This window comes from Dermacentor andersoni, chromosome 5 (assembly GCF_023375885.2).
Source record: "Dermacentor andersoni chromosome 5, qqDerAnde1_hic_scaffold, whole genome shotgun sequence".
Taxonomy (NCBI): domain Eukaryota; kingdom Metazoa; phylum Arthropoda; class Arachnida; order Ixodida; family Ixodidae; genus Dermacentor; species Dermacentor andersoni.
In genome coordinates, this window is record NC_092818.1 from 176,255,202 (window position 1) to 176,316,697 (window position 61,496).

At 44.6% G+C, this 61,496-nt stretch overlaps 2 protein-coding genes across 4 annotated transcripts; both read right to left on the reverse strand.

The window, feature by feature from the left end:
- Positions 1-14,142: 14,142 nt before the first annotated feature.
- Positions 14,143-23,603, reverse strand: LOC129385159 (uncharacterized). Of its 3 annotated transcripts, XM_072288464.1 has the most exons (5): positions 23,184-23,603; positions 20,766-20,908; positions 19,735-19,803; positions 18,598-18,678; positions 14,143-16,303 (listed from the first exon to the last, which is right to left on the reverse strand). In XM_072288464.1, exons 2-5 carry the CDS (start codon positions 20,812-20,814, stop codon positions 16,191-16,193), a joined length of 312 nt encoding a protein of 103 aa, XP_072144565.1. In that variant the 5' UTR covers positions 20,815-20,908; positions 23,184-23,603; the 3' UTR covers positions 14,143-16,190. The 3 variants fall into 3 exon arrangements, 2 of the variants coding, with proteins under 2 accessions (XP_072144565.1, XP_054927312.1); XM_055071337.2 differs by lacking the exon at positions 23,184-23,603 and having other exon boundaries at positions 20,766-21,238; XR_008612744.2 differs by lacking the exons at positions 20,766-20,908; positions 23,184-23,603 and having other exon boundaries at positions 14,143-16,231; positions 19,735-20,756.
- An 8,242-nt stretch (positions 23,604-31,845) lies between these two features.
- Positions 31,846-51,110, reverse strand: LOC129384833 (uncharacterized). The gene is made up of 6 exons (XM_055070408.1): positions 50,954-51,110; positions 49,350-49,468; positions 45,204-45,360; positions 42,581-42,754; positions 34,744-34,866; positions 31,846-32,110 (listed from the first exon to the last, which is right to left on the reverse strand). Exons 1-6 carry the CDS (start codon positions 51,095-51,097, stop codon positions 31,916-31,918), a joined length of 912 nt encoding a protein of 303 aa, XP_054926383.1. The 5' UTR covers positions 51,098-51,110; the 3' UTR covers positions 31,846-31,915.
- Positions 51,111-61,496: the final 10,386 nt, after the last annotated feature.

Below are 61,496 nucleotides of genomic sequence, written 5' to 3' on the forward strand. Positions count from 1 at the left end.
GCAACGATGGCTTTAGCGACGATTCCCTCACCTCGGCCACACTTCCGTAGAAGGAGGGTGGACTGTCCACTCCACATAGCGTGTCGAAAGCGTAGTCGTAGCCGTCATACGTATACCACTTGCCGTGGAGCGGTACGCTCACAAACAAGGTCGACGACGGCTTCCACTTGCTGGCAAACTCCATTAGGGCAGCGTATTCCAAGTTCTGTGCTTTAAAGAAGTTTTAATTAAATAACTCTGTTCGAATAAATCATTCGCCAAACCTATAAACTTGAGCTGTTGATTATTCAAAGGTCTCTTAAAAGAAGAGGAAGGGCGCTGAACAGCAGAAATGTTGGTACGTTTTTCTGTCGTCAAGTGGCCTGCGATTGTTTCTGTGTAAAACAAGTTGAAAAAAAAATTTAGCGTTACCATTATTTTGCTGTCTTTCTATCATTCCCTAAAAGCGCTGGAAGTATTCAAGAACGTCAACTTTCCAACAAGTGTAACTTTTGGCATAAACAATGTTATTATTCGTGCTACATTATGATTCATTTTCCAACAAAGGGGAATCACAAAGCTGCCAGCTTGTCTAGGCGTCGGGAAAGAATAACTTTAATGACTTATAATTACGCGTCATCACACTTTCATCATCATCAAAAAAGATTGCGTTCCAGTTTCAAGAACTAATCTGTATGTAGAATAATTTATCCGTAGAAGTAGTATCGACTGGAATCAAGTTTTCGCTTCCACCATCTCCAGCCAAGATGTCCCATTATTTAAGTCTGCAATATGCAATAATTTAGACTAATCAACTCGCTGATTATGTTTTGCCGACTTTTGTAAGCTTTAGTTCTATTCATTCCATTCTGAAACGTCTGAATGGCCCTAATAAGAAACAAATGAAACGGAATGCAATAGTGTGAACTGATAGCGGTAATCTAGGAAGTCGTCATCGCAAAGGCTATAAATATGAATATGCACTTACACTGAATTTTATCCGAGAGCACTTTTCATTTGACATCATATTTTTTTTTTCTTGTGCGCTTGCTAGCTACCTATTCATTATACTTTGGGATTATCGCCGCAGAAGCCTCGTAAAGGCTGATTGGTTCAACCGTTCCTAACATGCCGTGCAATCCAAAAAGTCTTCCTGCAGCTGAGAGGAGCTATTTCACGCATTTTCTCCCAGCCATGAGAAAATGCGTGAGAAAACGCTTCGTACAAAAAAATTTAGGTTGCTACTTTGGGCAACACTACCCCAACTCCACCAACACGGTCGGTTAACCTGCGCCGGACTGCTACTGACCATGCTGTATTTGTAGGGGTTGATCTTTTGGTAATTCTTCGGTATGTTGGGTGCGTCGAGGAACATGGGTGGCACGATGCGACACGCGTAGCCGGCGTTGAAGTCGTTTTCCGCCAGGTGAGCGACGGCGATCAGGCCGTGTGGTGTGTGTCCGATGCTGTACGATGCCACCGGACATGCATGACGTGGGAAACAACAACATTTGCGGGCTTCGCTTGGAGAAATACAAGCGAAAGGTTTGCACAAGCGCGTCATGGCAGCGAGGCCATGTTCAGCGCTGCGTATTCTGATGCACACTTGCTCCCTAAGGTAGCACCGCCGAGTAACTAACGGAAATCATGCAAGTCTGACTTGGCGACATCAAACTTCGGCGGCAGCCTCGAATCAATGGTTTGTTAACATTATCATGTTTAACGTGAGCACAGTGTCATATAATAGGAAGTGAGAGGAGACGCCTAGTCGCCGTCCATGCCATTGTGCCTGAAGTACTGCGAGTACTATTCTCACTTGCCCTTACGGTGAATTTCCGGGTACATGCATTTCCATAACCCCGATGTGTCGCAGAACTCTCATATGGGCAGCAATAGTTCCGGCATCAAGTGCTTGCTTCGACTTGGCGACTAGTTCACCCTCGCGCTGCCACAGCTGCTATTCTTGTTATTAACCTTGTTGTATGGCCAAGTGCAAAAACATTGGGTGATGGCCTCGAGCTTGATTGCCAGGTCGAGGTGAATGCTTACACAGCTACACATTTCGCTTTTCTAGGAACGCGCATGTTCTCCCTTTAAGGAGTATTAACGAAACCAGGCTGACGCAATATTTACATTCAGTCACCCAACGACTTCAAACATACAGCGATGACAACCCGCCGCAGTATAGCTCGGTAGCTCAGCAGCTACGGCGTTGTGTGGCCGCGCGGCCGTATTGCAATGGAAGAAGAACACAAACACGGTTGTGCATTTATATTAAGGTGCCCATTAAAGAACCCCAGCTGTTGAAAGTTATTACGGAGTGCCTCCCATAAAGCGCGGCTTCTAATGAGATTGTGATATTAAGAAGCAACATGCAAGGATTAATTTTAATAACAGTGAGGGCCATGGTACATACTGCCTCAAAGCGTCACTCAGTTGCCTGAGCCACAGGCCACCATTGGGCAAATACATCGGGATGGCCAGGATAGTGTAAACAGGGCGCTGAGAGCCTCGCTCGGCCTTGAGCATGGCGTATACACGCTGAAATAAGAAAAAAAAAATCGACCGCAGGTTTATTCACTTCAAAGTTGTCTGCATTGTGTGATATGTATATTAATTCGATACGCGTTTCGACTTCGAATACGAAGACAGGAATAGATTTAGAGAAAAAAGTTGTCTCTGCTTTCTCTGACCTCGAGAAACAGCCGCTCACCTTCAAGACGCTCAACACGCGTTTCAAGTAGTGTGTCCCGAAGTATACGTGTCCAATGTCTACGCAACCGAAGTGCGAGATGTTCCGGTGCGACAGATTAATCAAGTCAGCCTGCACCTTCGATGGGTTGTCTGACAGCGCTTTGCTTATGGGATCCTCAGAACTGGAACAGTAAGGCGTGAGAAACGACACGTGTGCGAATGTGTATATGCTATGCAACCCATGAATGACACATTGCTATTTAGCCAATAGGAAGGTACAAAACCCGTTGAAAGAAATCGCGCTTTGTGGCAGAGCTGTTTTACTCTTGTTACAGTTCTCACTATGCGCGTGCGTGTGCGGAACAAATATGCAGTCTTAGCAACCCTTCAAAGTCTTTATGCATAAAGCTCTTTTAGAAGAGTCGTAGTTGCTCTAGCTTAGTTAGCTAAATGAGTAGAGAATTAATACTGACAACTCAACAACATTCAGCTGAACTGTAGCCTGAAGTGTCGTGTGCGGTCAATTTTGCACTATAAGACTGCTATCTTGGATGCCTTATTAGCAGTATACCAGAAGTTCTCTTTCTCCTTTGTAAAAAAATGACAACTAATACTTCTTGCACGTTACAGCTTCCGACGTTGCTCTATGTTTACTTCGTAAGTGCTGAGGTTTACTTCACAAGTCACGGCAATTGATGCAAATAACCATTGCAGTTTACATTTGCACTCATATAGCTCACGTGCGGCCCTCGCTGAGCCACTTACATTGCCCTATAGCGATGCTCAGGAAGCAGCTACTGGTCTCATTTTGGAATACAGAGAGGCTTAATATACCAGGTTTCTGCAGTGGCAGCGCTACATAATGCTGATGATTACAGCCTACCCCAGATTCCTGCCTTTGTCAAGGTCACGCCGGGACAGACTCCATAGAACAGATGATACAGGGCAGATAAATATGAAACTGAATGTATGATTTCCATTCAAGGCACTTCATTGTACTCACTATTGCTGAAATCAGGAAGGCACCGCGAGCCATATTAACTAGGCAAGTGCATCTTTGCAGGAATTGGCAAGTTCAGTTAACTCTTAGGCATCTGCACTGATGGCAAGTAGAATATTTAGTAAACGTTCTTTTCCTATTGAACAACACCGACCACTCTGAAATCACGCATCTCTATTTTGAACTGTACTCCAAGTTACAGCTATTGTACAGATGTTATACGTATGCAGCTATTCCTATAGTAATGAAGAAAGAAGTTTTCTTTCATACTCATTAAAAATGTAGGAAAATGCCACCCCATACTGTGTCTTGACGTGGTGCGCTGCTAAATCTAGGAAATGATTGAAACTCTCTTTGTAGGGGGCAGCGAGGTCGTAAGTTTTGTCCTTGAAGAACGAATCGTAGAATGTGAAGTCGCACAAGCCGTCGTCCGGGGCTACCAGGCTACGGTTCGTGAAATGGTTGACCGTGCACAGGAGCGTGTGGCCGACCAATGAAGTACCTGACAGAAGAAAAAGAAAACAAGTTGATATATTTATGAGTATTCAGGTCTTCTAATTGTAGAAAAAGACAAATTTTTGTTTTTATGCCAGCCAGTGGGGAAGTTTGACACCCAAAAGCACAAAAATTTAGATTTTGAGACAAATGTACATGAGCTGAGATGAAATTAAGGTGAAACTACACTCTGAAGCTTCTTTCAGCATGCAGGAAGGATACGCATTAAAAATAGCTTAGCCCTCTGTCTCGACCATTATTTCTTTCTTTTCAGTGTACCTACGCTACAAACATAATCTTGGTATTGTTTATGATCGGCCATTCACCCTGCAATGCCAGTCGCTCACGGAGGATGCGGCAATGGTGAACGAGCCGACGGCCTCGTCAGAGTCATCCCCGACTGCGACGATTTATGGCAAGCAGTTGAGCTATGCCAAGAGGGGCTTTGCCGAGAGGGGTGCTGGGGGAGATTGCTTCACCTCAACAGACATCAGCCCAAACTGCCACGTCAGCCCAAATCGCCCGTTTCCCTGTTCGTGCACAGTGATGCGCAAGCTCCCCTCGGAGGAAAACGGGTACCAACTTCCGCCGGATTGGCGGGGCATGATGGCATTCATCTCCTGACGCCTCATTGGGGGAAGGCGACGAGATCAGATCGACGGAGGGGTTAAAAAGAGGAACCGGACGCTTGAAAAAGAGGTCGGCAGCTGGAACTTGAACCTCGTCAGTATTTCTGCATCATTCTTGTACATAATCTAAGATAAACTAGTGCGTTTAAAACGTCTTGGATGTCTGGCCCAGCCTAACGTTCACTCACTCTTCCACGGTGAATGGGCTGACATCCTCGGATCCCCGGTCGCGACAGTAGTGAACATACCAACGAGCCTAAGCTGTCACGACACGAAATTAAAATTGAAGTTCTGTGGAGTAGAGTAGCTGAGTGTCTACATAAGTAAAGAGTAAAGAAGTTGTAATTTCGTTAGCATTATGTTTATTGTGAAGTTTACTGAGCTTGCTAACCTGAAAAATTTACTCGTTCTCTTCACGTTTATCAGCTGGCGAACTCTAAATGTTCATGCTGATCTTCGAAAGTTGGAAACTAAAAATATCACATTGCGAAAACGCCTTATGGGCGTTTAAGTGCAACGATGTCCTTTGGTCATTTGCTATTGTCTTATAACCAATGACATACAAGAGATCCATTCGCATTCTTAAAAAGTTCAATTGGTTATTTTTATGCTTAATTATTACGCTATGTGCGCCCATAATTCCTCCATTCAGCTCGATAACTAGATAGATTTCGTTTCCTGCCATTCCGGGCTCTGCGCCACCTTTTTGTCATCTAGTAGCTGCTCACGTGGTGAACTGGAATCCACGCTTGACAAGTCACAGCACGCCGCGTCAGCCACTCTCCTACATTCTCATAACCTCAGTCTTCATCTTTCTTTAAGTGCCTGCGATGACATTCTCCAAAGAAAATGGTTTAATCAGGCAAAATTGCCGCAACTACACAGCAAATGCGTGCGCGAGTGCCCGCATGTGTGTTTCCATAACAGTAATAATCACTCAATCAATAAATCGAATAATCATAATAATAATAATAATAATAATAATAATAATAATAATAATAATAATAATGCTGATGATGCTAGACAGTTCTTACTCTGGGTAGTCGGTGGCGTTGTTGTCTTTGCTGGCAGATTTGTCGGCAGCGTGGCGGTTTGATTCGGAGCCGAAGCACTGGTTGTTGTCTGCTCAACGGTAATTTGCTGTGCGCTCATAGTTCGCGACAGAGCGGTCAGCGGTGCTTTGGTTGGCGTCGGGTCATAACTTGTTCTCTCCCTCATGGTGACTCGCGAGAGGCTAGTCCCATTAAATAGCGCGGTCGTTCGCGACACATCCGCCCCATTCAACAGGTTGGTAGTGCGGGAAATAATGCTTTTTTCTTCTGAACTGACTTTTTCCCACGCAGCTGTTGTGCTTAATTCACCGGTTGTTAGCAGTGACTGCGGTATCCAGGACGTCAGTACAATACTTAAGGGACTGATGTGCTGGTTCGGTGTCGAGTGTCTGTCGGTTTCCATTCCGCTGGCATTGTCTGCGTTACTTCCAAGCACTACAGTTGATCCAATTGCAAAATATGAATATATCAATACTTTTGTCTTACAATGAAGGGCCTGTATTCACGAAAAGTTCTTACGCTAAAACTGCTTGTAAGGGCAAACATCAGCCAATGCCAACGATGGACATATTATTAATGAAGGCGACTAACCAATGGATAAGACCCTTTGAGAACGTAACGTCTCTTGACTGCGAGCCAAGATTCTCTGGCAGAGCGATGTAACTCATATGGATGGTCGCGACGATGACATTCTCATCCCAAAACCGTTCTAGCAGAAAAGAATTCATCACATAGGTTTAAGAACTGTGCACCCATTTCTTACTCTGTTTAGTCTTATGAGTGCTGATCGTTTGCGAAGGTGTGGTCAGCGGCACGTCGGTTGTCCTCTGAGCATCGCTTGTTCTTGTCCTCAGTGACGCTCGTGAGAGGCTGTTCCCATTTAATGAATCGGTGGTACGGGACACGCTGCTTTCTTCCTTTGAAACGATTGTTCGCCGCGCACCCGTTGTGCTCGGCACACCAGATTTTGGCACCGACTGGGGTTTCCCGGACGTTAGCGCTACATTTGGTGCCGTGCGTCTCTGCTGGGTGGACGTCGAGTGGTTGTCGGCCTCGACCCTAGAAACGCTGTCTGTGTTACTGCCAAGCTTTGAAGCCGGATCGCCTGCGGGATATGAATCAGTAAATACTTTCGCCTTGCGGTCAATATTCTCTGGAAGAGCAATGCAACTCATGTGGACGAAAAGGTAAAACTGCTACGCAGTGTAATGCTTATCACACAATAAAACCTCGTACAGTGTTTTCATTAATTCTTCCGCCTCTTTATTAAACTTGGCACCACGGGAGAAGACTATTTTCATCCAGAGTGAGAAGTAAACGTACCTTTTCCACTCCTTCATATGTCGTGTGCTCGGTTCAGGGCAATATTAAAATTAAGCACAGCCAAATTCCTTGAATGTATTTGGCGTATGTCCTGCTAATCCCTTGTAGGATCGGAACATTTCGAAAGGGGTCTTTATTGTGCGAAAGTAGGTTTGGCCTCCTTTTATTTGTTCACATGCGTGCACCGTATTTTGGTTCGTTTGATAAGAAATCAGCGGCGATGCCGGGCTCACTAGGTCGTTAGTTTTTTTGTGCAGCATAACCTTGCCATCGGTGCTTCGAAGTGAACATTTCTGAACGTAAGAAGTATAGTAAAACATGACCACAGCGTTTTAAACTGCTTGCAAGCTCACTTGCCGCGAAAGACAGCTTGAAGAAAGTCACCAGGAGGAACAGCATTGCAAACAGAGTCAACGCGACGCCACCCCTCCAACGATTTGACGATCCTGCAAAAAAGTATGTTAACCAGTATTAGACACGCGCTTTGGAAGCCTAAATAGGTACGGAAGAAGCCTAAAAGCAGTGAAGAAGAAACTAGGAATCAGATATATGCGTTAAGAGACAAAGCCCGCAATATCATTACTAATATAGATAAGATAGTTCAAGTGGCTGAGGAGTTCTATGGAGCTTTATACAGTACCAGTGGCAGCCACGACGATAACGGAAGAGGGAATAGTCTAGATGAATTTGACATCTCACAAGTAACGCCGGAAGAAGTAAAGAAAACCTTGGGAGCTATGCAAAGGGGGAAGGCAGCTGGGGTGGATCAGGTAACAGCAGATTTGTTGAAGGATGGTGGGCAGATTGTTCTAGAAAAACTGGCCACCCTGTATACGCAATGCCTTATGACCTCGAGCGTACTGGAATACTGGAAGAACGCCAACATAATCTTAATCCGTAAGAAAGGGGACGCCAAAGACTTGAAAATTATAGACCGATCTGCTTACTGTCCATACTGTCCTTACTGGCCTACAAAGTGTTTACTAAGGTAATCGGGAATTGAATCAGGAACACCTCAGACTTCTGTCAAACAAAGGATTAGGCAGGATTTCGTAAAGGCTACTCAAGAATAAACCATATTCACACTATCAATCAGGTGATAGACAAATGTGCGGAATATAACCAACCCTTATATATAGCTTTCATTGATTACGAGAAAGCGCTTGATTCAGTCGAAACCTGAGCAGTCATGCAGGCGTTACGGAATCGGCGTGTAGACGAGCCGTATGTAAAAATACTGAAAGATTTCTATACGGGCTCCACAGTCACCGTAGTCCTCCATAAAGAAAGCAACACAATCCCAATAAAGAAGGGCGTCAGGCAGGGAGATACGATCTTTCCAACGCTATTCACAGCGTGTTGGCAGGAGGTATTCAAAGACCTGGATTGGGAAGAATTGGCGATAAGAGTTAATGGAGAATACCTTAGTAACTTGCGATCCGCTGATGATATTGCCTTGCTTAGTAACTCAGGTGACCAATTGCAACGCATACTCACTGACCTGGAGAGGCAAAGCAGAATGGTGGGTCTAAACATTATCTGCAGAAAACTAAAGTAACGTTTAAAAGTCTCGGAAGAGACCAGCAGTTTACGATAGGTAGCGAGCTAGGCACTAGAAGTGGTAAGGGAATACATCTACTTAGGGCAAGTAGTGACCGCGGATCCGGATGATGAGATTGAAATAATCAGAAGAATAAGAATGGGCTGGGGTGCGTTTGGTAGTCCTTCTCAGATCATGAACAGCAGCTTGCCATTATCCCTCAAGAGAAAAGTGTATAACAGCTGTGTGTTACCAGTACTCACTTACGGGGCAGAAACCTGGAGGTTAACGAAAAGGGTTCTATTTAAATTGAGGACGACGCAACGAGCTATGGAAACAAGAATAATGGGCGTAACGTTAAGGGATAAGAAGAGAGCAAATAGTGTGAGGTTTAGTTGAAATCAAGAAAAAGAAATGGGCATGGGCAGGACATGTAATGAGGAGGGAAGATAACCGATGGTCATTAAGGGTTACGGACTGGATTCCAAGGGAAGGGAAGCGTAGCAGGGGGCGGCAGAAAGTTAGGTGGGCGGATGAGATTAAGAAGTTTGCAGGGACAACATGGCCACAATTAGCGCATGACCGGGGTAGTTGGAGAAGTATGGGAGAGGCCTTTGCCTTGCAGTAGTCGTAACCAGGCTGATGATGATGATGATGATAATGACACAGGCGCTTTAAACTGTCTTAAAGTTTCAATAAGCGAAACAACCGAGAAATCGTCCTTCAACAGAATAGCCCACTTACAGCTCCTTCCATAGCTGAGCCTCAAAAAAATCTGTCACACCGCGATTGCTAAGTGATTATTCATACAAACATGGGAGCGTATACGCATATATTGCGTATAACGGACGACAACCATCCTAAATTATCACATCATATGTCCTTTCCTGCGAGCGCCATATAGAAATATTCAGACACGGTAATCAGCAACATTAAGGATTGAAGCATTGTAAGTGCTTGCCTTTGGCCTTTTCTTGCTGCTTAAGTGGTTCTAGCTTCTGTTATGGGGCGAATAAGGATGGCTGTTTACTACGAATAGGCATCCTTCTGCCCGTTATGTCACACTTGAAGCCAAGATATAAGGAAAATAGTTGACAGAAAATCCAGAAAGTACTGTCGGGCAGTATTAAAAAAAATACTGAGGCTTTACGTGCGAAACCAAGTTACAATTATGAGGCACGCCGTATTGGGGAACTACGGGTTGATTTTGCCAACCTGGGGTTCTTTGACTTGAACCCAATGCAGGTACACAGGCCATTTTGCGTGTCGCCCCCATCGAAATGCGGTCGCCGCGCCCAGGTATACGATCCCACGACCTCGGGCTTCGCAGCGCAATGCCAAAGCCACTACACTACCATGGTAAGTCTGTCTGGCAGTATCCGTGCATATTTAGTAGGTAACGTATTCAACTGTAACGTCTACACACTCTTTTTCCGGCTCATTGTCTTCGATTTGTATTGTTTAAAAATGATATTTATGTACTCACCTGAAATCCCCCCCTATGTAATGCCCAGTAGGGCCTTTAGGGTATTGAAATAAATAAATAAAAATTCGAAACAGCTAAAGCAATCACACATTTAAAAAATATATTAATTTTCAGAATAACTGCTATCATGCTAGTTAAATTTTTAGGCACATTCTGCATCTTCTTTGACCTCAGAACACGGTAAGTTAAATCATTTGCATCGCGGTATGGCTCTCACGTGGACGACCGCCGTTATCCTATTTTCGCATAATACAGCGAACCGCAATCTCAACGATGTCAAAAGTCGTCAAGGATTCGAAGGCAGTTGGACGCGCTGTGTAACACTGCCCAGCTACAAATCATCTCAACTTTCGTTCAGAGCATCCATTGTTGAAACTCCCTGTTTTCAGGAACATCTGGTTACTATTCGCAAAGCTCTAGGGATAGTCTCCCAAGGAGGCGTAGTTTTGCGCTGAACATACAGCACTGCGTTACATCTTCGTGCTTAAAAGACAGTGGTCACAATTTATGAAATGCAATTGTTGCCACGTCTAACCTAGCATGCGCCGCCAGAACTAAGGATCGCATTGAGCCCGCAGGTCAGACCGCGTACCTTAAATTATTCACTCTAAAAACTAAGGGAGTGCCGGGCACTCTCTTTGAGGGAGTAGTTGCTTGTCCCATATTTCACTCTCTTTTCGAGAGTAGATCGACCCTCTTTGAGAGAGAGTAGGTCAACTCCTCCTGACAGAGTTTTGTTACTCCACCGCAAGGGATTGCTAGTACTCTTCCGCAGAGTGATAATACTCTTCCCACAGGGAGTGCTAGTACTCTTCCGCAGAGTGCTAATACTCTCCCCGCAGGGTTAATAGTACACCGCCAGACCGAGTACTTCTACTCCCCCAAACAGAGTGCTTGTACTCCTTCAGAACAGAGTGCTAGTACTCTTCCCAATACCCTCTTAGCCAAGTCCTGGTCACGTATGCAGGCAGGAAATCTGATCAAATTAGGGCCGCTGATATACTGTTCCCTAGGCGGCTCCTCAGAGACACTGGCCCGATTCCAAGCGGCCTTCAGAATAGGCGTGAGCAAAGTTATGCAGGATTTTAAAGTCATTTTTTCGTGGCTATTTGCTGCCTACCGTGAGGCGTACTGCTCTGAAGCGGCCTATGTGTATGCGTCACGAACGCCACTGAGGAGAAAAAAAAGCGAATTAACACTTAATCTGCAAATATCTTCGCAAATTTCACAACCAGAAGTCACACAATCTAATTAGAATACAATTGTCAGGGGAATCACATACTTATCAAGAATCACAATGCTCTATACATCATGTGAATTCGAACCCGCGTACACTCGCATTTGTACAATTGAAAACACACATCATAACCATTACACCACGGCGCCGACACGCGCAGTAGAGTTCTTTTAGAGGTTATATATATACCGAACGTATTTGATGAATCGGCTGTGGTGGGTGGGGTTTCTCTGCAGTGTGCTGTGCTGTTGTGTACTGGAATGCGTGTGCGTTTGCATCATTTCCATTCCTTGCTACGACTAACGAAGGAAGACAACGTAGACGACAACGTGAGAACTATTCACGGCTTGTCGTCACCGCAGGAAAATAACAAATGTGCCGTTCAGCTCATGGTCGAGTGCTTCTCCAGTCCATGTTCTCCAAAATACGCGGATACAAAGTATTGCGCCAACCATCCACGTATGTGAATTTAATTCGCGCGTATACTGGTGAGCAACTGCGACGCCAGTACCAGGCATTTCGACGTGCCTCACGCTGCCGTGTAGGCGTTCTTTTCAAGTGCATTAGTTTAGAGTTTGGTTCAGTCCGCTGTGAGCTGTTGTCCTGCAATAGCAGCGGATCGTTAGCGTTTTGAAGCGCATGCATTCCAGCATTTGGAGACTGCTTATGCAGATAGCCGCGTCAAATGCATTGGCACGCATGTTTAAATGACTAATGTGTCCACTTGTTACGCGTGCACTGCTCGTATCCTGTGGCAGTGCTCGTTCTAAAAGCTTCGAAGACCATCTACACTCATGCGTGTGTTCAATTTATATATGCACAGGATGGACTTGCCGGCTAGTTGGTTGAGCATTTTAGAAGAAACAGCGCAACACAAGGACAACGCAAAAACATGCCACACCACGAAGCGCTGGTGTGGTTGATGCTTTTTTTCGTCCTTGTGTTTGCGCTGTTTCTTCTTCCACGATACACGCACACCACAGGTACGCGAAAGTTTAGGAGCATAAGTGGTTAACTCTGTTTTCCCCGTTTTCTCTCAGTGTCAATGGCACAGTGCGTTGCCCGGAATTGTGCACGCTTACCCCCATATGCAGAAATGCATCATAACTTGAAGCCCATGCTTGACTTGATCTAAACGACGCAAGTCGTGAACGCACCAAAAGAAAGGCAGTGAGCGTCTTGGGGGACGTTCGCACCAGGCGTCGTTTATATCAAGTCAAGCATGAGCTTTGTATTAAGATACATTTCTGAATACGGGGCTAGACATCTGCTTCTTCCAGAAAATGTCGAAGAAACGCCCGCCAAAACCAGGCACATTCGCAAACTTAACTAGGCAATACGAAGCTCCATAGAAAAAAAGAAGAGTGGTATTAAAAGCTTTCAGTATTTTTCTTTACTCCAAAATAGTTGCGCTCTCGTGGCTTCACTGTACAGAGATAGTGCAGCGTTAGCTAGAAAGCATGAATTTCCTAACTCCATGCCAAAATAAGCTTGTAAAATTATTTAGGTGCTAGAATCCAGGGTTTGTAGCGATCCTTGAAAATCCTTTATTTCTAAAATGCCATTTTCAAGGCAATGAAAACCCTTGAATTTTTAGAAGTACTGGAAAGTCCTTAAACTTGTACACTTGGCTAGACTTAGCAGACATTGCCAAGCGCTTTTTTTCCCTTCTGCGACACTCTTTCGCATGTCACAGAAAATTGTCTCTGGAGGTAATAGAAGGAAAGCGACATCCTTAAAGTTGAAATTACAAAGGAGCTGCAGATACCAGTTTTATGCACATGGAACCGGCGACAAATGTGCTTGGAGGAGCAGAAGCAGGAAGCTCAACAGTTGAGGCATTCGAAGAGAAGCCGTGAAGAGAAAATTGAGAGCGACAGACACAATAAAAAGAAATTAGAAATGACTATTGCTTATTTGATGGTGAAAAAAGCTGAGGCAACAGGTGACATCACATACACTGTCAAACCAAACAGTATTCAAAAACTGCAAACGTTGCAGGTCCAAGTAGTTAATTGTGCTATTGCAGAAAAACTGAGCGCTTTCTTGAAATGCTTCCTTGTGTGCGTTTAGTGGTGGGCGGTGAAAGGCAAATTAGCAGTCTTTCAAATGTTTGAAATCATTGAAATGCGATTTGTTTTGTTTTCTTTTGTTTGCATTAAAGTTAACGGTGTTCTTGAACAAGTTATTGCCTGTCCAAACTACTACACACATTGCACGAGGTCCTTGAAGTTACTGTGTCGGGGCCTCGAAAGTCCTTGAAAACCATTGAATTTTTTTCTTCAATATTGCAACGAACCCAGTAGAACAATTGTCATGGAGTAAAAACCTTGGCTGAACAGGGAACGCAGAGCACAGGAAGACTAGAAATGCAGTAGTAGGCATGGAGGGCCCTGAAAAAAATGTGCCACATCCGCTCGTCTGCCTTATGTTTCTGCACCGACTGTCGCATTTTTAATAGAAGTGCACTTTCTGTTCTACTCCAATAAACGCAACATTACGAACTCCAGTGTGGGGCAGTCCTTCAGCCAGTGTAGAACTTTTTCTGTACATCCGAGTCAGCTCTGTCATTTTTCCAGCATTGTAGTACAAGATTTGTTAAACTGGTTTAGCAGAATATGAGCAGTATACTCTTAAATTAGCTGTTTATTTGTATGCACAAGTTCAGGTCCTCAGTTTGGTTGCATGACAAATTGCCATACCTCAATAGATACAAGAAACAATTTTATTACAGTTTAATAAAATCCAAACAGTAATAATCACAACAATATAATGACATACATTTCTTTTGGTACGTATACAGCCCATGTCTTGGCAGTGTATAAATTCAACTATACACCGCAAGTACTGTGTCCTGACCACTATTATTCACATGTGTAAAACCATCACAGCAATTCAACAAATATCACAGTAATTAGTGACATACACTTTGTAACTGCTTTACATGAGCATAATGTATACAAATGGTCCCTTTGTACCTACACATGACTAGTGCCACCCGAGTACTATTACTCACAGGTGTAAAACCAACAAAGCAGTTCTTTAAAAGATATCGCAGCGCTTAGTGACGTACATGCTGTAACTCCCTTGTAGAAACTTAATACAAACACGTGAGGACACAGAAAGCTAGCAGTGGGCATACATGGGAATATCACCGCCTCAATACTAATTCACAAGTGTAAAACCAACCAAGCAGTTCTTTAAAGAATATCACAATGCTTAGTGACATACATTTTCTAACTAGCTTATATAAGCTTTATACAAACATGAGAACATACACAAAGCTAGCGGTGCACCCGCATAGAAGTGCGGCCATCTGAACACGATTATTTGCAAGTGTAAGCTCAACAGAACAGTTCGTTATAGTGACGCACATTTTGTAACTGCCTTATACAAGCTTAGTGCAAGCACAAGAATACAGAAAAATATAAATTAGAAACTTGCTCTATGCATACACAAACAGATCAACACAAATGGTAAACACCGCTTTGAAGACAAATGTGACTGTGGCAAAGCGCAGTGCTGTGCTGGTTGAAATTGCCACCCACAAAAGTATTGAGCAATGCTTAAACCACAGGCAATAAAGTGCTGAAAGACTGCGTCTCTAACGTAACTATTTTAATTCAAATTTCTTGAATATAGGGCTCGCTTGCAGATAAGGCATCTGAACCAACTGACCTGATTTTACACCTGCTACATGCATACAATGCACTCAGATATAACTGGTAATAATAATTATAAAAGGCATTTAAAAACTTGATAGTATGATGAAGATGCATGACTAGAAAAGTTCTGTCCCCCTCGTACTTGTTAAAAAGGTGTAAGTACGACACATGTTCTTTTTTTCCTCAATTTTTGCATTAATGGACAGCTGGGAACCTCGAACCGACACAAAAAAAAAGATACTGCTATGTTAATAGTGTTATGAATAATTTTTTGTGAAAGCTTTTTTACAGACAAGTTGCAGTCTCGTTTCTGGAGGTTGAGCTGTACCTTGCAAAATAACTTGAAAAGTGGTCACATGGGAGCATGACACTATATCATAATGTTAGTTTCAGTTGACTCTCTTGCCCTACAAGTCGCTGCTCACTGTGGCCAGTGATGCAACAGCAGTGTCTGTGTGATTTTCATCACACTTCTGTCCTATGCCATTCTTACCAGAGTTGGCAGCACATAGATACCCAAATTTCGATAGTGTTGCTTTCTCAGGTGGTTGCTTTTGATTTGCTCAATATCAGTTGGCACTTCACCTGCATCAAACTTCTTTTTTACCTCTTCAACAACAACATCAACAACAATCTTATGACACCTGTGTTGTCCTTCTAGTTGCCTACAAAGACCAGTCAATCTAGCAACAACACTGACAGTCTCTACTATCTTGTAATGGGGGAGAGGTGTGTCCCACCATGTGTTCCACATTGTTGTCACTATGTGGGCTGGCTGGGGAGGCAACAACTGTAATATGTTTGCATTTGCATATATTAAAGTGATGCTTGTACTGTGTTATAACACCTAACTTAGTCTTGCACTTGCTGCACAATAACACTGGCTCACAGTCGTGGTGAAAAGCTTTTGTATGTTGAGCAAATGAGTTGTATCCACTACAAAAAAAGTCAGTGATAGCACACATGTTGCTCTACCAGGCCTGGTGTGGTTCCTTCTGACACTGCTGCTGATGCTGACGCGCTGCTGCTTGCCTCGTACACTGTTGCAGCTGCAGTAGACATGGCAGTCTCTGTATCTATTGCTGCCGTGTCATCTGTCATGGTAACTTCCAAGTGGTATCGGGCTCACTTCTGCAACAGAGATGTTGTTTGCCCCATGAGGGCTCTCATGATCAGGGCCAATAATTTCGTAGGCATTGTCTCCTGCATCGAAGAACCAATAAGAACAGCACGAATTAATAAACATAGCTCTAAAAAGTACGGACATCAAGACTTAACCACAAGCTTTGCACATAAGTGACCGGGCTTAATGAATAATACTTGCAGGAGGAGTTACACAATTGTTTGTGTATATTACAGTAAAGCCTCATCAGAAGATATTTAAGAGGCACGGGAAACATGTCTCTCGAAACCAAAAATTTTGAGACACTGAGTAGCCAGACTAGATCACTTTATTATGCATCATCACTAAAGTATGTTTTAATACATCTGAAGGAATAAATGCTCAGGGTGGCTTAAAGGGCCCCTAAACCACTTCTCGACATTTTTTGAACATTTCAAGTAAACCCGCGTATCGAAATCAGAATGCCGTCACGATCGACGAAGCCAAATGCCAGAGTGCGTAGCACTGCCGGAGCACCACAACATGAAGAATATGACCCCGTGCGCCTCTCTGGATCTATCCTGCACCCCCAAGTTTGTCCTGACGTCACCAGGCTGTCTCTGATGATGTCACCAGTTCCCGGTGCTGTCGATTGGTTGAACGAAAGTGTACGACTGCTGGCAAGGCCTGCAAGCAAATACACACACTCCTTCCTCGTCGCGTTGCGCGCGATGCCATTGTGGGCAGCCAATGGGGTCAAAGAACAAACGCCAACAGAAGGGTCTGCCTATGAGGCTCTTCAACACGAGTCACGATACAGTTCCGTTGTATTAGCGCCACCCCTCGCAGGACGACGGGCCAGCGCGGCAGCAACAGAGCTCATTGGTGTTGGCCTGTCCCGTAACATTTGGAGGTGTACTAGGCAAGGAAAAGACGATACTGTCCTTATGGTGTGTACCAGATGAAAGAGTGAAATGAGTGGGGACTACTTTTCGATAATCAAACACACGTAGCTCCACTATTACTGCACCGTTTCGAAAAATTCTCGTGGCTACCTGTTCATTGCCTTATTGTGTAGAACTGCAACACCGCGACTAAATTTCAACCTCGGTGGTTTAGGGGCCCTTTAAAGAAGACATTCACAGCTTTTTAGTGACTGTAGATTGTGTTAGCTTCCTTCCCAACTTCTGGAATTTAAACACTTCACTTTGCAAGCCTTGTTGCTCGCAGTACCTTTGAGGTGCTCTTAGGCGCTCGTCAGCTTCAACTGCCGACACTTTCTGCCCTGCACTGTCCTCGTTGCCCTCCTTTTCTGGTTCATGCTAAAAGAGACATGCGCGATTGACTTGTGTAAGGATTGCGTGATCTTTACGCCCTTCGGAGCACACAAGGTGCACAAAGTGAATGTGTCTGGGTTGTGTCCCTTCGAAGTAGTGAATACTTAAAAAGTCATCCTTAGTAACAAAGGTGTCTCTTGTATACAGTATTGTTAACGTGGCAAACATAGGAAAACCAACCAAACCATTTTCAGATGTCTCTTACAACCAAGTGCATCTTGTAATGAGATTCTACTGTACTGAATATTTTTCAACTATGGATCATATGCATGTACATATAGTCACAAAGACATGTTGTGTGGAATGGCGAATCGGGAAACAGTTCGTACTCTTACTTTTTGTCCCTAACATAAGCAGCTGATAACAATATGATAAAAAAGCAGGCAATGAGGCTAGAATGGAACATAATCCTTCAGCTCTAAACAGTTTTTTGGGCCCACATCATTCCCTCATATGACATAAGGAAACAACTTGATAGCAGTAATGGCTGCATGTGATCTGAGTTGATTGAAACAAACTATACGTAAGGTTGTCTGGATGTAATTTTATCAGAGTGCTTTTTAGATGTCCTGCTGGTGATCCTGGCTGCGCGATGCTTCTCATGCTTTTTGGCACGATTCCTTTTTTTCCACTCCACTTTTTTTTCAGATTTTCTCCCCTTTCCCTTCCCCCTTGTGTAAAATAGCACACTTGAAGTATCAAATCTGTTGAACTAACGTGTGTATCAAACCTGTTAACATGTGTGCTTCTCTGTGGTCTGTGTTGTATTTTTGCGCTGCACAATTCAATTCAAGATGAAAGATGGAACGTCCCTGCCTTTAGTTTGTGTGTGTGTGTGTCTCTCTCATGTTTTGAAATATATGTACATTCAGGAGTGCCTGCATGCCCTTCTCTCCTGCTCCAGTGACGAAAAGGAGAGCCTGTTTATGTACCATAGTAAAAAATTCAAAGGTTTTCGCTGTGCCCATTACATCCCTTATCATATGGATCTGTCACAATACAGTAGCAGTGGTCCATAATACTAGCCCATCCCAACATAATTATAAATTAACACATACCGACACGCTGCGAAACAGCTGTTGCAAAGCCGCTGGTGAAGGCAATTTCCGCAGCACTGCAGTGGTACAGCCGAGTTCCACCTGTATAGTGACAAATCCATATGCGTGTTAGCAACTCAGTAGTTGCTGATGATTTCATAAGCTTTACACTACACAATAAAGTAATCTAGACAACTTTGTTGGAACAAATGCAAATAATTAGGACACCACTTAAACACTAACACGATTAATTGCCCCCAATCTCTCACTCACTAAGGGATAATACTACTGAAACATCGGTGGAGAGCTCAGATTAACACAGCCCATAAAGGACAAGCGTTCTTTGAGGAAAACAGCTATAACAGCGGTTAGTTTTCTTGATCATTTTATGTGGTAGCTTTGATTTAAATGTCATGCAGTACTATAAAATACGAAGTGCCGCATTTCTAGCAGCAGAAGGCGTCGTCAGGCTCATGGTACAACAGATTTTTGCACTGTTTGTCAGTGAGCCGACACATACAAAGAAAACCGAATTCACACATACATATACAGTGTCAAGTGCACTTCTCCTTCTGAAAACGCAGCCACCAGTTCCAATGTTGCTGAAAGGAAAGGTTATATAAAGTGTGAGACTGCATGGAACTGCCACTTATGACTGTATATGTATGGTCTGCTGATTGCAGAGGTAGTCACATGCTATTTCTAGTCTCTTTTAGAAGCATTACTAAAGAATAAATTAAAATCTATTCATAAGTCACGAATTTCATGCATCCACAGTTTGGCTAAATAACCTGCGAGAAAAAGACATGTTTCCCTGGAATAGCAACCTTTTTTCCTGCTGCAAAACATTCCTTCGAATTAATGAAATAACTTTACAGCGTCATAATGCGTTTCTCGCAACTACTTGCCGGCAGTGGTGAGTTAGTGTTTATATCCGACTCATTGGGCGACAATACTGCCAAACACAAATGCTTCACGAACACGAGAACACGTCCCTCGCAGAGAATAGCAACCATATATGCCTCTGTGAGACATGATTGCACCTTTGTGGTCAAAATGTACATTAGAACGACATCACCATCTCAGTAAAAAAAAAAAGCCTCCGTACAAGGCAGCCGCCTACTGCATAATGTAAAATTGCAACTGATGTCCACTTACTGGTGGCCTGTGTTTGAGTCACTTTTGGCAGTTGACTGGGTGCTGAGAAATGCACGTGCTGGGTTGTCCCTGCAAGGCATACAGGGTTATGTCAAATGTTGAAAATATATATATGCCGGCATTTCATCAGTCGCAAAACAAACGAGTGAACTAATAAACAACTGTAATGTAAACAGAGTACACATCATAATATAGGCTGTCAACTGTTAATGCATTACGCAAAAAACCTAATGCATAGGAAAGACTATATGTATACACACGAAGCTGACACACAATTTAATTCGCTCTAGGTTTTTCCGTGCAGTATATTCAAATTATTATGTCTCGTGGTTAGAGCAAAATTAGTGTAAATTACGAACTAAATTATCTACCCTGGAAACTTTTCTTCAATATGCACCTGTGCGCGCTTCGAACGAGTAGCGTTGTAAAATTTACGTACATGGCATTTAACATAGTTGCTGAACACTGATTTCCTTTGCCCTGTGTCGTGTACAGTGAGCTACATATATCTGCCCCCCCCCCCTTTTGTACTAGCCATACTGCGCGCCACTGCACCTATACGCACGTCAATAAACCTCACGACACAGAAATAAAAAAAGCGCCAATCACCCATGCCTGCATGTTGTAGTGGGCCTAACCTAACCAAGCATGGGCTGTTGCTTTTTATAGTAAACAAAGGCACCGTGCTCATTGCAAGTATGTATCATGTCGCTAAGCAAATATGCAATTTCATTGTACCACTATTTTTTATCACATGGATATATCTGTTGAGAGGCAAGACAAAAAGCAGACTCTTCTCAGAACTAATCAGCTTTCTTAAAACACATTTTTAACTTTTCAATGACACTTGCTGCTATGTGTTTGTCTCCAGAGAGCATACTTGATTTAACTTTCCAATCAGAGACATTACATAAATATACCATGTTAAGATGACTGCCTGGAGCACGTGAGAATTTTCATCTTCGTGTAACATACTGTATCTTGATTTTGTTGACATTTGGTCAAATGGTACACCCAATATACCCACATACTAGTTTTCTTGTCCAAATAACATGCCAATGTATTTTGATTTTTTGGCATTGGCTCCTCTGCACTACGTGAAGTCGCGCTGCACTGGCTTTTTCACATCCTCGTGTCCTTGCAGCCGCCTTCTTGCGTTATATAAAGTGGGTGCCTGAAAAATATCGTATGCAAAAGTCAACACAAGGGCATGGTGCAAAACAACATCAAGACAGTCAAGGCCATGGCAATAAAAAAGTCTTAGCTCTTAGTCTTCCTAGTGAAATGCATGCAAAACATCCAAATGACTGCAACAGTCAACTGCTAAACTAACTTCAATTTTTACATTTAAGCAAAAAAACAAATAAACCACAGTTCATCCTTGTTTTTCATGAATGTTAGAATACTCCTGCTAATGAATAGAATATTGGTCATTTTCAGACGTCATAGGTCTGTCATGAGTCTGGTGTATCGCAAACACCACTTGTGACACATCCTAAGCACCTGCCCAGTGTGCCCCCCCCCCCCCCCCCCGCACCATCCCTGGTTGTGCCACTGCTGAAGCCATAATTTGAGGATTATAGCTGCAAACACGATGCTCAGTAGGGATGAAAATATTGTCCTTCAGCTCAATGGATATATGGATGTGCCTATAAAAAAAGGGCAACAAGGCTTGTTATGGCAAGCTTACCCACATTTCAATACTAACAAGTTCACTGCGGCCTGCATCTAAGCTTACTAAAAGGCATGAACTTATTTTCATGCATGAGGTGCGCAGTGGAGTTCATTTTTGACAGACCCGACTACTGCTGCAGTTTGAAATCTAGCATTTTACATTCTTGTAGGCATGTAAAAGTTGCAGTTAAACCGCAGTTATTAGTTCATTACACCAACCTATTGTTCTGTGTACGACAGACTGGTAACACGGAATTAAAGCAACATTTTATTTTGATATTTTATTTCTCTACTAAAAATATTCAAGCGATAAACACATCTTGATCTGCCATGCTATAGCAAAATGCACACATTACGCTTGTAACCCCCAGAGGAAGGCTGATTTAGCTGTTCATATGACATAACTCTGCCACGCCAACTCATATTAGCAAATGCACAGGCATGTCCAAAACAATAGGCGTATGCAAAGCGCCCCTGCAATTGTAATTCCACACAGCAGCCGTTATATTCGATGCCGATGCGTAACTAGGTGCTCGACAATTCACCGAGTTCGTAGACATAAGCATCCTTTCAGTTTCGCACCGTGCACGAAAACCGCAACAGGAGACAAAACCAGACCTATAATCACACCATTTCAACATGAGCAAAAACAGTTCGGTCTTAGGGATAAACACTGTGAGAGCGATTTAGTGCGCGACGGCGACGTGCGACGGCTTCAAGCGACGGCCCGTTTTGTCGCTCGAACAGATGGCTCGGTTCTGGAAATCTAGAAATCGTCGCTCGTCGCCCAGAAGTGCTATGAGCGACTAGCCAATAGCGCGAAGCCGGAACTGGATGTACATACATCGCTCAAATACTACCGATTGTCGCGCGGAACGAGCAAATGATTCAATTTTTATACGTGCAAGGATAAGAACGTACTGCAAGACCACCGGAAATATTTTATGCTACTTTTTATAGTAAAATACATCAACGTAAATTACTAAAGCACGCGTCACGCGTGACTGCAGCCCTCATGCCGGCAACACCGGGGAGGCGTCGATCAAAATCGTCGCTCGCACGGAGTACGACTTGTAGGCGACGAGCGAACGCGACAGCCATCTCCGTCGCGTCGCTTGTAGCTGCCGCGCGCAAGATCGCTTATATGGGGGTTTATACTTTTTTCAGCATAAAACATGGATTCCTCATGCGTTTTCAGTAAGTTCAAGATAACGCGCCCAACTGACCTCTTGCAGCATGCAGCTGAATGCCTGCGGCAAAGTTTCTAACTAGCACTGGTGCTGCACGTAACTTCAGTGGTCGCAGATTCCCCCTGCGCGAGACACCGTCAAGCGCGCGGTTTATTTATAAAAAAAAAGCATGCTGCCAGCAAAATGACGCCTTCTGTTATGTGATTCCTTAGTTCAACAGCGTTCCGTACACAGTAGACTGCCAAACTGAATAAATTCAAACACACAAAACGCACGCTAATCACGCTCCGCATAGGCTCGGAATCACGGGCTGGTGAACTAACCATTTTGAGCGTCCTCTCGCCTGGCGTCTTATTGAACATACCATAGTTCTGGCAGCGTTTGCGATCTTTAAAGCTCTTACGGACAACGGCAAAGTGATAAAATCACATGCAGTTATCGCGACGACTGGCTTTTTCGATTGACATCGAGAGACAGCGCGTGCGCCTAGTCCTTTGTCAATCGCGTCGGCTAAGCGCAGCGACGACTTCCTGGCGATAGCATGACATATACGGAGAATGTGCACCTAAGTTAGAATTCACTTACCGTGGAGGATTTGTTCTTATATCCAAGGCATGACGAACGACTGTCGTGTTTTCGTGGCGGCGCGAGATGGCTGACACACGATCTCCCTCGGCTGGCCTTTGCTCGCTGGACGGATCTTCTTTCTCCAGTGCTGTGTTGTTCCGCGATCGTGAGCGCGCGCGCGCGCGGTGGAGCCACTCCGAGTGAAAAAGTAGAGCGCTCGCTACGCGTTCCTTTGAACTGCGGCGGCCTGTTCTCTTGGAAGCAAAACGATGTGTTCTTTGCTCAGCGTGCATGAATGATACATTGCCATGTTCGGGGCCAGCCACCTACAGTTGAAGCAGAAGATTACGCTACGTTTTGTTTTCTATTGCCGCAAGAGTCTCTCTTTTCTATTGTCGCAAGAGTCTTTTTACTCTCTCTCTCTGAAGGGGAGAGTGAAAAGCACATTTCACTCTCTCCTTGGTGACAGAGTGAACAATGCATTTCACTCTCCTCGACATTTTGCGAGAGTAAAACGACGCTTTGAAGAATGAACCGGCAGCTTCACTCCTGCGATACCCTCCCTAGTTTTTAGAGTGTTGGGACCGCTTTGTAGGATTGTGCTACGTGATATTGGCGGCCTGCCTGTTGTAAAGGCTGAGAGCAGTGTGCAGGTGTCTTGTGGGTGGTTTCACCTGTTTATTCAAAGATGCCACATTAACACCACCGCAGTTGAACAACAACAAAAAAAAAAAGCTCCTGTCTCTACAGGACACAACTACCACTACGGTGCTTGCCGCAATTTCATTTCTCAATTTTTTTCTTGGTGATCTAGGAACACAAGATTATGATTTTAATTTATCTCATAATTCCGCAGAAACATTTATCAAGGCATGCGCTATGTGCAAGAGCAGAGCGCGCAACGCAGCGAAAGTGGAAGAGGCACAAGAGAGCTCGCCTTCTTTGCGACTCAAGATCACGAAGAATGCGAGTAGTAGTCCGAATAGCAACACGATGATTGCCGGTGGCAGTAACGTCGTCCAGATGCCTTGTGATGACCTGCAAAGACAATGATTATGGGTGGGCTGAAAATGGGTGGGCTTACTGCAGTGCCGTAGAGTAGTATAATAGAGTCGGAAGGATTTCTGCAGTGTAGCGTACGGTGTACGTTCTTATTTAACTTCATGGGAACCATACAAGAACTGCTTTCATATTAATGTGAGCATCTGGATAGAAAGGTACACGGAGCAAATAGGCGAAAAGTGCGGAAATTTGCCAAGACTAACCATTAACTTGTAACTGAAGATTTTGCTATTAGTACTTGTTTGGGGGGGATATATGCAAAATTTTAGAGGAGAAGACAACAACAAACTAAGATGACAGAAAGGAAGAGGACTACACATGTCAAATTCGGTAGTGCCTATATGTGCGCGACACTACGCTACTTCTGCCCAGCACACGTTCATCTGAAGAAAGGTCAAACTCCGCTTGTGATGCGAACATATGCGAGCACTAGAGAGTGATAACTAACGTAGTTCTTAGCAGGAGAAAGCCTTGGTGTAAAAGTGCTTAGTAATTAATTTTTTGAAACGACCACATTTAAACACAGCTACGAAAAAGTGCTGCGTCCCAATTGACTTGTGTAGCCGATGAACTTGCTGCGTTCCGGAATTCGTAGAGCGAGAATCATATTTCCGATATTTACGAAATCGTGTTATCGAGACAAGCTATTTATCTATCGAGCTTTTTTTCGAGCCCAGATCCTAGCGCGCGTTCCTGAGGGGGGATGAAAGACGCGAGGAGAAAAGTGGAGAGGAGGGTGCAGCGTGACCAGGAGGAGGAAGGCGGAGGAGAGTGCGGCGATAGGGTGAAGAGGAAAGCGGAGTGCCAGCACGACCAGGCATGCGGCCAGCGCGGAAACAAAGTGCTGGTATGGGCTTCGGTCCCACTGCGCATGCGCTACTTCGCCTGCCGCATCGCCACCGCAAAGAATGCGCTCTGCGCGAGCCACTCGTTCCTGTGTTCACGCTTTCTTTCTGAATAATGAGCGACGCAGCCGGTAGAAATGCTTCGTCAGCCGCTGCTGCTAAACGAACTGCCGGAGCAGCTCACTTAGTAATCGTCGGTGATTTTTTTTAGTTCATAAACCATCGCAGACGTCTTTAAAGGAATAAATGCCAGCAAATCTTGGGCTATACTTACGCCGTTTTCATCACTTGAGTGAAGGCTATTCAGCATAAAATAAAGAACGGCAAGCACTTGTAGAACAAAAGACAGATTACCTTTCTCCAAGTCTTACCTTCTAGAGCCGTTAGTACGTTCTGCATTGTGATTGTGCCAGTAATTTCTAAAGAAAAGAACAGAAAACAAGGCAACGCGCAACAGGCTATATAGTAGCGATTCGTGATTTTCACGTTTATCACTATAATTTGCAATTAATAGCGTATATTTTATATGCAACAACTACAATGTCTAGCTACACTGCTATAGGTTCGCTCGCACTGTCTGTGCTAAAGCATCGTAGTTAGTCAATTTATTTAGTTGAAATTGTAAAATACGCTTTTCGACGCGTTTTGGGAGTGTCGTTAGCCGACATCATTAGGCTCCTTTTAGGTTTCGTGCTTGCTGTGGTGCATTCAAGGCCCGTACGATTGAGGATTAAAATGGATACTATTTTGCACTTATTAGCAATGCCGTCATTACGCGCAGTTCTTAGAATGGCCAGACCGATCTCAGGCGGCATACGCTGCAATAACAATGCATACGCTTCATGTGGCAGCCGCTCATAAGGAGCAGATGAACCGGGATAGTAAATTTGAAGTCTAAGTCAGAAGCAAGACGCATAGTTTATTGTTGGAGTTTTCGCTTCGGTCCTGAACCACTGCTTGTCTTCAACCATGGTGCACATCTTTGCCATGCCACTCTTACATGTAAATTTTCGGTCAACTAGTTCTCTTTTACATAGTGAACCTTCCGATTTGGAGAGATTATAAATGGCCAGTTACGACAATCGGTCCAGGTCTCGGACACGGCCGCGGAGGACCGGGACATAGGGTTGCCAACTATCAAGTCGGGACGGGCGGCCGACACTGTCACAGGCAGGAGCTGCCAGTCTGCACGTGCAACGATGTTCCACATAATTTTTTGTCCGGCTATATCGTCATTTACATGAAGAAAAGTGCAGTAGTTTTCTGGCTAATACGGCTACCAATACAGACAAAGGTATTGTGAGTGCCTATAGGACCTACAACAGAACTAGAACCATGACAATTACAAACCCGCCATAATGCTTATGACACCACAACAGAAGACAAAAGAGAAGAATGTGCAAATGAGCCGTTAGGCATAATAAAAGAAAATCTCTTGTATTGATTGTAAGTCAGCAGAAGAACAAGCAAATGTCGGCACATTTGACCCTCCCGACTGAGTCAATTCAGCACTCAGCACTTTTACTCAAAAGTCTTGACTGTGCCGCTAAACTTGAAACGGTCGGCAACCCTACGGGTACACGTTCAGAAGTCTAAGGTAAGCTCTACGCTGCGATTGACACTGATATAATAGAACTACTACCGTTTATAATACATACTCTATTGAAAAAAGTCCGTATGCACCATATGCCCATTGCTCTTAATCCAGCATAATCATATGGCTTCCTAAACGATACCCCGTAGGGTCCTATATAAACCCATATGACCATGTTAGATCGTGGTATAGGGCATATGGGTCTTCTTAAATAGGAATAAGCATCATTAAAGCAAGTTCTGGCAACTATTTGCTAAAGCGACGGCTTGATTCCTCGTTAAATTCACTTTGTAGTTTTCCTGTTGACCGATGGTGCATCTCACGCTGCGTCTGCTCTAATAGGATGAGCGCAATCTATAAAGAAGGCTAAATTTAAAAAAAAAATAAGGTGAAGTGTGGGACAAACAGGCAACATGCTGCTAGAAGGCGACTTTAGCTGCAAGAATAGGCACTCTCTTTCTGCCTCGACTAGCATCTACAATCGACATTCCTTCCCGTCTCCTTAAAAGTTTGCAGAAAAGCGCGCTTCCTCCTCTTCACAGTCACTCTCTCTCTATATTCCTTCCCTGCCTTCTTTCATAACGGAGAAGAGGGACCGCATCACGTCCACGGCGTGACCCTAGCCTCCTCCATTTTTAAAGCAGAGTTTTCTTAGTCTATTCTCTCCCCTTTGCGAGTCCTGGCTGCCGCTGTCTCACCGATTAAACAACTTCGGCCACTGAGGTACGTGTCGGAATATACAGCTTGGCACACTCGGTATGTGCAACTGGCCAGGTGCCAGTGGGCATGTTCTTGTAAATGTTAATGCATGATGTTCAATTAAATTACAACAAATATTTTGTTGAAAGCATCCAAACTGAAATAAAACAAGGAAATATCAATAACGACTGTTGTAAAGGTATGTCCGAATAGGCAACTTGGTCCGACAGGTCTGCAACTGGGCATATGTGGTACTGGGTATGTGGCCATTCTAGACCGATTCCGCAAAATAGGTGTGTGTTATTGGGTAGATGCCCGAACAGAAAACGGATCAAAAGGCAAGAAATGAAATCAAGAATAAGAGCAGCTGAGTGTCGAGAAAGAAGTACAGAAGAATATGGAACCAGAACGTGGATAGATCGAGAAGCGCTGAGCTACACAGAAGTGACGAAGAAGTGTTCAGTGATGACATTTCAGCAAACATCAAAGAAAACATCGCTTACCATCAATTCGCACTGTGCGTGGGATACACCGATTTCTTCTATTTCATTTTGCCGACGGTGCACCTTGTGGTGATTTTGCGTGCACTACGCTGGATGTTTAACGAATTAAGTCCCGTGTCATAATCGGAAATATTGCAGTCAGTGCGGCTTAAGTAGAGGTGTTCACCCTTGCGACCTTGATTCTCCGTCGCGGCTCCCTCGAGTCGAAAGGCGCGTGGGCTTTTCGAAATTTCAACTCGTTTCGCGCCGTGCAGTGGTACTTTTCAAATCTCCTGGCGCTAAATTTAGGTAACTGTCAACGCAAGCCTCGGGCGGTGACCCGCAGCGTTGTTTGAACAGCCTAATCAAACGCTGTCCCCGTTCATAGGAGGTCACTTCTGTTTGTTTTGATGCCAAATAGCATTGCCTATCTTAACACGTTCTTTTTACCTCATTGTCTGACAAGAGGCAAGGAGCACACAGGAGAGGAGAGGGTTTCGGTGGGTCCGAGCTAGCGCAGTGAAAGTAGGTAACCGGATGAGGGGTGCTGGAGCGACCTCTGCGATTGTACCCCTTCCCTTTGACTTAGCTGGCGGTGGCTTGCCGAAAATGGCTGCGGCGTGCAACTGGAAGCTTAAAAAGTACATCTAAAACGTATCCTCAGCGAAGAAGAGTTACAGTAGCGATGTCGTATACATGCCGATAGGGCTTGACAACGCTATACTGCTGGAAAATTTTATTATACGCAAGTAAATACAATCCCCCTCGTAACTCCGAGCAGTCAGGGTCAGATCAATCTGTGGGCAGCCAAGCTTTAGTCCTTTCGGAGCGAGGCAGTCTCTGGCTAGAAAAAATCTGCTTTGCTTAGCATACTAACGCATCTTTAGTGCTAACACGACACATTTACGTGTGAGTTTTTTAGTTTCGTCATGTCGCGTGACCGACAAGCAATTTGAGTACAGCCCGGAAAAATTTGACTAACAGCATAGGGCTAATGGCGAAAGAGATGTAGAATTGTAAATGAATTTTTTTTTTTTTGCTTTCGTTGAGCATAATCATAAATAATCACTGCGTACACATCATATCAGATAGGGCGTTCTTGTGGTCTTCTGGACGTTGCGTGACAGATGGAGAAAGCGGTGGTGGCCCGAAAAACGTTTGACCAATGGTGAAGGGCTAGTAGCAGAAATGGAACAGAAACAGATTGGAATATCTTTACGTTATAACACCGATGACGTCGGCGGGGAGGAGGGCGGCAAGGGGAGCGTTAAGGCGTGTGCGACGTCTGCTGCCTTGCCTGGCGCCAACAACTGCACAGTGCAGAGCAAAGTGCGAGTTCGAAAATGGCACGACTCACCCTCGCTTCTCGACCTCCTGTAGAAGTGGCGAAGCGGGAGTGCTAGCGCAACAACCAAGAACCATCTGCGTTGAAGCGATGGGTGCTTCTTCTTCTGTGGAACGAGCAGGGCGTGAGCGTTGGGATGATGATAATTATCACTGTCATTGCAACAGCTGCGGCTTTTTCTTTTTCGCATCATGTGAATGGAACTGTTCTCATTGAGCGCTAGGTTTGCGGCAAGTTCAACACACACTTACGCAGAACGTCCTCCCTGCCATTGTGCACAACCGTTCAGGGTCTTGTACTGTAAGGTTAACTGCTACTCAAATACGTGGGTTGGATCTATTGTGCCTTTCTTTTCGATCTCACCCGTCACTGTTGTTTTTTCCTTATTGACCGGGTGCAGCACGCTTTGAAGGATCGGCCATGAATAAGGCATTGCAAGGGTACGACAAATAGTACTAATTTTGATCTATATAACTTCATTCGAGCCTGCTTACTGAAACTTGTGAAAATTTAAATTTACCTGATCTAGACGGGATATCTATTGTATCTGCATACTATAGCATGTTCTTGGTTTGTAGCGCAAAGTGACAAAGACGCAGACTAGAAGAAGACAGCATGAGCGCTATTCCTATAGCACTCGTTCTGTCTTTTTCTACTCTGCGTCTGTGTCCCTTCGCGCTTCAAACCAAGACTACGTTACCGTATCAACTTGCCCAACTGCCCATCCTTCTACATACTATATAATGTAAATATGTGGATTGTGGAAAAAAATACAAAGTATATTTTGTTTTTTGAGGTGGGATCTCTTCTGTTACGCTTTTTGTCTAGCGCAGTTTTCGTGAGGAACTCCTCCTACTTATGTTGAATCTTAAACGACTCCAGATGGATTGTGAAATCACCATCAGGAGCCACTATGGTAGGTACGTACTTAAGCAAAACTTCGTACGTACTCAATCAAGCTTTGAAATTCAATTTTCGGGGTGCTCTCTTCAGTTCCCACTAGCTTCCTCCCGAGTGTACCTTTGCATAATGTCAGCACGACGGACTGAGTAAGTAACGTTTCAAAGGTACAGCCTTGTACGCAAGTGTTTAGCGTATACTTTGCTTTATTTTCATGGCAGATTGTTACTTTGACCTGACCTGGCTTCCAACCTATTTCTTAATAAGCTTTTTGTTCGCAAACAAACAGGGACAAAGAAGAGGAACAACAGAAGGACGAGCGCTTTTGTGTTGCTCCTCTTCTTTGTCCCTGTTTGTTTGCGCACAAACGGCTTTAAAAAAAATGAATCTGTTCCAAGTAGGCCGACTGGCAGTTATGCCTATTTCTTAAGTTACACCTGTTTCGTTACGAAGGAAACAACTATAAGTCGTCATTTCGCTATCCTGCGACGAAGGACAGGTGGTTGGTTAAAATGAAGGTCTACACGGCAAGCGATGGCATCCAATAAGAAATGGACTGGTCCTGAGGAAGTCCCGAAGGCTTCTGTTGTACACAAATGAGCACCAAGCCATGTACAGCTTTCAGAGTTCTTAGTCAATTCCAGCCTGTTAGTGAAAGTACTCGTGAGAGCTAGTTCCGCATAAATTATTGACATTGAACCTTCATCTGGATGGGCGAGACGAACTGAGATAACAGAACCGAGAAGAAATCTTTGAGTCCTAGTTTCCAATGCAGTACGTATACTAGAGTAGTTAGTAATAGCGGGCCTCGGCCCATTGTGATACTCAACAATGAGAAACGACACAAGAGCCGTGTGATGTCACGGAAACATATGCCATTTTACTGATTGCTTTTCCCAGACGCTACGTGTCGAGTACGCGATGCGGCTATTATGCTCGAGAGAACCGAGTCCGCGTCCAGTCAGCGAGCTTGCCATTGCCATTGGCGGAAGTGCACGTGGTCTTGCCACAAGACGCGCTTTTCTGCACCGACAAATACGCTCGGCGTCGCAATTCCCGCGCGCGCCGTCGCCAGAGCGGTGCCAGCACCCTACTTCCGCGCGAAAATTCTGCCATGCCGTTCGGGCTTTAAGATTGCTGGTTGTTTTTAAGTGAACTGCAAGCAAAATGAGCATGGCGATATTTGCGAATGATCATTAGTTTATGTTAAAGCTTCGTGCAATAGTTAGGACACCCTTTATAGCAAGCGTTTTCCATTAATTCAACGCTTGCCCAATGTGTCAGCTATTGCGATGTTGTACGTAGCCTAGAATAACGAGGCATTCAGGAAATTGTAGTTTTATCTTTCTCTATAAAACCCTCACTGGTCTATAAAACTCTCACTAGTGTATAACACCCTCACTAGATTGCTAGTCAAGTAATCTCTTACGGATCAAGTAATGAACATGTTTAGCTAAGTAACCACTAGGGTGATCAGAAAATGCACAGACAAGCCACGTAGGAAGCAGCTACTGTTGACAATCTTCCCGTGGCACCTCCAGTCCGCAGTATTTCGGGAAGAAAAAGGAAGCAGCTGAACCGTTTCTAATGCTGTTTCTAATGCAGCATTCTTTTGCTCGTCCCGACCACTTATGTGAAACTTCATGTATGTGGTAAAATAAATGAACTCAACTCAACCAATGATCTAGCGGAAGCGAGAGCCGACACCAAACGTAGGGTCAAAACAACCACACGACACGGATCGACATAACGTTGCACGAGCATGTCCCGGCAGTTTAAATAATACATTGCTGGCCGCAAAAAACGTATGTGCTTGCAACCGGCTATAATCCTTTTACGCAGTCCTCATAGTCATCGGGTGAGGTGAAGTTATTCTTGAAGAATTCCAGTAACCGCCGCAGATTCTGCAGTCGAGCGTAGCCACCCAGACCACAGTGGTTGGACGGGTCATCAGTGTCGATGTCCATGGCGAGGAAGCCGTACCGCACACGGGTCATGTTCTTCTTCATTATGCACAGCTGCCGAGAAGAGATCAAAGTGCGAAAAAAGCTGCTGTGAGAAATTACGACATGCAAAGCGCCTTGTGTGGTTGCTTTTTGAGTGAGTACATTAAGAGAACAGAAGAAGCACACTAGCAATTCCTGTTTGATACATTACCAGCTTGTCGCATAGTTAACTCCATTTTGTCATATTTTTCTGTTGAGTTAAGCTGCTTGCAATACTGCTGTTTGATGTACAAAACGATGTGTACATTCCTGTAAACTGCAGTGTAGACGTACGCGCATGGCATTATTCGATCTTGATATTTGTGCAAAGCTATTTAGAAGATAGCATAATTCTGTTGGCATCACAATGCTATATCATCATCTGATCACCTATTTGTTTCAACTGCTCTCTAATACATATGCAACCCATGCTGAACGGTTCATAGAATGGACAGACCTGAGTCTGGCTGCCAATGTTTTCTAAACGCAGCTTTCATTGCAAGCCGTCCCAGAATTTCCTGACCGTGGCTGTTGGGTGCTGCTGTTGTCCGGCCGAATAGCTCTCACACACACACAAAAAAAAAAACTGAATTATACGTGCGCGATGGTGCGATCGAACGTCGGTCGCCCAGCACAGCAACCTGATGCTCCAACCATTAGGCCATAATCCCGCGCTAACCAGTTCTTTGAGACGGTCGCCACGTGTACCACATTTCGTAACACGAATGCGCGAAGGCACATGTGCGCATGCCAATTTTCTGTGCGCTAAAGACGCAGGAATGTCATGGGCAAACTTATAACATTTGAATACCAGCTGCACATATAGATTCCAAAATGTGCGTTGAATGTGCATAATTTTTAGTTCCTGCCACCAGTCTATATATTCTGTGAGATATAAATAAACTTCAATAAATCCAACCAATTTCCTAAACATTGGCCCCGTCCCAATAGAGCATACGATCACTCTTTGGCACAGCGGTTCTCCCTTTCACCAAGTTATTGCGGATCGAGACCTCGAAGAACTGCCACTAAGGTTGAACGCGTTAGCTCAGCTCCATATTGTGAAGCTATTTGCTGAAATGAATGCTCCCGCCACTTTGATTTACTAGAGATAAAAGTGTGGCTGACGACCGCCGCCACCAAGTCCGTCCACCGGCATGTTTAAACCAGCGTTTGCCGGACTTCAAACAAATATCTTGGTTGATCTGATAACGTTGATTTCGTTGATACTGCATATGGATTCAGTTGTGTTACATATACTATAAGTTGCATATGTGGGATATCTAACAGTGTCCAACAGCGGAATTGAGAATTCCATTTGTATTGCATCGAGGTGCTTTAATCTCTAAAATAAAGCATCATAAGTACTTAGACAATTCCAAAAAAGTCTGTGCTTTTAAATTTACTTTTATTTGTCCACGGACTCAACAATGGTATTCACAATAATGTCGACCGCGAGAAGAAGCCTTCGGTTTTGGCGGCAAACCCCAGGGGTTCGTCGGCCTCTTCATATCGCACGTGGTGGTAAATATTCTCAACACAGTGAAAGTTGTTTTATTTGCTTATGCAAGCTTTCATTTTCTATCTCAATAGAAGTGCACCTCAAGCACACACATTGACCTTGTCAAGGTAAGTAGGAAACACCAGTCCTGGACCATAAATTTAGCTTTTACCGACAACTCAACAATATTTTTACCTATTGTATCGCACTATGTTTTAAAGAAAGCATTTTATATTTTATTTGATACGGTTTTGCGCAATTTAACCACGAAATAACGCAATAAAAGTTTTAAGCATGCTTTTTCTTATTTTGCAAGTGAAAAGGTGAACTTACTTATTGCAGAATAAAAAATACATTAAAAAGGCGGCTAGCATTACTAGACACGATGTCCAGCTGTTAGACCTTACACAATTCACCTCAGCGAAATCTTTTCGAACATCATGTCGAAACAGGGCGCAGGAATGGACAAACATATTTCTCCGGTACTAAGCTCGCGGGCTCGGGAAAATACCTGTTGGTGGCATTTTCCCGGCATCCTCACAAGGCGGAATGTGAAAGTCAGCGAGAAAGCGACAACTACCTAAGGCCAGTATGCGCCGAGCCTGAACACACGCTGCATACACTCTCACTTGCACCGATGTGCATTGTGATCGTTTTCCTGCACGGGAAACCCTCCGAAAAACCTCAACATGGTAACTTCATGGGAACCTCAGAAAACAAAACAACAGCAAAAAAGACAACAAAAGAAAAAACAACGCCGTGGTAGCTTAGCAGCAAAAGTCTCGCGCTGCTCTGCACCAAATAGCGGCATCAAATGCCGGCCACGGCGGCCTCGTCTCAATGGGGCGAAATGTGAAAACGCCCTTTGTAATGCATTGGGGTGCACGTTCAATAACACCCGGTGGTTAACAAATTCATCCAGGGTCCCCCACTACGACGTGCCTCATAGTCATACCGGGGTTTCGGAATGTAAAATCCCAGAATTTATTTTAATTAAACAAATACATATTTTCAGATTTTAATAAACACTCGTCTCGCTGTCATCTTCCTCCTTTCCCATGACAAAATTTATCAACCTCCATCCGTTCACAGTATGAGTTTTTCTCTGTTGCACAAGTCAAACACGTAGAACAAGGAAAAGTGAGAACCCAAACCTCGAACTAACCTTGTATCGGTAGGACTCATCATTCTCGTACGTTAGAACCGTATAATTTTGAATACATGCCGTCAAAACGCCCATTTCAGGAGTCGTAACGAACGTTGTGTTGCAGTCCTGACTGCGGCAGGCCTGTGAAAAAAAAAAAAAGCGTGAGAAGTCGTGTCCTTCTGAAAATGGTGATGCCATATAATGAAGGGGATTCGCTGCCACGAGAACTAATGCCCTACCCTTACCACCAACGGTAGCCCGGCGATTCATTGTTTCGATTGTAATTATACGGACACTCCATCCACACTCGTGGCATCACGAAGCGGATGTGTGGATATATTACACCAGATTTTTTTTTTTTTTTTGAGGAGGTGCACAAAAAAAAAATTGTACTTGAGTCCCTGCCTTCAGTCAAGATAGGCAGTGAGTAGCGGACATTTGTAGGCTAAAATGTTTCAGCAATATTTTCGCAAATTAGCAAAATGTGCTTAAATTCCTAAATTTAGGACGTTAGTTGTAATTGCGCAGAGCAAACTGAAGCAGAGCAGAGGTGAAAAGACTTTTCTGCTAAGCAACCATGGCTTCTCTGCTCCCTAGCTTCAATTTCACAATGACATAACCCTAAATCAAGCAATCAAAAAGGTAACCATCAAAATTACCGTAAATGTTTTTTCCTGCTAATGCCTGCCCTAGCCAGTTATCTATCTACAAAAACTGCAGGGGCCGAGATATGACAGCTGTTTTTAATAGTTCGCATTAGAGCAAAGTACTGGTATATGCTGCCCCGGCCCCTTGCAGATAGATTCGGATGGCGGGAGAAATGCAAAAACAAAAGTAGTGATCGTAGCGCAATGAGACGTGTTTAAAGGTAGAGACATCTTAAAGAGACGTCCCTAAGGTAGCACATACATACTATAAATACAAGCCGGTTCCATACATAGGGTGTTTCAGCGAACACTCGAAAGTTCTTAAAAGTTGCCTGTGGCAGATAGCTCAATTCCATTTCATGAGGTGGTCTACTCGAAGCGGCGGATGCTACTTGCATAATAAATTGAAATATATAATAGCCTAATCAACAAATATCACAAATTAGATTGTTAACTAATTACCTTATGGTCCATAATGCAATTTACAGATTCTAGCCATGGCGTTCGCAAGGCGCATCCACTCCGAATGAATACTCAGGATGACACCAGTTTTGAGACATTAACTTTGCGGAGATATGCATTGGCGTTCCAGTTACTTTATAAGCAAAACGTTGTTTTATGCATCCAAGTACAAAAGTCCCATGGTTACTGGTAACTCGGACTATGAACACGACGTTCAATGGATCAAACCCAGACTCCAAACGACCTCAACTCCGATCCTGCTACCTCTGCAACCAGTCAGGTACATTCTACGGGTGTTGTAGGAGCTACAGCTACCATTACGCTACCACAGCTATGGCTCGCCCATCCCACGTTGTGGTTGATACAAGCTGAGAACAGGTTCCGCAGTCGTCCCACCATGTCGGAGTTTCGCAAATATGAACTCCTTCTTGAAGCTTTGCCCCTACAGGCCACCACCGAGATGTGCAACATCCAATTCCAGCCACATGAGGAAATGCTAGATACGACAATCAAAGAGGCTCCTCTTCGCCCTCTCGTCCCGCCTGTGCATCGGCGTACTCAGCAGCTCCTGAACAACGAAGAGCTTGGTGACCAACGTCCAACTCAGTTTCTTCGTCACCTGCAACACCTCATTGGTGACCAACTGGACTCTTTGGACTCGGCCATATTACGTGAGTTGTTTCTACAATGCCTTCCAGCATGGCTCGCGTCCCAGCTAGTCAGAACTCGCCAAACTGGCCTACGATATAACGGACGTCGCTTCGACAGTCATAAATGCTGTCCGTTGCTTTCCACTTCCTGGGCTAAATTCCCTTCGGGAAACAGTAAAATAGTTCGCATCTCAAGTCACCGACTTGCGTCAGCAATTGCGCAGCACTCGCAACTTCAAAGACAGCCCCTGCCCAACTCAACCTCTCACGCCGCCTTGTATGCTACGGCCGTTTCACCAACCTGAGCGCAGTTTTTGATCACAGGGCCTGTGCTACTAGCACCAATGTTTTCGCGCCGCGGCTCGTCGACGTGTTTTATCCTGTTCGTGGCACACGGGAAACGTTAAGCCGGTCGTCAATAACATCGGCGGGCGATCATGACCATACGTCCAGTCACCTTTTCCATATAACCGACCGAACCACAGGGCTGCGTTTGTTGGTAGTGTTACGTTTCGCCTACGACGCGTGGTATAGCCGGCGCGGATGCAACGGACGCCGGGGCTTCATTCAAAGCGGCGGACATTTTGGCCCGTTCAGCGCTGCCTCGACTGGTGCCCACGCTTGTCAAAGCGCGGCAGCCGGGGAGAGGAGCTCCCCAAGTGTGAAGCGAGGAGGTCTGACCGGCGCCGGCCCGGCGGATGCGTCACTACACTCGTCTCAACCTGTCTCTCAGCGTGTCCGTGCCCCGTCACGTGCTCCTCTGACGAGACGTTCCTTCTTGCCCTCAACTGAGAGAGTATAAAAGCAGCTGCCCCCGGACGCCAAGGGAGAGGCTCCGATTTCTTCCGTTGAGTAACGTGCTCTCCCGTCTCTCCACTTCGGTCGATCTAACCGGCCGCTCTTTTGCGATGCTAGAATAAACAAGTTGTTCTGTTACCAGTCGACTCATGCTTTGCCGGGACCTTCGGATGCTTTCAGTTGTGCCCGAGGCTGCCAGGCCAACGCTACCCTTGGGGCTTGCGACCCATCTGCGACAACTCGTGCCAGCGGTGCGATTACAACAGTAGACACTGGTGCGGAAGTCAGCATAATTACCGCGTTCAATGTTAACCGGTTTTTCGGCGCAAAGTGAACCAACCTACAAGCTACCAACTCTTCCGTCATCGCAACTTATGGACCGAAGTATCTTACCCTCGATATCGGCTTTAAGAGAAGCTTACCCTGGCTATTTTGGATAGCAGACGTCCGCTATGCCACCTTGCGGGCTGATTTCTTGAGCCATTTTCATCTGACCGTGGACATGAGCCGCAGTCGATTGGTGGATAACATTACGGGTCTGTCAGTCAGCGGTTTTCTGTGCTGCTCCCAACCCAATTTTCATCATACTGCCTACCTCACCGTATGCAGCTCTGCTGAACGAATTTCCGGAGATTACTTCACAGTCCCCGATGGATAAAAGCCCTAAACATACTGTAACCCCTTGCTTTGTTACAACAGGCCCACCTGTTCCATGCTGCCCCCGCCGACTCGGTCCTGATAAACTTCGACTTACCTGCAATGAATTCAAGCATATACTGCAACTAAAAATTATTCGTCCCTCATCAAACTCGCGGTCGTGCACACTAGACATGTTGTCCTAAGAACAACACTTGGCGGCCGTGTGGTGATTATCGCGCGCAGAATGCGGTCACTGTTCTCCACCGATACCCGCTACCCAATATTCAGAACTGCGCTTCCTTTTTAATCGACACAACAATATGTTCGAAAATCTTTTAGAATGCTTATCACTAGATCCCCGTTGAGCCAGCTGACATTCCAAAAATTGCTATAACTACCCCATTTGGCCTTTTGAATATTTAGGCATGTCTCTAGGTTTGCGCAATGCAGCCCAAAGCTTTCAGCGTTTTATAGCTGAAGTCACCAGGGGCTTACCGTTTTGTTTTGCCTATATAGATAGATAGTCTTCTCGTCGCCATCAGCGATGCTCAAAGCCCACAAAGCACATCTACGTCAACTTTTCACTCGGCACCGTGATTACGATCTCGTCATCAATGTTGACAAATGTCAGTTCGCGGTTCCAGAGATCGATTTTCTCGGAAATCATATCACCAATCACGGTATCACTGCATTGCCTGACAAGGTTTAGGACATCATCGAGTACCCGCCACCAAAGTCCACACGTAGCTTGCGACGTTTCCTCACACTCAATTGTTATCACCGTTTCATCCTTGCATGCTCTAAGTTGGCGCAGCCTCCTGAAGCTCTCCTTTCTGCTTCGAAAGTTGAGTCTACCGCACTTCCTTGGGACACGGTCGCTGTTCAAGCTTTCGCCGCCGTTAAGACCGAAGTTGCTCAAGCCACCATCCTGCATCACCCTTCACAGTCCGCTCCCACTAGCCTTAATGTGGACGCTTCTTCAGAAGCCACAGAAGCTGCTCTTCATCAGTGGATTAATGGTGCATGGGCCCCATCTCCTTTTCCCACAAGTTACGCGACACTGAACGCCGATACAGTTCTTTTGGACGGCAGCTCCTCGCAGCCTACCTCGCAGTGAAGCATTTCAGGTACTGCCCGATGGGCGACACTTTATAATTCTTACCGGCCACAAACCATTTGTTTCGGGTTTACGGTCCTGCAGTGCCACCCATACACCTAGAAAGGTCCCGCATCCTGCTTTTATTGCCGAATTCATTCACGACAGACGTACGCTACGTCAAAAGCAGCCTTAATAGGGCAGCGGACGCTCTCAGTTGTGTTACCATCAGCACCACCACAAGTTCTGCCCACCTTTCCTTGGTTTAACTCGCGGTGGCTGAAGCATCCGACGATGAACTTCCACGCCTCCGATCTTCTACATTCCTGCGTTTGGAGCAAATCAACTTTCCTGACCACGATGTCACAATCTCGTGCGGCGTTTCACATAACATTCCTGGCATTTATGTCCCTGCTCTATTTTTGTCGTACTGTTTTTAATAAGCTGCACTCAATCTTCCATGCAAGCGTACGTGCCGCGCAACACCCGATCGCCGAATGTTACGTTTGTCCGCGCATACGCGCTGATATAGGATACTGTGTCCGCACTTGTACAGCACGCCAATGTATCAAGGTACAACGACATACCAAGCCTCCATTGGGCAAATTCCCTCTTCTCGATGCACATTTCGACACCATTCATTTGGACATCGTTGGACCTTATCCATCATGCCATGATCATACGTATTTCCTTACGGTATTGATTGGTACACACGGAGGCCTGAAACAGCTCCAATGCCTGTCATAACGAGGAGACAGTTTTTCATTCTTTTTTTCTACCTGGATTAGTCATTTTGGTGTGCCATCAACAATGACCACTGATCAGGCCATATAGTGTGAGTCGGCACTTTTCACCTCTGTAAAATCCCTTCTGGGTTATGCGCGCATTCGCCCCTAGGCCTCTGCCTCCTAGGCCTGGCGCAATTTAATCTAAATCTGACAAGGTCATGGCGGAGAACAATACAACTTGGTCCGCACTACCAAAGCAACAGCCAAAGCCAGAACAACAGCGGAAGCCACAACCGAGGCCGTAGCCGATGCCACAGCCGATGCCACAGCCCATGCCACAGCCCATGCCACAGTCGGTGGCACAGACGATTCCCCAGCCGGAGCCGGAGCCACTTCAAGTGATACAGCTGCGCACGGCCATAGAGTGCACAACCCGGTACCCTGACAATTTTCCCGAAGACCGGCAAGTGGTTATGAGGCTCCAGTCTCTGATGAATACTTTTCGGATGCTCTTGGATAACCTGCACAGTCCATCAGCGCGAACTGCAATGCAAGTGCTGGATGCTCTCAATTCAGTACTTGCAACTCTTGAGAAAGCATCACGGCTCGCCCGCATCATTCTATTCGCACTGAAGTAAAAATGCTGGGGTTTAGCTTAACAATATATTGCCACGCATTGCAACGTACTGCTGACGCCCACAGGCTCCTTGATCTTCCCTGGTGACTTCAACGTGCATCACCAGCTATGGAGAAGCACCAAGATTAGCTTCAGACAGCAGAATGATGGCAACCTGACGTATCGGCGGAGCACTTGCTTGTACTTGACTGATTTCCAGGCGCTTTGCTGCGTACACACACAATGTTCCCTCTATCCCGCTTTGCTCTTTCTGTTCCCCATTTCCCTTCCCCCAGTGTATGGTAGCAAACCGGACGCTCGTCTGATTGACCTCCCTGCCTTTCCTCTCTTTGCTATCTCTCTCTCTCTCTCTCTGTTTCACAATCCTGCGCAATGCAAGAGTCAAACGAGCTCCCATTATCAACACCTCCGTCTGACCGCCTCTTCAAGTGACCTTAGCCACTTGCAACTTGTACGGAGGAAGGGCAGGATCTCTGGTGGACTTCTGGCGGGTCGCTGGTTTTAAGCATGACCGAGTGGTGCGGTACTTCTTAGGAGATGAGGAGGAAAGAGGAGTTAGAAGATGGAGTAGATCACGTGAAAGGACGTAGAAATAAAACCCCTGTGCTCTTAACTGTGCTTGGTGGTTCCACAAGTGTTATTCATAAACAAGTGCGTGAGATAAAGTGCGTGGCTGGCACGGTGCAAAAGCAAACACTGCATGATGTTATATGTTGCGTAGGATGAAAATACAAACAAATCACATTTAGGTTTATAGTATTTCATTAACTGCTTCAAAAAAGCATTATTGACATAGATCCAAACTCGGCCAATTTTTTGAGATTTTTTTCGCCTAACGCCATTTCATCGAAGGAATGCATGTTTTGTAGAAGCCATTTTATCACTGCGTCATCAAGACTATGCCTATATCATTTAATGTATCCCGGGTTTACTGTAGGAAAGAAGCCCTCTCTCACAGATTTCTCTCGGTCGTTTTGAACATTAATAATAAGACATGGCTTCATGGACAAGACAACACTATATATGCATTTATCTATCCAATTCGTTCTATTCATTCGTTTCATTCCATTCTATTCATTGTCTATTCCACTACATTATATTCCATTCATTCCATGGATCCATTCTATTCATCCATTCCATGTAATTATTCTATTCTATACATCCACTCCATGCAATAATTCTATTGCATTCATCCATTCGAACGTATTCACTCATCTCATTCCACTCTTTCACTACACTCCACTCCATTCATCCATTCTATTCCATTGTCTTCCATCCAATTCATACATTCCAGTCTATTTCATTAGTCCATTCCATTCCATTATACCATTTCATTCCAATACATCTTATTCCATCCATCCATTCCATTATTCTGTTACGTTCATTCATTAATCCATTCCATTCATATATTCCATTCATCCAGTGTATTACATTCTATTCCATCATTATATTCCACTCATTCATCCATTCCATTCAATTTGACTGTTCCATTCCAGTAACCTATTCCATTGTATTTGTCCGTTCCATTAATTCATTTCATTCGATTCGTTCATTCCATTCCAATCCCCCATTACATTCCGTTCATCCCTTCCATGCCATTCTATAATTCTATTCTATACATTCATTCCAATACATTCATCCGTTCTATTCTATTCACCCATTCCATTCCATTACATTCATCCATTTCATTCATTCACACCATTCATCCATTTTAAATTATGGGGCTTTACGTGCCAAAACCACTTTCTGATTATGAGGCACGCCGTAGTGGAGGACTCCGGAAATTTAGACCACCTGGGGATCTTTAACGTGCACCTAAATCTAAGTACACGGGTGTTTTCGCATTTCGCCTCCATCGAAATGCGGCCGCCATGGCCGGGATTCGATCCCGCGACCTCGTGCTCAGCAGCCCAACACCATAGCCACTGAGCAACCACGGCGGGTACCATTCATCCATTCTATTCCTTTCCATTCAGCCATTCCATTCCATTGTATATTATTTCACTCTTTCATTCCACTCAATCATTCTATTTGATTCGTTCGGTCCATTCCATTCCATCCCATTCTATTCCATCCATCCATCCATCCATCCATTTATCTGTCAACCAATTAGTGAATCGGCTTATAATAAACGAACTGTAGACACACAGGTAGAAAGAGCATTTTCATTCCAAGTGGCTGTTCTGCTTCCTTCTCACCTGGGCAACGGTGCCGTAAATAGAGGGCAGGTCGGTGTCGCCGCACTCCGTCCCGAACGTATACTCATCGTAGAAGTAAGTGTACCACTTGGCGAACATCGGCACAGTCACGAACAACGCCGAAGATGGCCTCTCTCGGGTGGCAAATATCTTGAGATTGGTGTGCGTCGTGTTCTGCGAAACGATGAGCATAATGAAAGTCAATTTCAACTTTCGTTGGCAGAACTGCAGTAGCGTGCTTTGGATGAGATGCGATTCCTATTACATAAGTCCGAAGGTTTCGCCATTTACGTCTTGTTCGACATGAGTCTGTGTCAAAGAGTTTCCGGACGAAACTATAACATAGGGGCAAATTTTATGAAAGACATTAATTCTTATGTTTAGTCAAAGCTATTACTTTAGCTGGAAACAGCAAACATGTATTGTTTTAGGTATCTTAGCATTTACGCTACAAGGGCTGAACAATTCTCTCTGTGGATGGACTCAAGCTCGTGCGTTGCACCTTTCTATGAACTTTGACACCGAGAAAGCTCTGGCTTCCCAAAGGATTTGCTGGAATGAAGTAGCGGGTGCTGCGATTCTATAAGATAAATTGCTCTTTCGCACCGACGAACCGTCCTTGCCGCAAAGGATGAAGGCTTTCGGTAGTGGTGTGATGTCAGTGGTGAATCGGTTGTCTCGCCGATGACGCTGCAGTCACGTGGTGCTGACGAAATGCCAGAGGGACAATTAGAAACTAAATTTTCCAAACCATTGCCATCAGTGATCGCACATATACGCAACTGCGGGGATAGAAATCAGGCCTTTGGACGTGCTATCCATTCAACTAACGATGAACTTGAGCGGGATTTCTAGCTTTAGCGTCAAACTTAGCAACTATTTTAATCCGGCACACTGACGCAGAAGGGCTTTGACTATATCGATGCCTAGACATGATTTAAAAAAACGGATTTTCACGACCTTCCAGAAACAAATTCTACCGCCAGCCAAATTTATATTAAAACTGGGCTCGTGTTTCAGAAAAGACTTCCTACGCGAGAATTTTTCGTCAGTGCAGAGGCCGGTGAATTGTGATTTCTGACATAGAACGAGTGAAAGTACATGGTTAATGGCAAACAGCTCTTACGAACGGCAAGCTTTGCGAAATCGGCCCATGTTTCTTTCGAGTAACTAGTTCAAGACGTTTAGTTGCCTGTGATTAAACCATACTTTAAAACGTTGCCCGCATATGATTGACCCAATTAAAACATTGCTCATATATAGCATTTTCAAACACATGTTTAACGAATTCTTAGCATAAGGCCGCTCATCACAAACACTCGTTGGACATCGCATGCACCATCAAACAATTTTCTCCATATTTTTCACTAGAATTGATATCGCTGGTTGCTCCAGTTGCTCCAGTACATTGCTGTTGGCGAAATTCTACTTCGTTCTTAAATAATTATAACTCTGCGCGTACTTAAATAGTATATCGCAAACGCCGTAATTAAACCACAGACTGTCGCCACCGCCGAAACATTATAAATATAACAATGTAATTGGTCACGCAATGTTGAACAAGGCGACTGGTCCAGTTAACTAAGAATTTCAGGGGGGCCTCGTATAACGCGTGAAGCTAGGGAGAAAATGAAGATTAAGGAATTATTTGCGAAAATGTTAAGCCAGATACGCTAAAGCTTCATCCATCATTAACCTTAGCAGTTCCCTCATTATCGAAGAATGTAAAGTCGTTGTGACATAAAGTTATACCGTTTTTCGGTAGGAAATATGGCAGACAGCTGTAATGCGCGTTCGATCGGTTGCTTAAGGTATCTTTCGCAATGCCCATAATTAAGCGACACTCTTGAAACTCAGCCCTTACATCACACATAAGATGCTATATTTTCGAAATGCCAATTTTGTAGCAGGTTGCGTTCTTTCATGATGCCGGCAAACTTTTGACATGGTCTCGAAAATACCTTTGCAATGTCTGGAATGCATTTATAAGTGATTTTCTGCCCCCAGATGCTTTATTCAACTTTCACAGTTTCATATTTTGTCGTATATCACCCACACTGTGCTTCTTATTCCAATGAAATATAAGCAAGATGTCTCGTTTACTTAAGCAAGTAGTCTGCAAGACTTGTGTATGACACAAAAATAGGGGAACTGCGAGTATTCAGCGATTATTCTCAAAGCACTTAATGAACCTACACAACACTTGAAACGTACGGTACACATCACCCACATAATGGCCCCTACTTTCGCCAAACATTCAACGGCTGCCACTTTTGGTTATATCCCACGACAACGCGAGAAAATGGGCAGAGGTTTCAAATTAGGGCTCATAAAATAAGCTGAAAACGAGTTTTAAGCAATTTTAATTTTGCCCATAATTAGCCCACACGTTTTAAAATTCGCCTGTACATCATACATAGCACGATGACTAATTAGTTTCTCACAGGACACCGTGTGGAAACACATACAATGTTGAAGCCACAGCGAAGCTGCACAAAGACCTTCACTGTAACATTAATAATCGTAGGTGTACACGTGAAAAAAATATGGAGGTTATTTCGAGCATCTGTTCATGTTCTCCCGGGATATGTTCTCGCGAGACACGTGCCCGGCATCCACTGACCATGTTGTAACGGTAATAGTTATCTTTCTGGAATTTTGCTGGTATCGACGGCAGTTGTAGAAACAGGGGAGGCAGGATGCGGCACGCATAACCACTGTAGAAATCCGCTTCCGCCAAGTGCGCAAGGCCGATCAAGGCGTCCGGTGTGTGTCCAGACCTGCATACGTTCCAGAAAACGCCATGGGTCAAAAAGTTCCACGCTGTGGCGATTCGTTCAGAGTATAGAATTTTCTACTGGAATTACAAGCGGGACCTCTATGTAACCCGCCGTTAGGGAGGCTACAAGCAAGCACTTTTTGGGGTAGAGAAAGACCCACATTTTTAACCCCTATTCGCCACGTAACTTGGAGGGCAGCCATTCTGGGCCTGAATTTTTATTAATTTTTTTTTGTTAGGCTCTGACATGTACCCCTGTTGACACATTGTATATTAAATCCCTTTAAATTAATTTTATTGAAAAGCGCGGCAAACCTGCATACTACTTCAATATAGTCCCGTTACTGTATATGGTGAGAACTATAATTTAATCTAGGGGGAAACACTGAGCTTAAATCTGACACCTTCGCTGAGAGCGCGCCTTCGTCGTCGTCGACACTCAGTTCACTTCGTCGTCGTCACTCTCCAGAGAAGCGGCAAAACCTATAAACAGCCAGCTGTTAGGCGCATGGCGTACCTCCTTCCAGAAAGCATTGCCTCGATGCTTCCGATGCAAAACAAAGAATTAAAAAAACAAAAATAATAAAAAATGCAAGCCACACACACTGTAACACTGATGAAGTTGTGAAGAAAGCACCATACAAGTAGGTTGAAGATGAGTGGAAATGAGGATAGCCTCGTCGACGCTAGTTGGAATTATTATATATGTTGCTTTTTCTCATATTAGAACAAATCATTTTTTTTACAATTGTAAGTTGCATGAAACACGTAAAGCAACAAATTATATAACGTGTACGTGACGCACGCTGCCAGCATTATCTCACTCCGAGAATGTGAAATTGTGACCAGCACAGTCGTTACTGTCCACTTTCACATACGTAGTGTGCGTTAATAAAGACTGCGCTTACTAGCGCCTTTAAAAATAAGGTAAACATGTCGCGCCCTGCGCACTCATACGCTCTAATTCTTTACCGACTAAGGCAAAAGTTTACTGAAGACTTTTGATTACTTTTACGTGACTAACTGTTGCACACAGCGCTTCCAGCCTGGCTGGTTGGTCGCCATTTGGCATCCCAAATAGTTAAACTTGTCAAAAGGTTTCAACCCCAAATTAGATGGCGTCTGCAGGCACCCTTACAAACGCTATCGCCAGTTATCCGCCGTGGTATCTCAGAGGCAATGTTCTAACGCTGTTGAGCTACTGGCCATACGTTCGATGTCGGTCACGGCGAGCGCATTCCTATAGAGGCGGAATGCAAAATACACACGTGTAAAGTGCATCGAGCGCATGCTAAGTCCTAAGGAGTAAAATTTAAATCGGAGTCTCCCACTACTGCGGGCCCCGTAATCGTGTCGTGGTTTTGGCACGTAAAACGTCTGACCAAAGCTCATTCTACACTGTGACAGTTCACCTATCGTGAGAATGATGGTAAGTACCATAAGAAAAAAAAATGAAATGCGAACAGCTGAGTGCGTGCCCCAAGAAGAAATAAAGGTACAGTGTGAGCCGTTGGCCAGCCGATCATCAGACGGTTGAAATCTTAGGTAAACAGTCGGCAGAGATCTGCCTGGCTGGGAAAACATGATTTAAATAATAAAAGTGCAAACAAAATTTATTGATTAAACCGACGTTTGGGGTTACGGCGGGCTCCTTCTTCAGGGCTGAGATGGAGTTAGGTGTAGCCGCGCTGATACAGAGTGTCCGACGCTACTTATCACAAAATTAAAAAAATATGCAAGTGCCTCGTATATCTCGACACAACCAAGCTAATATTATTTGCCGTCGGTTAGAACGAGGCAGTCTATTTCATTCATTTTGACCAATTCCCTATTTAGTTATTGTTTATTAATTAACTTCTGAAATAAAGTAATTAGGGCAGAATTGTCAACCGTAAAATTGTAGGTTGTCATGAAAATTCTTCCATTCAGCTTTCTGTTGCTATATACGTGCTGTATAAGAAGTCGCTGTTTCGCCCGAAAGGCGAAGCATCGATTGGGATAGAAAATTAGTGGACAGCTAGCCACATGCAGCAAGGATAGTAGTTTTATCGGTGGCATAATCTTGCAAACATAGGCATACTAACTAAATTAACAAGGCTGGTGTCACGGGCGCACCAGCAAGCATGTTGTCTTCATGTTTGCTTGTGCGTCCGTTACACCAGCCTTGTTAATTTAGTTCGTATGCCTATGTTTGCTTGTGCGCGAATGACTTGTCCTCCGTGCTGCCGCTGGCATCAACACGCTGGCATCAACGAGAACTAAGCCGCGAAAACACAGCGCGCGGCGGACTCCGTACACGCCGTAGATGACTTTCAATATACAGTGGCCCGGGCGGGCGGGCGGGTGCGAGCGCGCGGCCGACCACGCTGTCTTGAGTAGAACCCTCCTCCCCCCCGCTCCCCACTTCCCTCACCCGCAGTGGACCTTGTCCCAGTCGCAGATGGCTTTCAAGATACGCTGACGCATGGGCCGACGAGAACACCCTCCCCCCTTCCCTCGCCCCCTCCCCTCCTCTCGTAGCCTTGCACAGACCGAAGACTGCGCGCTTCCTCCCCGCTTTCCTTCCTTCGATGCCCAAGACTGAGTCATTATCGCCAGCTCTTCCCTCGAACGTTTTCACTCGCACCTACAGCGTAAGGTGTGCGGCGACAGTTTTATCGCCCTTACATTTTATACGGAACCTCACGGCGACACCGACCGCAGAAATGCGCTTGGAGTATCCAAGTAATTGCTATTGTAATAAGACTTTTTTCCAAGCCTGAAAGAAGCCAGCAAAAGCACGTACTCTGTCGCACTCCACGAAAGGCTGAGTGCGAAAGAAGTCACGTCAAACGCGTCATATCCTTTTATTTTGGTTGTGGTTCGGTTGTTTTGGTTCAGCGGGCAGCAGCAATGGCGGCTGAGAAGCGAAGATCACGTGATAATTACCTTAGGAAGGCAAAAAAATCTGGTCACGTGATACACATTCTCCCGCGCACTTACTCTCGGAGGAGCATGGTACCTGTCATCTGGGGGGGGGGGGGGGGGGGAGGGAGCTAGCAGTCGCAGTCTGGCTGCGCCTACTGCGCTGATCTTCTCTGCTCTTTGCTTCCACTCCTGTTCGACCAATGAAATGCGCCATTGTACACCCGGCTGAAGCCCAATTTTGGTTATTCTGATAGGTTTCTCGAGATTTATGGTTTGGGTTCCATGAATGTGCTAGTATACTGTCTTTCTTAAAAATAAAATCAATTTTTGCTCCTTAAAATTCGCGTCTGTTAATGTTAAGCCACTGGAGGTGTGTCCTGACTATTCCATGTTTGCCGGAGGCTGTACGTGTCATGATCGAATTAACACTCCGAAACAAGTGAAATTGCAATATGCTTAACGGTGAGTGTAGAGGCTCTCAAGTCATGCACTTTCACCATTAGGAGCAAACTCTGGCGCTGAAAGCGTTCAAACACCGTGGGAATGATGACACGCGATATCCGTACTATTTCGCATGACCTCTGTTAATAAAATAGATTCAACAGATTGCGGCTTCTACATCGGCGCAATTTTTAGCTTAGCAGCATTTCTTCTGAGGTGCTTTGCTTACGCGTAAAACTAAATTTACCATTACATTTTCTAGTAAATTTCGGCATTTCCTTTCTTTATGTGCGGCGTCATTCGGGTCATATTTGGGCAGCAATTATTCTTACTGGGCAATTATTTCTGTCATTGTTAACAATAATTATTTAAGACATCAAAGCGGTATTTGACGGTGAAGGAACCTAACCATCGCCATGCATGAAGACATCTCAGTAAATTCGCGCACTACAATGCTTTGTTTGTTTGTTTAGCTGCCATAGTACTGGGGCATGATCAACAAGAGCCACCGTTTTACCAGCATGAAACTGTATGGCCCGACACAATTCCGCAAGGTATGATATTGTCATGGTCACCTAGAACAGCTCGTCCCGCGCACTGATCTAGGTAACAACGGGCGTGGTCCACGCCAGTGACGCTTACGTCCGAAAAATGTTGGTGATTGACTCTAGCCAGGTGTCGTGCTGATTCATCGGAAGGACGATCAAGGTGTAGCAGGGGCGCTCGACACTCTGCCTTCCTTTCAGCATCTCGAACACGCGCTGGAAACAAATGACAGGTATAGGTGAACACAATAGAACCACGTTATACGCGTAGTTCTTCTATGGCCCAAATAAATTAATTCAAATGAATTTGTTTATGAGGCAAAAAAGAAAGGTGCAATGATGCTAAGTGCAAAAGAAAACAAACACTTGACAGCCAAAGCACCAGGTTACATCTATGGTTGATATTACTTCTGGACAACGACAAAGGCTCTCAGATCGACCGCTGGGCACAAATCCGAGCTATGGGTGTTCAATTCCAAAGCGGAGTCGCAGGTGAGATGCTTTCTTTGGATAATCGTTTTTTTTTTTAGCTGCCGTCGCTCTAAACTTTTACATAATGAGCGGTTGAAGTCATCATTGATGTGGCAGCGTTAATTAAACCTGTTCGAAGTGTTTGACTGCAAGGCTCTCGTCTCTTGCCCTTGAGCTGAGTTGCAGTTCCCGTATAGAGCAATAGCAATAAGCGATGGTCGGGCCTTACTACACGTACATGTAGCTGGTCGATCGACTGCCAAAGAAAGGCTTTCGTTCCGAGTTCTATCCCCGGGCAGGGAGGAATATTTCAAAACTAGTTCTTCGGTTAGTTGATTAATACTTGGTGGGGCGATTATAGTAGGAGCAATTACGACACTGCTATGTTAAGATACATATTGCCCAAATCCATGTCTGCAAAATCATGTGTCCGTGTAACACTTTGATGCTGTCTGCGCGTGTTGTGGGTGTACAACCTTGTATTTTTGTTATAAAACATGTATTTCTGTGTGAGTGATGTGCAATTAGAGGATATTTTGAATATGTAAAGTATTATGTATTTTTACTTTTCATCCCTGCTTCTGTGAAACATCCTGTTGCCTTTATAATGTATAACTTCTGTATTTACTGAAAAAATGTATTTTCTTATATTTATCTGAGTACGCTGCTAACTAAAGTGTTGGCGAGGCTCGCAAAGCAGTGGTGGGACACTACTTTTTAATTGGCACCCTCAATTTTCGTAAATTGAGGGTGCCATTGGTGCCAAATAAATTGGATGACTGAATCGGAATGAAAACGGAAACGAAAAACACAACACGGGGCACCACGGGCGTCAACGACTCATCAGTGTGTCCATCTGAAAGCGAGATGCGTTTTGTTTAGTTTTTTATTCCCTTTTTTGTCGTTACCAGCCTGTGCGTTGCACGTTTTATTGTATGTTGTTCTTCTGGTCTTCTAAGGGAATAATAAATCAGAAGTACAGCGCACATGACATCCGGTGTTGCGTTGTTCTTGTTCCGTTTTATTACTGCTTTAATGGCTTCACCAAAAAGTTTTTTTTTAACTGCGAAGCTTCTTTTCCGAGGAAGCTGTACATGTTTTCTTTGTAGCTTTTCAGTTCTGCATTTACGCAGAACTGATTCGCCACGTGAAACATACATGCCTGAAAATTTTAGTGTAATATGCATGGTATTACGACGCGCGCGTGTTATAGCCAACGAGTTGTAGTACCTTCAAGACGTGCAGCACGCGCTCTATAGACGGCCCATAGACGTAGAGGCGCCCGATGTCTACGTAACCGAAGTGCGAGATGTTCTGGTTCCAGAGGTTCATTATGTCTGTCTCCACCTTAGATGAGTTGCTTGCCAGCATCATCTCGATGGGGTTGCTGTTCCTGCAGAATAGGAAGTATGTAAATTACCACATACTTAAAACATCTGCCGAGCATGACGAGCTTGGCTCACAAGAAGAAAAAAATCATTATTGTCAGGGAGATTTTCCGTCTTCTCGAGAACTGCGCTTCTTACAATTTCATTAAATTCGTGTGTTTCGCAATACATCGCGCTAACTTAATTTTGAAGAATGGCACGGACTATGCTATGCCGTCTATACAAAACTACGAATCACTCGATGAACAAATTCTTGCTTGGCGAAAAGGACAAACTCACTTCTAAAATACATTAGTTTTACTTTATTATTGCAGCAACGGAGCTCCACATGAAACAATTATTTTTCACAGCAAGCGACATATATTTAAAGATTTTTTTTCCCTTTCCATCTGAAAAAAACGTTCATTCAGGTACTCATTCTATCATATTGAACGCTGCTGCAAATTACGGAACTACGTTATATAAGGCTAGCCGTTGCGTCACGCTCATCCAAGACACTGGCATACCCGCCTTGTCACAGGGGCCAAAGACAACTTTCGTACAACGAGCTACTTTACTGACAGAAGCAGAAACTTGGAACAAGAACATCAAGCCCCAATGACGGATGCGAGCAGCAAAAAACAGAAGCTCATAACTGCACTATTCAGGAATGGAGTGAGAGAAAGAGTGTAATGGATGTTGCAAATGTATAAAAAGTAAAAAAAAAGAAGATTAAACAAATCAAGTCGAAATGACAAGAAAACAGTTCAAGAAATACCTCTAGCTTAGCGCTTTTTGGTGATACTTGGGCCTTACGCATTAAAAAACCAACAAATTCATCAAATTTATCATAAAATGTCTATGAGACTGCACTGAGGTAGTATGTGGCTCAGATTTTGTCCCCAGTTCAGTCCCAAGACCCTAGAAATCACCAGCCCGTATATGTCCACGCACAGTTGGTTTGACGCTAAATAGTCACACACAATGGCCGTCTCACACCCACAGACATAATGTAGCAAAGTTTTGTCTATGGAGAGCCACAATTTTGCTAACTTGAATGTAGTCCAGAAAATGAATTGCACGTACCTTGCCGCATATCACACATGTCACATTTACGTGCAAAGTGTGATTAACTAGAGTGTAAGAAAATGGCAAAATGGCAAAGCTGAAATCAATGGGATGCATGAATAACATCGTCAAAGCGCATTATATACAGGGGTATTGTTGACACGAGCCCCTCACGTAAATATATCTTCTCATTTCCTCGTCCCGAGCCAGAGCCTCTGACTCTCCTGCCTCTGGCTCTGGCTCGGGCTCGTTCCGAGCCCGTGCGATATGAGAGCTTGCTGAAGTACATTCCCTCCGGGCCTGTTTTTCGCCGCCTCGTTACCTGTATTCACTGATTCGCCGAACGCGGTGAACTATGTTAATGGTTGCGCCATAAAACGAGGAGTGAGAGCTTAGGGGTGGTAAAAATCAAGATGGCGCAGCGTAACTGCACAGGACATAAACTGAAAGAAATCTCCGAATGCCTCATTCTCTGCCAAATTACGATAATGATACATTTACAGCTACTCGCGGACCATTATGGGCTTTTCTTACTCTTTGGGTATGAAGGCAAAAGCAACTCCGTACTGCGTCTTGACGTGCTGTGCGGCGAAGCTGAGGAAGTGTTGAAGGCTGTCTTCATATGGGGCTTCGAGATTGTAGGTGTGATTCTTGAACAGCGAGTCGTAGAGAGTGAAATCCCACAAACCGTCCTCGGGGACAACAACGCTGCTGTCCATCTGGTGGCCGAACGTGCACAGAAGTGTTTGTTCAAGTCGTCGTCCTCCTGAAGAATGCGTATTGTAAAAGCGAATGAAGGAATCCAACCATTAGGTTTCTCCCGCAACCACAGAAAGCTATGTACGCGATAACTTTTTGACCCTCGCAATCTAAACATGAATCTTGACACGCCCTTTTCTTTTAACCTCCGTATATGTTGGAAGTTTCAAGTTTATTTACAGCTCCGGCAATAGAAGAGGCATGATTGTCATGGCACTAAAGCTTAATGAGAAATAACATATGCCTGACAAGGGGGGGCGGGGGGCGGCGGTCCGAATCGTTAGCACATCGCGCTGAGGTGGCTAATGCTTTACTGCTTCGTTTTCAGCGGAAAGATGCTTGACGTGCATAACTCAGAGACCAGAATACACCAATGGTATTGTTTCAGAACGTGAGGCCATCTCTTAGCTCAGGCATTGAATTATAATACCCTGACTTCACGACTTCGACAAGATGTTTCCAACTAGCGGCACCCTTCGGAGGGACCGCAGAAGAGTGGTCAAGGCTGTCCTGGACACAATCCTGGCATTTAACGACAAGTCAGCTCTGAAGTTTGGGATCTAATACAATATAATAGTTTCTGTAAACCTCTCCGTCCCCAGCTGACCGGAGTCAACACTACAGTTTGTAGCCTCTAATAAATTATTAAATCCCTGTATCAATAATATAATTTAACCACCGCAGTTTACCTTCGGAAATTACTACCAGCAGATTAAGAGGAAATATTGGAGTTGGGAAGGCTATGTAATGCGTAAGGCAGGTGGCCAGTGGTTTATTGAAGGCACGGAACATGTGCAAATGGTTGGGAAGCGCAGTAAAGGACGGCAGAGAAATAGGTGGTGTGATGAATGGAAGAAATTTGCAGCCATAGGATGGTAACAGCTAAAGCAAAACATAAATGAGTGGATATCGCTAGTACAGGCGTTTGTTCTGCCGTGAACAATATTGTAGACTGCTGTTGACGTTGCTGATTAGTATCAAACTTCTCTGGTTTAATTCATGCGGCGCGTCGCACCTTATCTCCGTCACCAGTGGTGAATCCCTCTTTATTATTCGTATTGCGCCTCTTTTCCCAGGCTAGGTTTCGACATAACCGCATCCCCTTTAACGGGTCTTCATGAGCAGAGTTGAGTGCGCTCCACTGGCCTTGCGAAACAGTCACTCGCCAAAGGCTATCACCATTGTCCCGCCAGCAAACTTTCATGTGAACTATGTACACAAGGTTACCCGTGCGAGGCTATGTCAGTCGAAAGTCCATATCCTTGTCTACTCTCGATCGACTTCTTCACTAAGAGCTGAAAAAGCACAGCGCACGTTTAGCTTCCTTAATGGGAAAAAAGAGGATATCATAAATTAACCTAACTATTTGAATGATAACAGTGCTAGAACTTCATGCATGTCTGTCTTTAAGTTAGCTTGGTAAGCAGGAAAATGTGTAAATCTGCACTTAAATTTTCCCGCCGTACTGCTAATTTATTTGTAGAAAATACAGTAGCTTAGAAAAGTGACTCACTCCGCTTTGTCACCGGCTTTGGGATAACCTCCTGTACCATGGGTGTCTTAGAGGACTTGGTGGACGTTGTCGTAGTTTCTTGCATCGCAGCTGTCGGGGTTGGTGGGCTCACAGCTCTCGTTGGCTTTGCGCTATTTTTCAGCGTGACTCGTGATTCACCTTTCGTTCTCATTACTTGCTGCACAGTTGTTGGCATTAAAGTTGGTGTGTTACTTAGATTGGGCGAACTGCCAGGCTTGACACTCTCGGTGCGCGCAACTTGTACGCCCTGTTCGTCGCCCCCTGCAGAACAGATGTGCGCACACACATTTCATCCTATTTATACAAAGGACGGTGAGCTAGAAGTCGACCATACATTTCTCAGACGATTCCAGCAAGTTATATAAGTTGCCTTCTTGATGCTTCCTGAAATTATCTTGCGCGTAAGAAGTCAATAGGCGATGGAGGAACGACACGTACAAGGGCTAACATCTAATGAGAAGGCCTTGTGTTACTCGGTACCTTTTCGGTTTATTACAGCGGAACAAGACGGACAGTAGACATTTTAGGTGTGGTTTATTGAATTAAAGTAACACTTTGTCAAAGACTGAGTGAGCTTTCTTTGCAAAAAGCTCGGAGCAAGTAGTCTGGTTCTTGCAGGAACATGCATACAAGAACCTGTATTCCTTATCACTTGATGTTATAGCAGCCGTAAGCGTCCTTATTTTTTTCGCGCATTGTATTCTTTCATGCAACGAGATGTAATGTTCTTCTTTGTCAGCGGTTGTCATGGTGCATCGTGATGCAACTTCTCGCCTGTCTTACCAACTCGTCAAGCGCCATCAGCTCTTGCGATTTCTCGCCAACTACCTGGAACGTATCCTCGGCATGACAACGCCCGATGTGAGCGCGTCAAAGGACAATTTTTATAAACTGTTTAACTTAACTACTCTTTATTTTGACCAATAACTCTCGTTCAGAGACTATATTTTGACCTCAACATAGGATGGCCCCTCAGAGGTAAGGAGGAAAGTACGATACAAAGACGTTGTACAGTCACGCAGTTACAATCACACCTTCTTTTTTCAACATTTGTAATGCTTTCCTACACTACTGATCCACGAACTTTGCATCGCCCTACGCCATGCTGACGACTGAGGACGATTTTACTCCTTTATCTTACAAAAAGAATGTAATCAGAAAGTGCGTACTTTCCCGTTCACATTCACATTCCCTCTAAAGCCAGGCAAAGGCAATGACAAGATGCATGCAGTAACGGCCAGAAGCTCACGTTTTCCTAGCATCAGGTTGTAGAGGAAGGCCAGCAGAATGAGAAATACCAACACAGTCATCGTGATGGCCGCGTTCCACTTGTGTGACTCCCCTGCAAGAACATCGTAACAATCATAAATGGTAGGCGATGCAAAAATAGGAATCTCCCGCAGTTAAACGCAAGATTATCTCAGCGCAGTTGTGCATTTACGAGAATGTAACGTGGAAAACAAAGCAATCGCCCAAGCAATGCTTTTGCTTACCATGCCGGGTGCTCCGGTTAAATACCAATCATGAAGAAATCGGTGGATACCGCGCATACATGCGTGTTGGTGAAAAGCGGTTTCCTTCGTTGTTTACGATAACCCGTTCACTTCACTTGTTCATTTCTATGCAGCTCAACGTTCCTCGCTCAATGCACGCTTTGGTTCCTTTTGTCACCTTTCCCTTTTATCTCCACATCCAGCTGCTTCTATGACCGACTTTTCTGTAGCCAATATCAAACTTTTTTTTTGCCGCCTTCTTCATTACTTGCCCGTTGTTCTTCGTCTTTATCCGGCACCTACACAATAACACATACTCATTCTAGATGATTGACGAAGGATAATAGCACACTCAGTGGCGCATGCCGAGTTACACATACCGAGTGTTTTAAGTTGTCTATTCTGCCGTATAGCCAGTGACACATACCGAGTGGTGGTAGTTCTATACTCTGCAGGACACATTTAGCATCCAGCACTCGCAAAGTGGAGGGAAGGGCCAAAAAAAGTTTTTGCTTTAAAAGAAAAAAATAACTAGGGATCAAGAGAATATATTAATGCGATTAGCATTGTTTGGGAACCTATCCCAATAGCCGTATATTTGTATTGAACCTCTTTCACGCCTCAACATTGGCCACTGGGTATGCGCCACTAAATCTGTGCGCGAATAATCTGTGCGCGAATAAATATGTGCGAGTAGCTATTTGCCACTCGTTATGTGGCATGCTTTAAATTAAATTATGGGGTTTTACGTGCCAAAGCCACTTTCTGATTATGAGGCACGCCGTAGTGGAGGACTCCGGATATTTCGACCACCTGGGGTTCCTTAACGTGCACCTAAATCTAAGTACACGGGTGTTTTCGCATTTCGCCCCCATCGAAATGCAGCCGCCGTGGCCGGGATTCGATCCCGCGACCTCGTGCTCAGCAGCCCAACACCATAGCCACTGAGCAACCACGGCGGGTGGCATGCTTGGCCAATCCTCCAGAATGGCTATGTGACACGCTCTGTAAAAAAAAATCCTTTCAAGGTCTTGGAGCACTGGGTATGTGCACGTAGGTATGTGACCATTCTTGGTCAATTCCCCAGAACGGGTATGTACCACGCTCGTAGAAAAATTGTTTAAACTTTTTTCAGTGCTGGGCGCCTTCCAATCAGCGATACAGGGGTTTCCGCAACAACGGCAGCCTGGTGCTTTCGCACGCTGCGTCATGAATGCATATTTTTTCTATTGCCAGACTTCAGCAAGTCAGAAAGTAAATAACGTGCACACGCGCTAGCAACGATAGAATAATTGTAAGCGCTCGTAAGCACAGGCGCGCCACGCATCTCGGACGCCATGCACGGATTTCATGGTGGCGCCTCTATATACATGGCGCAGTGTGTCCAGGAAAAAATGCGACGGAAGGCCGTGTGCAGGAATGTCGGACTGCAGTACACGCCTCTTACGTGGCACCTTTGAGCGGTGGCATTAGGGTGTGTCGCTACAAATCTTCAATCCTAATCGGATTATCTATGTATCCGTGCATGGCGTCCGACAAAGCGCAGTTTGTGTTAAATACTAGCGAGTGTTACCGGTGTTACGGGAGTTTCGACATTGTGGCTGTGAAATTTCACACCCTCAAAGCGAAACCTTCAGCTAATAGTGAATTGTTCTTAAACTAATGTTCTGAACATGAAATTGTGCTACATAAAAGTTACAAATCGTGTTTACAGCGATGAAACACAGACGCGAGACAATTTAACAAACGCGACAAGTGAACTAACGTTGGAGGTAACAGGTCTTCTTACATTTTTTTTATTCGAAGAGGCGCCGTGCCACCTAGGGAGTGCGAAGGGAATACAATGAGAAATTAACTTGCTGTTCGGCCAGCAGATGGCGCAGTAAATCTACTTTTGTTAGCGCGGAAGCATGAGCCGGTCATCAGTCGAGATAAGCAAGAGATGTTTAGAGTATTGGTGGAAAAAAGGCGGGGATGAGATTGATGCGAACGGATCTGTCAGAAGCATAGGTAGCGGTATAAGATAGCCAAAGAAGTTTTGAGGAAGAGGAAGATGATGGGAGAGATGTACACAAATATCCTAGAATGAAAAGCGCATATAGCATACCTGAGTAACTCAAGCAGCTTAGTTGACTATTTGTCACCACCCCGTTTCAATGGGGACGCCACTAAACCATCATCATCATCATCATCATCATCATCATCATCATCTCCTCCTTCTTCTTCTTCTTCTTCTTCTTCTTCACCATCATCAGCATTTTTAGCGTTCGTTAGGGCGGAGCAGGACTGGAGGCAGAGCATCGAGGTACTTTAGCCTTTGTTTAAGGGAAAAGACGGGGATATGATTGTCACTGGCATGGGGGGGTTATAAATTAAATAGACAGAGGTATGCCGAATGCTAGGTTGCGCTAACACAACACATAAGTAGCTCCCACACAGGCTGACTATTTCTCGCCAGCCCGATCTAAAGGAAGTTCCATTAGCAATTATTAGTGTGATGGTCATCGAATATTTTATTTTCTGTTTACCAGGATTGTAGAAAATGAGGTCACTAGTGCCTTTTCTCCGAGTGGACAGGAAAAGCGTGGTAAATATATTCTTCTAAAGGAGAAAAAAAAAAGATGTCGTTGCTACCAGTTCGTTTCGCTTCCAAGGCATCGAGAGAGGTTTGGCTGTCAGCCAGAGTCTCATTTACTTGATGTAAGTGTATATTTGAATAGCAGCAGCCGCTATAAATAAAGAAGAAAGATTAGATGAAAATACTTTCGAAGGAGTATGCAAGCAGACTATTTTCTAAGGGAGAAAACCTGAAAAAAGTTCTAGCCTGCGAAAATTAAGGGCTGAACACGTTATTAGGGCGGATTATGTTTGATGAACTCGTTTCATATACGTGTTTTCCAAGGTGGTGGCGGAGTTTTCAAGGAATGCACAGTGGTGCAAGACGTTATTGCGCCTCACTTTTAAACGTGCTGGTGATGTCATGACCAATGCAATAAAGTCAAAACCATGACAACACCTGCGCTTTCCAAGGGCCCACGTGCTCCGAAGTGAAAACTAAAAAAAAATTGTATCAGTGTCTGCTAATATGTATGGAAGTTGATCCGCATCATGAGCAATCGATTTGGCTCTGCCGCATGACGCTATTATCCGCGTTGTTGCAAGGCGGCATTCGCTAACAATGCGTGCAACACTCGGTAGGAACAGCGCGCTTTTTGTTTTGGTTTACTGCTGTGTTAAAGTAATGCACGGTTCATGCTGGCTCGCAGCTTAACACCAGTGTCCCAAGATCGCCGTTCTTAACGATTACGTCACGATGGCGTTAAGCACTGAAAGATGTGGTGTGATTTCACGTGCCTTCCGACAGACTACTTTGCCATACCAACAGCCGCACAAAACGCATTTACGGCTATAGTTTCGACTCGATATTATGGTCGCAGCATCGGACAGCCTCGTGCAATGACAGCACACGTAGTGCTGCCGATGCACTAGCGCTTATCACTGTTGACTTGCAGAATCAAATACATTTGTTTCTTACCTGAAAGGCTCACGCAAATCCGACGCACACACTCAGTGACTATGGTGCTGGGTTGCTGAGCACGAGGTCGCAGGATCGATTCCGGGCCCCGGCGGCCTCATTTCGATGGAGGCGAACTGCGGAAATAGCCGTGGGCACTTAGATTTATGATCACGTTAAAGAACCCCAGGTGGTCGAAATTTCCGCGGTACTCCACTACGGCATGCCTCATAATCAGAAAGTGGTTATGGCACGTAAAATCCCATAATTTTTTTAATCATACGCACACGTTGAAATATATGTGAAGCGAAGCTTAAGTAAAGCGGCTAATTAAATGCTTTACATCTGAAGGTGATGTGCACAATTTGGTGATGACAGGTGGTTTCATGAATCCCTGAATGTTGATTGAGACGACACGTATCAAGGAACATTTAGGGATTCTGCACCTATTGCGCCGCAATAAGCCATTCCCATTCTGGCGGATTGCCCAAGAATTTGCGCACCCGCAGTGGCACATACCGAACAGCTAAATTGAAGAAAGTAAAGTACATAAAAGAATTCGTGAAATATAATTCCCCATTCCATTATCAGGTCAGTGTGCTTTAGAGTTGCCTACGAGCACACATTACAGGTCAAGGCTCTATGTAGGAAAGTATTTATTTTGTTATTTTGCTTTCTGTTACGCAGAGCAGAGCTGAAAATACGTGGTCAGCATACAAAGGTTATATGAACCATTGCATGGGTAGCTTCATGCAACCTTTTTATATACATCCGCAAATATTGTTCTTAAAAAAATCACGCGTAATGAATTGGGCCACTGTGACTAAACGTATTATCATATCCGCCCGCGCATCGCCAGCCACGTGTTTGAGGCACCTGTGATGGAGTAACGTAAACTTTCACTGCTTCAAGAGGGCGAATACAAATCGTGTGCGATTGATTTTTTCGCTATGCTATTGCATATTTTCAGCTCCAATCCTACCTTTACGTTTTGGCAGTTCAAAGTCATCCCAATTCCAAGTGACACTGTACGCAGAAGGTTGGTGCAAACAGCGACTTAATAATCAATTCATTGGCCGCGCCGCCATGTTAGAAAAATAAAGTTTTGCATTTGCTTTCTTCGCGAACAGGCAATTTTAGTTTTTCAGGCAAATGAATGGAAATATATTTCTGCAGGAATACGATATAAAGTGACTGTTTCTCTATACAAGTCCAAAATCAAGAAAGGGGCTGACAGATGGAATAGCACACTGTGGTATAAAGTTTGTAAACCGGGATAAAGTGCCTCGGAAAGGCTGGCCAACGTTTCGATAGGAGGACCTATCTTCGTCAAAGGCGGCCTCGTCATCCTCGGCATGTTAGTTTTATACGGTTAGTGCAGTGACGTCACGTGCGGGTGTTGTCGCTCGCGGTTGGTTTTAAAGGGAGAGACTTCAGAGGAAACGAGCGCTGTCGTCCGACGTCTGTGAGCTTCGTTCCCAAGACGGGGGACAAGAGCGGAAGAGTAGGAGCGTGGGGAGAAAAGAAAAGAAAGAAAGGCAGAGAGAGAAAAAAAACGGGGGGGGGGGGAAGCCAGGGTGACGCGAAGACAGAGAAAGAACAAGAAAGAGGAAAAAAATTTAAGCAAGACGGGGGCCTGGGAGCGCGTTGGGGATTCGGGAAGTTAGGAAGTATTTAGGGGTATCGTTGGCGGCATGTTTTTGTCGCATTAGAAGAGACGGTCAGGCGGTCAGTGCCTTTCAGTCACCTTTCAGCCTGTCAGTCACCCCATACATTGCACCGCAGACTCCTCGTCGCCATCTTAACCATTTCAAAATTACTCGACGTATTGCTGCTATGCTACTCAAGTCACTCTTTGAACTAATGTTTTTTTTTTATTTTTTGTTTGTGTTACAAGCGCACTGACCACCTGATCGTCTCTTCTAATGCCACAAAAACATGCCGCCAACGATACCCCTAAATGCTACCTAAGCTCCCGCTTCCCCAACGCGCTCCCAGGCCCCCGTCTTTCTTAAAATTTTTTTCCTCTTTCTTGTTC

What these genes read in the sequence shown, in the direction of transcription:
- LOC129385159 (XM_072288464.1), bottom strand. Translation starts at nt 20,814, where the DNA reads ATGCCAAAAAATCAAAATACATTGGCATGTTATTTGGACAAGAAAACT. An exon ending in TTATTTGGACAAGAAAACTA is followed by an intron (nt 19,804 to 20,765) that starts GTATGTGGGTAT and finishes TATGCCTTGCAG; the next exon opens with GGACAACCCAGCACGTGCAT. An exon ending in AGCTGTTTCGCAGCGTGTCG is followed by an intron (nt 16,304 to 18,597) that starts GTATGTGTTAAT and finishes TCTTCGATGCAG; the next exon opens with GAGACAATGCCTACGAAATT.
- LOC129384833 (XM_055070408.1), bottom strand. Translation starts at nt 51,097, where the DNA reads ATGATGCTGGCAAGCAACTCATCTAAGGTGGAGACAGACATAATGAAC. An exon ending in GCGTGCTGCACGTCTTGAAG is followed by an intron (nt 49,469 to 50,953) that starts GTACTACAACTC and finishes ATTTGTTTCCAG; the next exon opens with CGCGTGTTCGAGATGCTGAA. An exon ending in ACTATTACCGTTACAACATG is followed by an intron (nt 42,755 to 45,203) that starts GTCAGTGGATGC and finishes ATCGTTTCGCAG; the next exon opens with AACACGACGCACACCAATCT.